General features: G+C 40.0%; 1 protein-coding gene and 1 long non-coding RNA gene across 3 annotated transcripts; both read right to left on the bottom strand.

The window, feature by feature from the left end:
- Window positions 1–2,416: 2,416 nt before the first annotated feature.
- LOC110674509 lies at window positions 2,417–3,134 on the bottom strand. The gene is made up of 2 exons (XR_002498934.1): window positions 2,669–3,134; window positions 2,417–2,601 (listed from the first exon to the last, which is right to left on the bottom strand). It is a non-coding gene; the product is annotated as an uncharacterized LOC110674509 (long non-coding RNA).
- Window positions 3,135–12,644: 9,510 nt separating this feature from the next.
- Window positions 12,645–70,432, bottom strand: LOC5570613 (sodium-dependent nutrient amino acid transporter 1). Of its 2 annotated transcripts, none has more exons than XM_021850739.1 (10): window positions 70,144–70,432; window positions 45,755–45,941; window positions 45,594–45,683; window positions 38,195–38,426; window positions 29,664–29,934; window positions 29,457–29,560; window positions 18,628–18,817; window positions 18,496–18,563; window positions 18,309–18,417; window positions 12,645–13,361 (listed from the first exon to the last, which is right to left on the bottom strand). In XM_021850739.1, the coding sequence occupies exons 1-10, from the start codon at window positions 70,231–70,233 to the stop codon at window positions 12,780–12,782; spliced, it is 1,923 nt and encodes a 640-aa protein (XP_021706431.1). In that variant the 5' UTR covers window positions 70,234–70,432; the 3' UTR covers window positions 12,645–12,779. The 2 variants fall into 2 exon arrangements, with proteins under 2 accessions (XP_021706431.1, XP_021706426.1); XM_021850734.1 differs by lacking the exon at window positions 29,457–29,560 and adding an exon at window positions 29,218–29,321 and having other exon boundaries at window positions 70,144–70,430.
- Window positions 70,433–72,089: the final 1,657 nt, after the last annotated feature.

Below are 72,089 nucleotides of genomic sequence, written 5' to 3'. Positions count from 1 at the left end.
AAATCGACCACGTTTTGATCGATGGACGGCACTTCTCCGACATAACCGACGTCAGAACCTATCGTGGCGCAAACATTGACTCCGACCACTACCTCGTGATGGTGAAACTGCGCCCAAAACTATCCGTCATCAACAATGTACGGTACCGACGCCCGCCCCGGTACAATCTCGAGCGGCTGAAACAACCGGATGTCGCCAATGCGTACGCGCAGCATCTTGAGGCAGCGTTGCCGGATGAGGGCGAGCTCGATAGGGCCCCTCTTGAGGACTGCTGGAGGACAGTCAAAGCAGCCATTAACGACGCTGCCGAAAGCGTTGTCGGATATGTGGAACGGAGCTCAAGAAACGATTGGTTCGACGAGGAGTGCCAGGAGGTTTTAGAGGAGAAGAATGCAGCGCGGGCTGCAATGCTGCAGCATGGTACGCGGCAAAACGTGGAACGATACAGACTGAAGCGGAAACAGCAAACCCGCCTATTCCGGGACAAAAAGCGCCGCCTGGAAGAGGTGGAATGCCAAGAGATGGAGTTGCTGTACCGTTCTCAAGAAACGCGGAAGTTCTATCAGAAGCTCAACACATCCCGCAAAGGCTTCGTGCCGCGAGCTGAGATGTGCCGGGATAAGGATGGGAGCATCTTGACGGACGGACGCGAGGTGATCGAAAGGTGGAAGCAGCACTACGATGAACACCTGAATGGCGCAGAGAACAAAGGCACAGAAGGTCAGGACAGCGAAGGCGATAGCTACGTCAGCACAGCGGACAGCGGAAATCAACCAGCTCCCACGATGGGGGAAGTTAAGGATGCCATTCAACAGCTAAAGAACAACAAAGCCGCTGGCAAGGATGGTATCGGAGCCGAACTCATCAAGATGGGCCCGGACAGGTTGGTCGCTTGTCTGCATCGGCTGATAGTCAGAATCTGGGAAACGGATCAGCTACCGGAGGAGTGGAAGCAAGGCGTTATATGCCCTATCTACAAAAAGGGCGACAAACTGGAGTGTGAAAATTATCGTGCAATCACCATCCTAAACGCCGCCTATAAAGTGCTATCCCAGATTCTCTTCCGTCGTCTATCACCTATAGCAAACGAGTTCGTGGGAAGTTATCAAGCAGGTTTCATCGACGGCCGCTCGACAACGGACCAGATCTTTTCCGTGCGGCAAATCCTCCAGAAATGCCGTGAGTACCAGGTCCCTACGCACCATTTGTTCATCGATTTCAAGGCGGCATACGATAGTATCGACCGCATAGAGCTATGGAAAATCATGGACGAGAACAGCTTTCCCGGGAAGCTCACAAGATTGATCAGAGCAACGATGGACGGTGTGCAAAACTGCGTGATGATCTCGGGCGAACACTCCAGTTCGTTCGAGTCTCGGCGGGGACTACGACAGGGCGACGGACTTTCGTGCCTGTTGTTCAATATTGCGCTTGAAGGTGTCATGCGGAGAGCCGGACTTAACAGTCGAGGCACGATTTTCACGAGATCCGGACAATTTGTTTGCTTCGCGGACGACATGGATATTATTGGGAGAAAATTTGAAACGGTGGCAGATTTGTTCACCCGCCTGAAACGCGAAGCAACAAGAGTCGGGCTAATGGTGAATGCGTCGAAAACAAAGTACATGCTGGTCGGCGGAACTGAGCGCGACAGGGCCCGCCTAGGAAGCAGCGTTACGATAGACGGGGATACCTTCGAGGTGGTGGACGAGTTCGTCTACCTCGGATCCTTGTTGACGGCTGACAACAATGTTAGTCGGGAAATACGAAGGCGCATCATCAGCGGAAGTCGTGCCTACTATGGGCTCCAGAAGAAACTGCGGTCAAGAAAGATTCACCCCCGCACCAAATGCACGATGTACAAAACGCTCATAAGACCGGTAGTCCTCTATGGGCATGAGGCGTGGACTATGCTCGAGGAGGACTTGCAAGCTCTTGGGGTTTTCGAACGCCGAGTGCTAAGGACGATCTTCGGCGGCGTGCAGGAGAACGGCGTGTGGCGGCGAAGGATGAACCACGAGCTCGCTCAACTCTACGGCGAACCCAGTATCGTGAAGGTAGCTAAAGCTGGAAGGATACGCTGGGCAGGGCATGTTGCAAGAATGCCGGACAACAACCCTGTAAAGATGGTGTTCGCCACGAATCCGGTCGGAACAAGAAGGCGTGGGGCGCAGCGAGCTAGGTGGATTGACCAGGTGCACCAGGACCTGGAGAGCGTGGGTCACAGTCGAGGATGGAGAGAAGCGGCCATGAACCGAGGGAATTGGCGAAATATTGTTGGCGAGGCTTTATCAAGATAATTGATGTAAAGCCAAATAAGTAAGTATGCTTGAACTTGAATGATTTTCATACGTCATTACATGTTTGGTAATAATAAAAATGTATACTAATCTACTTTGAACAATAACACAACGTTTAGTTTTATAAACATTATATTTTACTGTTAATTACAACCTCACTAATTCACATTATTCAAAAAAATATTGATCTCATTTCACGAGGCCAGTCGCACGCATTGGCACCTGCATGAAGCGGCTGCTGATGTGACTCCAGAATTCGAAGTGATGGCCTAGGGATGCACGATTTGTGATTTTTGGTACACTAGAAAACAAGCACGAAAGTAACAAACATAATTGCTATAGAAATAATTCTAGATTTTTGCAATTACCTGTGAAATCGACGAGGTAAAACTTGAAACACCACGCTGTTGCCACCATATTGTATGTAAACATTCCAATAATAATTTGACGTTTAGGAACGTTAGTTTTCCGTATGATATTTTTAAGACGATAGTTGAATGATTTTTGATCAGGGGCATGGTAGAACATAAAATACGTCAATTATTGCATGTTATTCATTTGTGTTTTCTTAATTCAACTGTCCGCTTATTGTCATACGGAAATATACCAAAAGTTGTTTCAGAATTGGATGATTTTTGTTCAGCAGTCGGTGGCTGCATCATATTCCTTAATAGTCATTCAAAATAAGGAACAGGAATATTTACAGCCATGTGTATTACAAATCATTCAATCTATGGCGGGAGAATTCGTTCAGTGTAGACTACTTCTAGGTGTACGGCACGTATTGCAATACACGTAAATAATGCCACCCAGCGTTTCTCACGTCTGCGTCCAACAGCTACCTCCACCGGCCCGAAATAATCTACACCAACGTAAGAAAATGGATGTTCTGTCACAGCCATCCGGGATGGCGGAAGTGGAGCCATTCTAGGGACAACTGGTTTCGCCTTCTAAACCTTGCACCATATGCAGTCTGTTGTAACACTTTCGACTAAAGATCTCAGACCTGGAATGTAGAATCGCTGGAGGATTTCATTGACCACCATTTCTCGGCTACCGTGGGCACATTGTTGGTGGTAAAACTCCACCAATTTTCAGAAAATGATATGTTCTTTCGGTAAAATTACTGGAAACCGCACATCAAAGGTTTCCATTCGCACTACTCCAGATTGGTCCAAGAACGGCGATAACCGGTGCAATGGAGTGCTCTTCTCAATTGCTCCAAATTGGTTAACAGATGAATCTTGATTCTTGATCAACGTCTTCACCTCGTCTGCAAAGGCTTCACTCTGCGTTACACGCCAAATTAAATTTTCTGCTAACAGATATTCCTCCTGACGTGAAGCAACTTGCTTTACGTCAATATTCGCAAGCCCCTTTTTTGTTATAGGCAAGGCTTCAATCGGTTGTTTATCGATTCTACGTCGACAGTTCGAAACGAAACGATATATTGTGGCCACCACCCGAACAAGTACTTTCCACTTGGAAATATGTTCCACCCTTGGTAACATCACATTTGGCAAAACTATGTCATGAAATAGCACATTAGCTCGCAATTCTTCCTCAATTTCTAATGAATTCCATTTCTGTACGCTCCTAGTACAGCTGCTTCTAACTCCTTTCTCGGTATAGACAGGTGTTGTAAGGGAGCCACCTTTGCCTTTGCCTCTACCAACGCACAACGAAAATTTTCCCCATTTGTAAACCGGAAGTATGCTACGCAACCGTAAGCGTCCTCTCCAGCATCCGCAAAAACATGTAGCTGTACTGTGTCGTAAGTATTAGGGCTCATCTTCCCAAGATAGCAGCGTGGAATACTTATATTATCTATCAATGGAAACAATGCTGTTCATCGTAGTTAACGGTCGTGATGTGCCTTTCCAATTTTCTCGTCCCAACCGATACCGCTTCGCCACAAGTCTGCAATCAAATACGTCCGTGGATCAACACCGGCGTAAGAAACTGCATCGGGTCAAACATGCTCATAATACAGCGTAAAGCTATTCGTTTCGTAGGCCAAGCTCTCCTTCCTGAATGTATAGTCGCAAATCTTCCCTGAATTCGGTGGAGAATACGAACGAATCTTTCTCCGGTTGCCACCTAATTCCAAGGACTCTTTCTGCATCTGCTTCATCAAAAGACTTCTGCATGTATTTTTCGGACATCTTTTGCACGCAAAATAGCTTCGGCTTCCGTGTCGACACTATCGAAATAGTCGTCAACGTAATGTTTCCGGATAATGGCATCGGATGCTATTGGATACTTCTGTTGATGTTCCAAGGCATTGAAGTTTTTCACAAATTACGCCAAACAAGGGGAACAGCTTGCCCCAAAAATAACCAAGTCCATCACATGAATATCCGGTTCGCTGTTTGTATCAGATCGGAACAAGAAACGTTGAACCTGCTTATCTTCCTGTCGCACCAAGATCTGGTGAAACATCTCTCGGATATCACCGCCAAGAGCCACCTTTCGCTCACGAATCCCATTGATAACACCGGACAACGAAGCGACAAGGTTTGGTCCCTTTAGAAGACTATCGTTAAACGAGACTCCATTAGTCCTTGCTGCAGCATCCCACACCATTCTTACTTTTTCGGGTTTCTTTGGGTTGACGACATAGTTTAAAGGTAAATATCAACAATGTTCCTGCGGTGTTTCTAACAGCTCACGTTCCGTGATTTTGTGAGCGTAACCCTTGGACACATACTCGTCAATTTGCCTTTGCACTATGTCCTGGACACTCGGATTCCGTTTCAATCGAGCTTTTAAACTAAAAAAAGATCCTAACTATTTTGTTTATCGTAATGATCGACTTGATGGGGCATGTGGGGCAGTTGCAATCATTATTCATAGGCGTATAAAACATCAACTGTTTTCGTCATTTGAAACTTAAGTTTTTGAAACTTTAGGCGTTTCTGTTCAAAAACAGCTTGGTAAATATACTTTCATAGCTGCCTATTTGCCTTTTCAATGCTCTGAGCAGCATTTGGTTAATTTGCTCCATACTGACTTGCGAAAAATGACATGCAATAAGTCAAAAAAATTTACCATCGGCGACTTTAATGCCAAACATAGGTCATGGAATAATTCTCAAAGTAATTCCAACGGCAGAATTTTATTTGATGAGTGCTCTTCAGGATATTTCTCAATTCAATACCCTGATAGCCCTACATGTGTTTCCTCTTCTAGAAACCTATCTACGATTGATTTCGTATTAACCGACTCTAGTCATCTTTGTAGCCAACTGATTACTCATGCTGATTTTGATTCTGATCATGTCCCTGTTACATTTCAAATATCTCATGAAGCGATTCTCAATCCTATCAGCTCCACTTTCAGTTATTTTCGAGCCGACTGGAATATATATGAAACATATATTGACTCTAATCTTGATGTTAACATTTCTTTACAAACGAAACTTGATATTGACAATGCTCGTATTATTATTAATATTTTTGTTTATTAGCATAAAATTTTGAAAAAGGGAAAAGCCCCTTTGAGTGATTTCCTTTCGAAATCTTTCTCAAAAAGGCAAAAAACTCTTTATCATTTCAAAAATACGTTACAAAATTAAAACAATAAAATAAACATAATTAATGGCTCTTGCGTAGCAGATCCATTGCGGAGCCAATATCTTTTAAGTGAGGTCATCATAGTTAAGGGTCACGATTCACAGAGCCAATCATTGATATGTCCCATGTGCCAATTCTGGACTTGTTATAGCTGAAAGTAAAAAGAAAACAAAACAGCAAATATCGAACATAATAAGAAATTTCATATAAATATTTGTAATGAATTTTCAATATAGGAAGACATTTATTTCCCAAAATGTCACGAACAGATACAGGAATATAAAAACCAAATCTAATTATGGTGTCAAAGAATTGTTCTCGTGGTCCATTAAAGCGAGAAAACATTTAAAAACATTATGATCAATGTCTTCATAAGATTCATTGCATTCACAAATATTTGAACCCATGTTATTCATGCGTTACAAATAACTATTACAAATATAATGGTTGGACATCAATTTAGAAAGGGAACAGATAAAATTACGTCTAACATACAAGTTTTTAAACCAAGGAACTACCTTTACCTTTGGGTAAATAGAATAACAATAACGCCCTTGGATACTTCTATTCCATAAAAGCTGCCAATTATTCAAAGAATATTTTTTTTTATTTTTGTAAAATATTCAAAATCACAAATATTACGATTGTAAGTTATACCACGAAAAACACCCAATCTTGCCAATAAATCAGCCTGCTCATTACCATAAATATTACAATGAGCTGGTACCCAAACGAATTTAATAACATATCCTCGAGGATACAAATTATATAATAAGTTTTTAATAGATAGAACAGTACGATGAGTTTTGAAATGAAAATTACTGAAATTCAAAGCATTAAAACAACTCAGGCTATCAGAACACACCACCATGTATATGTTAGGAGCGGAATTTTTAATTAAATTACAAGTAAAATACAGATCAGTTAATTCAGCTGTGAAAACAGAACACGGAGATTCCAATTCATAAAAATGGACCAAATTGATGTTGAAAACTCCAAATCCTGCCATATTTCCCACTAAAGATCCGTCTGTAAAAAAATGATTTTGTTGGAAGATTTCTCCTAATGCTTCCAAAACTCAACTAATAATATTCCCACATAAACCAAAAGCTCTTTATTTGAAACCATCAAGTAGACATGTTGTCACGATGAGAGGGGTTCCAATTAATTGGTCAGATGAAGTTAAGTATCTAGGGCTCATGCTAGGTAAGAATTTAACTTTCAAAAATCACAAGCCAATGTAACAAATGTATAAAATGTCTTTATCCACTCATTAACAGAAAATCAAAACTTTATCTTAAGAACAAGGTTTTGATCTTCAAAGGAGATTGGGCAAATCTGGACCCGGAATGTACACAGATGACTCATATCTCATTTGAAAGATCTAAGTGAGACAAGAACAAGTTTGTATGGGGTCAAAAATATTCGTCGTGGGAGAAAAAAGTTATTCCGCATGGTTTGAGATGGATTTTTTATGTTTTTTATTATTTTTTTTTGCTATATTTTTTATCGATTAAAAAAAACATATTTTTTTCAGCACCTATATGATGATGAAAAGCTCTATGCTTTAAAGAAGTGAATTAGAGCTTTGATTCAGTGATGAAAATATTACATGGTGTAACATCACCATGTAATAATTTTAAAATCGTTATAAAATATGTACGTATATTCAGTTTAATTTTCTTCCAGACCCTGCTACTCACATTAAACTAATTGCAGTTTATTGACCGACCAATCCTTTTTTTTCTCGCAATAAGGTAACATTACGACTTGTATATTCAAATAAAAAAGTCAGCTTCATTCGATGAAAAACAATTGGGAGACAGTGGTGAAAGAAAAGTGTGTGGTGTCTTATAAGAGAACTGACTGTAATTGTTTTAGCTAAAGTACATATTTCTCCAGAACGGATTTTGCAAAGAGATCAATAAAACCATCAGCTCAACTTCAATGAACAACATCATCAGCCTTAAAAAACGTTAAATGTGAATTGAAATGCTCATTTGAACTTATCAGTAACATATGTGAAGTTTTAGGATTTCATGTGTTTAAAACAATGACAATCCAGCTAGCTAGTATAAATCATCTCACGCTGTATACTGCATACGTCGATGTTTAGTGTCACATGTACTCTTACATTATCCTACCAGTCTTAAGTTAAAATGTCAATCATTATCGTTTTACGAGTTGGTATACGAAAGTCGTGGAGCAAAATGATCAACGCTCAATGATTATACCTGTGGGTTGATGGCTACTTTCACTGTAGTAGAACAACCAAGAAGGGTTTCAGCCAGCAAAACCAAATCCGGTAACGACTGCTCGAGATGTGGAGTGATGCTGTGACGAAATCCTTCTACTTCAATCGCTGAAGGTCACGCTGACTGGCGTCGGTACCGTTCGTCGTTAATGGCAGGGAGTTTTAAGCGCAGTTTTCTTACTATCAGGTAGAGGGTAGGCTAAATGTAAGCACCGCTTCTGACGTTGATTATGTCGGATATGATTCTTTGACGGGACGGACCTGGTGTAGGGGTTAGAACTGATGCCTCTCACGCCGAGGACCTGGGATCGAATCCCATCCCCGACATAGTCATTTATAACGTAAGAGTTATAGTGACGACTTCATTCGGAAGGGAAGTAAAGCCGTTGGTCCCGAGATGAACTAGCCCAGGGTTAAAAATCTCGTTAATAAAGATAGAAAAAAAAGGAGATGTGTAATCCATCCATCAATACCTGATCGATTCGGGTCCGTTTGCAATGGTGATCGCCAGTTATATTAGTACGGGAGATTATCTTGGAAGTAGGTGCTGCGACTGACCATATTCTTAAAGGCGGCAAAACAATTAAGCGTAGAACATCCATGTTCGCCAGTCGGAGAGCACTGATTTTCCCAATCGTCCATCTCTATTCCTAATCTTGGCGTTCTAATCTCCCATGATGATCTTGACGTGGAAGCTTGGGTGGCAGGCCTACTTGCGTTCCAGTTGCATCTTTGTCATCATCAGTGCCGTTGATCGACCGTTGATCCTCAACCTGCACATTCTTTTGTTGATCGACCACCATCCGATTTCATGTTTTTGCATGTCGTTCATCACGATGAAAGCTGTTCCCAACTCAAGTGTGATTACTTCTGAACATTCACATTATTAACATCCTCATGAGTATTTAGCGATCTTAGCGAAGCATTTGTGGAGGTACATGTGCTTAGGCGTCGCCAATGGAACTGACATTGATAACAAACTGAAATGGTTCTGCTCGGATTATTGACAGTTTGTTCACAGCAAACAGTCAAACACTACAGTTACTTGCAGTTCAAATGATTCCCTTCTCTTAGAAGCAATAGCATGACAGTATTATGTTATTGATATCAAAGATAGAAGTGTGGTAACTGTCGCGCAGATTTCCAGCACGCTTAAGCTGTGTACGACAAGCGAGGTATTTCTACCAGCGTAGAACAGAATCCAACAATGCAATCACTGTAATGTTAAAACGGATATAGTGTGGAAATTCGTTCCTGAGTACATGAACCGCTAGTTTATACAAACATATTACTAGAACACTGAATTAGGATAATACGATTTGATATTTGTGTCCAACTGTTACCTAAAGCGACGTGTTTGTCAAACGCACATACCTATATCCTTATTATTTTATCTCCGTACGTTTTAATATTAACATTGCAGCAATACAAAACGTCCTGAAATCTGTGTCAAATCACAATATTTGAAAAATATAAACGGGGTTAAATAAAAACATGCATAAGTACAAACAAACGCACGAGCTCAAAACATTTGTGCAAGAAAATATTATTTAATAGAAAACTGTTCAAAACATACCTCTTTTCACATCTTTCCAGCTTACATAACTTTTTTCTCCCACGACGAATATTTTTGGCCCCATATCAACTTTTTCTTGTCTCATTTAGATCTTTCAAATGATATATGAATCATCCGTGTACATTTCGGGACCAAACCCCATACATTTTTGCCCAATCTCCTTTGTATTTGTATTTGTATTTATGGAAAGGCTATCAGCGAGCTGAAGAACTGTAAGGCTGCTGGGAAGGACGAGATCCCGGTCGAGCTTCTCAAGCACGGAAGCGAGCAGCTTTACCAGTCGATCCATCGAGTACTTCTGAAGGTATGGGAGGACGAAGAATTGCCCACCGGCTGGTTTGATGGCCTCATCCGCCCTATCTACAAAAAAAGGGCACAGACTGGAGTGTGCCAATTACAGAGGAATTACCCTGCTGAATTCGGCGTACAAAATTCTGTCGCGCATCCTGTTTAACAGACTGAGACCGCTCGAGGACTCCTTCGTCGGCGAATACTAAGCTGGTTTTCGTGAGGGCCGTTCGACAACGGACCAGATGTTTAGCATGCGAATGATCCTAGACAAATTCCGGGAGAATAACTTGCAGACTCACCATCTGTTTATTGATTTTAAGGCGGCGTACGACTCAGTGAAAAGAAATAAGCTTTGGCAGATAATGTCTGAAAATGGTTTTCCGGCGAAACTAATTAGGCTGATACGTGCTACGCTGGATGGTTCGAAATCAAGTGTTCGGATCGCAGACGAGGTGTCAACCTCGTTCGTGACGTTAGACGGATTGAAGCAGGGAGACGCACTTTCGAATTTACTGTTCAACATTGCACTCGAGGGTGCTATTAGGAGATCTGGCGTGCAGAGAAATAGCACTATTATCACAAGGTCGCACATGCTCCTTGGCTTTGCGGACGATATAGACCTAATTGGAATCGATCGCAGGTCAGTGGAAGAGGCCTTCGTGCCTCTGAAGAGGGAGACAGCGAGGATAGGCCTGACCATTAATTCTACCAAAACGAAGTACATGGTTGCAGGTAGAGATAGAGTCAGGCATGGTGGTGTAGGTGCTGAGGTAGTGTTTGATGGGGATGTGTTTGAAGTTGTTGAAGAATTTGTTTACCTTAGAACACTTGTGACATGTGACAACGACGTTTCCCGCGAAGTGAAAAGACGTGTTGCGGCTGCGAATAGGGCCTTTTACGGGCTACGTAACCAGCTTAGGTCCCGCCGCTTGCAAACGGAAACAAAATTCGCCCTGTATAAAACATTGATTCTTCCGGTGGCTCTCTACGGGCACGAAGCGTTGACGTTGAAAGAGTCAGACCGGAAAGCTCTCGGTGTTTTCGAGCGTAAAGTGCTGCGGACAATACTCGGTGAAGACCACGAATACGCTGGCTGTACGCATTGGTAGAGGACCTGGCGACCCTAAACGTTCGGGGCAACTGGAAAAGTTTCGCCCAAGACCGACGAAGATGGAGCTCTACAATACGCCCGGCAATGGCGTGATGCTACGCTGTAGCCATCAAGGTATCAAGGTTATTTTATTAGTAAAACGCAAACCTGGTGGATTAACCTTTTTTCAGGTCAAGCAAAAATATTTGAAAAACTAATAAGAAAAAAAGGAAACTAATTAAACAAACAATGAACGATTTAAAATTATTGAAACTAGTTTACATTATTTTTTAGTGCTGCTTTAAACTTTGATGTTGTGTTCAGTTGTTTTGTTCCTAATGGTAGTTGATTCCAACTGATGACTCCAGCAATGAGTACGCTTTTCCTCATCGAGCTGGTGTGTTGAGGGATAACGAATGCCCGTGTTCTTTCTTGGCGGCATCGTTGCAGATGTTGTTGCAAGTAACTGGGTAGGGTTTGGTCGAATCCTTGCCGCATGAAGCAGCATATTCTGTGGTGGTAGTTGGTTGCGATGTCGTATCCAAGAATCGTGTTTACAACATGGGCTGTCGAATCAATGCGCCTCAGGTTATATACAAAACGCACCGCTGCTTTGAAACAACGGTGCAGTTGATCTTTTAGTGTGCTTTACTACATCGCCGTACGTACAGAAGGGTACGATCACCGATTCAAACAAATTGTAAGCCACATTTTTTTCTGGTGTATGAGTTACATAGAATATTGTGCTCTGCAAGATAAATCCACGCAATGCGATTATCTGAATAATGTCGATATACCGTCGCAGTGATTATGAAAATTACCAAATGTTTCAGATTTAGCAAATTTGAAACATTTGCGTCTTTGAAGAACGAAAAAATCCAAGCCTACTTGAATTTTGACGTTGCGTTTGAATTGCGCGCATATCTTCTGCGCGTTACCGCCGCCGCTGGATGTGGATTTAAAATGAGCGCAGCAATATCCAATGTTGAATAAAAATCGTTGCATATTTTTGTGCCACGATAAATGCGTTAGGTTGAGTAAATTGAAAGCGTTTTTTTCTCTCTTATAAGCAGGTGAAATCAACTCACCTGTAAAAATTCTGAAACGGCAAATGAAATGTAATATGTTGTTAACAAAATGTAAATAAAATTTTAATTCAGTTTTACCAAATTAGGATGATAGTGTTGTCTAACACAGAACAAATATAAGAAATGAATGTAATGTTTGAAATGATACTAATAAAAAATATAAAAAAGTACGGAACGAGCTCACCAATTAATTCGGAAACCTCCCATTACTAAACCGTCGGCATTATACTCATTGCTCATAACAGAACCGATTAAAAAGGCACGAGACATTCTGTTCTAAAACACGAATCGATTGCGTTGTGGGATGGTACACGAATTATGTTACTCCAAATTTCGACCCATGTTGTCATTTCCACTGTTCTAATAAACAATTTGAATCGCGCGCAAATCGACTGGAATTGCTGTTAGGTACATACCACTCACGTAACAGTTAGGTTGTTGATCAATGAGGTCGGATAAAAATAAAAGCATTTTTACAAAGTTCATTCAATTTTATTTGGTAAAAATATGAAAAAGTGAATAGGTGGTTTATTAAACACGTTCTTTTGTAACAGCGATATACGTATTTCAAATTTTCCATTCAATATGCGTCAAATATACTCACGTCAAAGCCTGGTACTATCTAGCTGTATAAAATCATCGTACATTCCGAACAACACACACAATTTCCTGACAATCGACGAATGATTTTTGGCATAAATTATATCGTCTCGCCTCGATTTAGCTTCCTCTTTGTATTTTAGCCAGGCTTTTCGTGTGTGTTCTGTACACGGACCCCATTGTGAACTTGGCTTAGCCGCCTTCGTGATTTTGCCCCATACTGACTCCTTTGTAGAATCTCCTGTCACAGTCCAAACAGCCCAAATTAGCACTTGCAGTATACCGAAAATAAAAACGAAAATGCCGCAAATTAAAGCTTCGCCCGGATACTGCTGGCCACTGTATGTGGGCCATTTGTATTCAACCAGTGAATAGATGAAAACGGCAATCATGAAAAGTGGCGTTATAAGACCCCAACATAGCCGCCAGTAGAGTCCCACTCGACGTTGCACCATGAATTCAATATCGTTGCACCAGTTATCCAATCCATAAATCCAAAAGATTGCAACCATTTCAATGATGGCTAGAACGTAGATCAGAAAAGTACCTCCGTAGTGATCGACCAGATCGAGTATCCATTGGCCACCCTGAAATTGGACGAGAAGTGAACTGATTTATTTTTTCTCAACAGGTTAAATAATTGCTACATATCCCTGGGCTTGGATTATATTTTTCATTACTATTATATTATATTGCATCTATTTCGTAGTGTTAAGTGGAATAATTGAATGATTGCCTTGACAATAGCAAAGTTTTATTATAACAATCAAATATTTTACCTTCTAATCTGATAATTCTGGTTAAACTACTGCATAATACGGCTATAATTCATAATTATATTTCTGAAAAATTGATTTTTTTTAGTAGATTAAAGGCTTAGAGAAGGAGAAGCATCCAATTATAAATCCACGTTCTTCTCGTATGGTGTTGTAGTATTATGAAGGATCTCATTGGGAATTCTGGCCTTGATAATGATGCTTAACAAGTACAAACCAGCTTCCACTGTAGTACAGGCGACAGAACATGGAACCTTATAAAAAGCAGCAGAAGTAACAGGCCCGTCTGTTCCAGTAGAAAAGCGCCGCCTGGAGGAGACAGAATGTGAAGAAATGGGGCTGTTGCACCGCACCCAAAAAACACGAAAGTTCTATCAAAAACACAACGCTTCCCACAGAGGCTTTCTTCTTGGAGGCAGCACTACGATGAACATTTGAATGGCGCTGAGAGCACAGGCACGGAGGTTTAAGGCAACGGGAGCAATTACTACGTCGGAATGTTGGACAATAGCAGGCAACCAACTTCCACTTTGAGGGATGTTAAGGATGCCGTTCAACAGCTCAAGAACAACAAGGCAGGTGGTATCGGAGCGGAACTCATTAAGATGGGCCCAAAGAAGTTGGTCGCTTGTCTGCATTGGCTGATAGTTAGAATCTGGGAGACAGAAGGAGACGGAGGAATGGAAGCAAGGGGTATATGCCCTATCTACAAAAAAGGGCGACAAGCTAGAATGTGAGAACAATCGACGGATCACTATTTTAAATGCTGCCTACAAAGTGTTAACCCAGATCATCTTCCGTCGTCTAATCACCAATCCTAGAACGTTTCAATTTGTATTCTTTCCAAACGATGTTAAAATATGTTTACCCAAGAGTTGCCGCCACAACCCTTGGACATAAACACATAGATTTTTCCGATGAAATTCCACATTTTTCCCTATTTTGCCTAAACATTAAGGTTTTCCGATGATTTCATTAAGGAATAAGCGTTTCCATACCACAAAGCAAACTCATGGAGAAACATGGTTACTAACTACTTGTTCTCCATACTAAATGGCATTCTACCCCATCCATTTGGTCATTTTGAACCACCCCCATTTTTTAACCAACTTTTCTACACAATTTGAACCCGTTAAAAAACTTAAATTTGGGATTTTTTTTCATGATGGTAGCTAGCAAATATTGTAAAGTTACTGTTAGGACTTCGAATGGCGTTAAAATGTGGATCTCATTAGGAGAAAACGACACAAATCCTTAAAGTGGCATTTTGGACCATTTGAAACATTGGCAGAAATGTACAACCGCCTGAAACGCGAAGCAAGAGTCGGACTGGTGGTGAATGCGTCGAAAACAAAAGGTGGGCGGAGCCGAACGCGGCAGGGCTCGCCTAGGAACCAGCTTTATGATTGACGGGGATACCTTCGAGGTGGTAGATGAATTCATTTACCTCGGATCCTTGCTGACGGCGGACAACAGTGTTACTTACGGTCCACAAAGATTTGTCCCCGCACCAAATGTACCATGTACAAAACACTGCACGATTCTCGAGGAGGACCTGCAAGCACTCGGAGTCCTCGAACGTCGGGTGCTTAGGACGATCTTTGGCGGTGTGCAGGAGAATGGTGTGTGGCAGCGAAGCATGGACCACGAGCTCGCTGTATTCTACGGTGAACCTACCATCCTACATAAAGGTAGCAAAAACTGCAAGAATGCGTTGGGCGACGGCATGTTATAAGAATGCCGCACCACATCCCTGCAAGAATGGTGTTCGCTTCCGATCCGGCATGTACAAGAAGGCGAGGAGAACAGCGGGCACGGTGCAAGATCTGGCAAGTGGGCCGCATCCGAGGATGGATAGAGGTAGCTGCGAACCAAGTTGTATGGCGTGGAATTGTTGACGCAGATTTATTGTAATAACAATTTAATACCAATGAACTAATATAGTAATAAATTGAATACTATCAAATTTCTATATTTGACAAGTTTTCAAAGGCGATCAATTAATGACTACTATCTATTGAATAAGCCACATCATCAAAATTCATACTTATATCTACTAGTGCTCCATGGTGATTGGCGAATCTGTGTTTTCTAGGAAAAAATATTTGCTCTTATGTGAGGAGTGCAATTGACAACGCGTAATGGATAAAGTCACATACAGTCAACCCACAGTTGTTCCGTGTCATTTACCAAGACGGGCTGTGGCATCCAGAAAGATGGTAAGATTTTGTTTCGAGCTGAAAGATGTGCTTGAAGTCGTTAGTCCAGAAAGCATTTTCGGCGACTGGGGGCCATACACAGGATTGGTGGATAAATGGTGTTTGTGGGATATGCTGAAGGGCGTAAGGCTTACCGTTTCCTTGACCTTACGACGAATCGCATTACTGTGAGTAGGGATGCAAAATTCCTTAAGCAGTCTTGTGTTCGTGAGAGCAAGCCATCTGCTGCAGCTGCCTGTGTATGAAAACGAAGATGCTGAAGAGGAAGAAGAAGCCGAAGAAGAACCTGCATCGCGAGACGAAACGGACGACAGCAATGCTTCCCAGGATTCAGTAGAAGATGATCGTCGTGTTGTTGAGTTGGAACATATTGGAACACTTCATCGTTCGTTGCTTATCAACAAAGGCGTCCCTCCACGACGGCTGCTGGAAGAGATGTTTAGTGCTTAAACCGAATCCGAGGAAGAACCGCAGAGCTTGCAGGAAGCCTTATCTGGACCGGTGGCGCGCCGCCATGAAGGAGGAGATTTAATCCCAGATCAGGAATGGCACATGGGTATTGGACCGAATTTCCAGCGGGCCGTAAAGCGGTAGGTTGTCGATGAATTTATAACATCAAGAAGATTTTGAGGAAATTTGCCCCTATCATCAAAAAGACAACGCTTCGCACATTACTAGCTGTGGCGTCTCTACGCAATCTGACTTTACGGCACTGAAATGTGAAGACTGCTTACCTTTATGGTAACCAAAATCGCTAGAAGGTACAGACTACAAGCTGCCAAAGCCACTAAGAGCCCCATGGATACTGGATTTGTTTCTACGGTTGATAACAGTGCTCCATTTTGCAACAATTCAGCGTATCGGAGTCTCGTGGGTGCCTTATTATACGTAGCAGTGTGTGCTCGACCGGACGTTACCGTGAGCGCTTCTACCTCGGTTGAAAAGTCTGTGCGCCTACGGAAAGTGATACGAACGCTGCCAAAAGGGTTCTTCGCTATTTGATCTCAACCAAAGGCACTCGTTCAAAGTACAACAGCGATGCGGGCTTGATCGGGTTCTCAGACGCCGACTGGGCGGGCGACGTCATGATTTGTCGATCGACTATTAGGTTCGCCTTTCTATACGCTGGAGGAGCAATTTCTTGGGGTAGCAGACTTCAACATTGTGTTACCCTCAGTTCAATGGAATCTGAATACGTGGCTCTCGGGCGCCGAGGAACCGAGTGCGCTTGGAAACCCAGGCTTTCCAGTGAATACACGAGTCACTGAAGCCTCGAGTTCGTCACCATACTCGAGAGGCGCACGGGACAGACAGGACGCGAGAGGCTGCAGAAGTAGGGGAGGAGTCGTCCGCCCCCTGGCCAGATTTGAAGGAGAGATACCAGTGGTCGATAAAGGAGCAGCGTAGAAGATGCTGCAGTGCTCGGGGCTTCAAAGAAGAGAAGAAAGTGTAAGATAGATGACTAGAGTTATAAGAAAGTGAGAGGCATCGTCCGGCATTGTGGACGGACGCAAGGAAAGATAGGAAGATCAGGAGGCATGAGTAGAGAAAGTAGGACGTCAATAAAGTGGAAGTGTACACGAGGCTAGGAAATAGAGGGAGTTTTCACTTGAGCCAATTAATAAGTGTTTTTTTTTTCGTTGAGCCTCACGAGCGTAGCACCGACCCTGAGGCTTGGAGACGGGGGTCTCATCTAGGCTGGGAGTAACACGGCCTGTAAGTAACAAGTGGGCCGTGGGTGGTTCGTCAAATGCATCTCGCCATAGATTTTTTTTCCGATTTATGATTTGTAGTGCATAGACTTTAGCGATATGCGTTACCATGCGGCAAGTAGCGAATCAGGCTATGCATTTGACACATTGAAAGCTATCATTTTGAGAGCGTTCATTCAGTATGTTTTGTTAAAATAATTTCGCAAGTTTCGCTTAAAACCTATATCCGCCTTTTTTAATAGATCTTTTAAAAATTTTGTTTTAGTCAGTGAATCAGCTGTCAACCAACACGCAATAATAAAGACATTCTCCTTTCTTATTATTGTTGCAACAATCTCATACCGCAACAACAAATGAACTTTTTTCATGTTGGTAAACATTGCCACATTATCAAATAACAATTAGGGAAAGTGTACCAGTTATGGCTATAGTGGTCCCCTATTTGGCCATATGTGTTTTCTCGAAAAATTTAACTTTTTGAATATTTTTGAATGCTTCAACATCAATATTTATTTGATATCAAACCACTTAAACACACAAAATGATTAAAAATTTAATGATAATCGAATTAACACGTATGACGAAATAGGGAACCATTATGTCCATAACTGGTACCCTATCAAACAAATTTAATTTTGTGTTTAAAATAACTGATTAATCACGAGCTAAAAAGCACATTTTTTTTTCTTTCAATCCGCAAAAGTTGGGACAAACGATTGTGAGCGTGCTTGTTGTGCGTCTTTTTCGATGATTTGATTCACTGGTTAAGCCTAACATTTTTTTCACCCCATTGTATTGGAATTTTTCTTACAACACTCAATACTTACAGGTGTAATATACACCAATCCTGTGCAGAATCCAATCGTGGATAAAATAAGTGCCAGATGCCAATATTTTCGCTTTGGGAAGGCATCCCAAAATGCAGTTATTATTGCTCTGATGAAAAAAAAAACGAAAAGAAAATCTCGTTATTACAAATGTTTGCATTCAATTTATTGTGCTATCCAAACTTACCCATGTAAGGCTACTGCCGAGCCTACGCCCAACACAAACAACATGAAGAAGAATAACACGGAAAACAGCTAAATGGAGTATAGAATAGTATTTGAAAATAATTATCAAACCTGTAAAAATTGAAATACTTACCTGTGGTACAATGTCAAATTTAGCGATGGCATCGGGATATGAGATAAATGCTAAGCCTGTGCCACTTTTGACCACTTTGGAAATGTCTTCAATTCCAAGATTGTGAGCGAGATTTCCTAATATGCTGAAAATTGTCATGCCTCCTAATAAACTAGTAAATGTGTCCAGGGTTGTCACGATCATTGCATCTCTGGAAATAAGATGAAATTAGTTCATTTCTTGTAAAAATACTATGTTTTATAATTAACATTACGTTGGAAAAGGAGCATTAGTAAGGACTATACACATTTCTTAGAATCTATTTTAATTTTGAAATGCTACATGATTTTTTTTGTGTAATACAGGGCCTTTGAGTATATTCAAGTCAGAATTTTAATGATAGGCGATTTTAAACCTGTTTCAAACTCATGAGTTTTTCTTGGAATTACTGTAGACATTCGTTCACAAGTTCTTCCAAATGCCTCTCCTGGCACGGATATCGAAATTCATCAGTTTTTTTTTAGGTGTAACTAAAGTAAAACGGATAACGTCATGAATCGTCTAGGAATACAGTAATTTTAAAGTTCTTAGTAGTTTCATAAAAAAAATTGCACAAAAATGCCTCCATTAAGTTCTCTAGATCTTGAAAAAAAAATCCTTTAGTCAATCCATCTGGGATTGCCTGGAATTCCTCCCGTCTGAAATAATATATAGGGAAAGTGTACCAGTTATGGCCATAGTGGTTCCCTATTTGGCCATATGTACAATTTCGATAACTTCCTCATTTTTAATCTTTTCGAATGTTTTAACATCAAGTTATATCGTATATCTAACTCCTGATATACATAAAAAAATTTGAAATGTGGAATTATTCAAATTAACACGTATGGCGAAATAGGGAACCACTATGTCCATAACTGGTACACTTACCCTAGGCATTCTTCAAAATATTCCATAGGAATCATTTCTTTGCCGCTGTTTTTCGCAATAGGGTTCTAAAGCCCTGTTCTAATTTTAGTACCAATCGCTTAAGTTTAGTCCAAAAACACATGTTTACTTAATTTTTAAATGCTTTTCGTTGGTTTTATTTCAAAAAACATTTTTTTACGATTTTTGAGATTTTGTCACACCCATTGGTTTCAACTCAAATTTAGTGAACGTCAAACATGATCAAAAGTGTCAAGGTACATAATTAGAACCTTGTTTAAACTTAAAGTTTAAATATATTATAGTCGTTATTTGAGTTGGAGAAATTGATTAAGTAGTTGCAAGAACATGCTGTTTCGTATTATTAAACAAAAACAAGAATTCGTTAAAAATTTCAGGACCCAATTCAACCAATTTTGATCCTGTATAAAAGCAACAGTAATTCTTTCTTAAAAAATTTCTCCAGGGATTCTCGAGAATCGAAATTGAAATCGAAAAAACTCCCGGATCGCGCGTCTTTGATCGTATCTTGTAGACCATCTAGACACCTGTATGATGAGGTAAAAATAGTTGTAGAGACTCTTCGTTACTAAGCAGTTGGATACCAATGGCAAGAGTAGCACCAAGCAGCGCACGTAATGAATCTCCCCTAGCGCGCGCTTTTAGAATTTTCGTGAACCTCCGTCTAGCGCAGCACACTGCGTTGAAAGGCAGTTTGGTTGGAGACTCGTTAGTTCATTTGTGTTCTTCTGGGAATTATGTAACGCTAAGTGCCACTCGCTAGATGGTTCACTCTGTCGAGGCTGGTTCTCTGTAACAATGTTCAAGGCTGCTGCATTAGGGTGGGGCTAATTTCCAAAAATCTTCCGTAGTCAGGATTTACAAAGTGGAAAATAATCATCGGTCCCAAAATAACATCCTGTGAAATAATGAGAATTTTTGGTGAAGGTTTAGAGGTGGCGCAAAGGGCGTAATTGCAGTTTTCCCATTTTAGTGAACTCTGAAAAATTTTGGTATGCTTTTCAGCTTGTTTTGGTGATTTCAGGACCCTTAAGGGCAAAAAATCACCTCAAAATTGCGATATCTCCACTCTTGTAGATGCTATTTGAGGAAATATATTTTATGCATGCGAATTTTGGCCCTTGAATAGGTTATGCTGACTGACTACTATGAACCCGAATAAGCATTTTAATAGCTGAGGAGGATTCCTATGCTAGTAGAATGGAACAAAGAGCAAAGAAGAATGAGAGAAAGAACACAGAAGAATGTAAGGTGGGGAGGGAGGTGATATCTTGAGTGTAACTGAGGAATCTTGAAAAATCTCGATTTTACGCAATGTAGAAAAATTCCAGTAGAAAACGATGATAATATTGAGTTCTTAATATTTTCTACTTCAGAAATATTTCGAGCAATTTTTCTTCAAGTAGGGGAAGAGCACCAATTTTTGACCCATCTCTAGTTTTCAACCCATGCATACGATTTTAGATTACTCTTTATGGAAAAATTGCAGTAACGGCTAAAATGTCATCAACTCCATATGCGAAGTTTCATCATTATTCTCCTGGTAGATATAAATAAATGCATGTCAATAAATACACTTCACTGCTTTAGTTCAATAATCGTTTGATTGTTTTTTTCCTGAATGTTGATAGCAATTTATGGAAAGGGATCGTTGCAAAATATACATCCTGGAGATTTGGTTTTATTCGAGAGGTTTTCAACCTTTATTTCTTGCACCCTATAGAAGCTCGTGCACTGATTTGAATTTTGACTACCGACTTTTTCCTTCTGCTGTTGTGTATATACATCGATTTCAAATATAGGTGTAGAACGATGTATTGCAACTGCATTTGTTTGTCCGAAGCTATGTTGAAGGTGTTGTGGCGAAAGTGAAGTATTGGAAGCCCAAATTTATTTCTGAAATGGCATCATAATCCAGAAATTCCTGTGGGAATTCTAAGAGGAACTGTTGTTGCTAGAGAGCAGAAATCGTTTATGGATTTACCTAATAAGGATATATCGTGCAGGTCAAAATCCGTACACCTAAGAAATGAATCTAAACCCTTCCACTTCATATAAAACGCCTTTTATTTGTATGAAGTGTACGGATTTTGAGCCTCTATAGCCCCTCCTCTGTTTTTTTTTCATTTTATAAAAGCAATTGCTGGATTTATATTAAACAGACATTCTAAAATACTAAATTAGTGTTAAACTTGCATATAATCACATCTCATACATCCAACCGAGACATTTTCACGGTTCCGCAGTTCAATCTAATATAATATAATCAGTTAAACCCTCCCACCTGTTTCACCCACCCCACCTTACATTCTTCTGTGTTCTTGTTCTTTCTCTCATTCTTCTTTGCTCTTTGTTCCATTCTACTAGCATAGAAATCCTCCTCAGCTATTCATATGCTTATACGGGTTCATAGTAATCAGTAAGCGTAACCTATTCAAGGGCCAAAAATCGCATGCATAAATATATTTCATCAAATATCATCTAAAGGAGTGGAGATATCGCAATTTTGAGGTGATTTTTTGCCTTTGAGGGTCCTGAAATCACCAAAACAAGCTGAAAAGCATACCAAAATTTTTCAGAGTTCACTAAAATGGGAAAACTGCAATTACGCCCTTTGCGCCACCTCTAAACCTTCACCAAAAATTCTCATTTTTTCACAGGATGTTATTTTGGGACCGATGATTATTTTCCACTTTGTAAATCCAGACTACGGAAGATTTTTGGAAATAAGCCCCACCCTACTGCTGCATGTGTTAAAGTGCTATGTGCAATAGTCTCTCCTCGGAGTAATACCATCAGGTGGTTCTGAAGAGAAATGAGTCTGAGTCCAAGAGTAATGTACCGTAAAATGGGGTGTTAAGGGATGAAAAAAAAATTCCACTTAAAATTCGAACAACTTCTAGTATGCCAATAATTGAACAAAATACAATCCTACCATTCTCCCGGCGTGTATATCAAAAGCCAATTACAATGAAGACGATCCTATGGCAGATTTCTGAGATAATCATAAAAATGTGTGATTTTTGACGAAAATGCAAAATGGGGTGTTAAGGGATTTGAGCATTGTATATAAAACTATATTTCGCTAACAGCAAAAAACATATTATTTTGGTCAACATCGTTGATGTGTCCCTTCAACTCTAAAGGTCTTGGTAAATCTAAAGATGATATTACTTCAACATAATTCAAGTTGGAACTTCTGAAAACGCTAACCATTTTATTTTAACTGCTAAATCTCTCATACCTATTGATTCTATTTTCAAGCAAGCTATCAGTGCATCGCACAATTGTCTTGAGAAGATTTTTATACTTATATGCAGCATTCGTATTCTAGAACAGTGCAGAGCAATCTTGTCATGACTTGTCAAAAGAAGGATAATTTCAACAAGCTTTAAGTGTGAATAGGGTAAGTGTCCAATTTGCCTTTTAAATAAAGCAACGGATTTGCATGTAACACCCAGTGGCATGATCGGGAAAAATCCTAACGAAAAGTTTCCAATACAGAGCGGAAATCGCTCACACTATATATTTTCCAAAAAAAGCTCGGAAATAACCTTATACTATAATTGTTTATCTAGGACCTAGGTAATACTTAAAAGAATTAATAGCTCCAAAACCATTTCAAATAAGATAATCATTCCTATATGCAAACTTTTCTCTAATGTAATGGAACAACTTTTGAAAATATTATCATAAAAAACCCAACATTAATCAGTTTTTATTTAGTTTTTCCAGCCAATTTTACTAAATTTTGAAATAAGTCATATTTGGTGATATTTAGTGACTTACTAAATAGATCCCTTAACTTTACATTGCAGTTCAACTTCACGGAGCAACTCAAAACTATATTGAAATATATTACGGCATAAATTTAATGAGTTTAGTTACTTAGAAAAGTTATAATAGATAATTCCTTAACACCTCACTTATTTTCAAAACGAGACTTTTTTCATAAAAGTTTCCAAAAATTGAAACCCAGGCATAATTTTATGAAGTTTTTGCCTGTACTATGATCTCAATTAAATTTCCTTATCTTCTACCTTACTCGCGAATTTTTCTCAAATATATTTCATGGTTTTGTAGATAAATGTATTTAGCCCATAAAATTCGAGCAAAAATGTTTTGAAAGGTATTCAAACTCTAGAAACCACAATACTTGATATTAATAGACAGCTCCTATTACATAATGCAGTTCACGATCCTCTGAACAAATAGAGCATTTTAGATGACTCATATATCGACTTTCTAGGTTTCTGTGATTTGTCGAACTTGATTGAGAAGTTCAATTCCTTAAAACCCCACGAGTCCTTAACACCCCAGTTTACGGTATGTGTTTTCTGTGAACCTCAATTCAGAGCATGGGTAGATTTCAGGTCGAAGGTGTTGCGACATCACACCCGCATTTCTTGAATTATCTTCTCTCGGTTCGGGTTGCTGATCATCGTCTAATAAAAAGCATGATGCACAAATGCAAAAATGATCAAATTATCAGAAAAGCTCTCATTAAATGCTTGAGTAGTAGAGAAGCAGACCCTACCAGTTGGGACGTAAATTCAGAAAAAGGATGATTACACTGCGGAACACGTTTTTGTCTCAAGCATCAAAATACCGTTATTTACTTCATTAAAGATTGCTGAATCCATTGCCGTTTTCAGAAATATCATATCACATCTAGTTTTTGAGATATTGGCTGTTGAAAATGCTAAATTTGACTATTTCAGCCAACTTGTATGCAAGTTTGTCAGCTTGTATGGCAATTTATTTGTTTAATTTGCCTCAGAACTCAAACCTCATGTGTTTAGCAATACTTATAAACAAATTTTTGAATTTGTTTATCGGCAAATCGGTCTATTTTGCTCGAAGTAAGAGGGAGCATGGAGAAGAAAGCAATGAATACTAGATGGATAGGTACCGTAAGGGAACGGCGAGTGAAATTGGATTAGATGTTGAAGAGGGCATACCATATGAAACAGTATTACTTGAAACGTCCTTCCTTGTGGCTAACGTCCCCTATGGGAACGGCTTGGGTGTGTTTTGAGAATGACACTACCAAGACAGCCTTAGACAAAGTTCAAAAGAAGGAAAACCCTTTTTAAAAATGCAATTGAAATGCTCATAAACACTCTGAAGCATGAAGAACAGCCGATATTTATTTATAAGAATGCAACACTTCAATTGAAACAAAAAAAAAAATACATGTGAGATGTAAATGTGAAATCTATGAAGGACAACCGATGTTTAGAAGAAGGAATAATCGTTGATACAAGTGACTACAACAGTATAAAATCACTATAATGTATAACTCCAAAAGAACAGCTAATGTTTAATAGGAGGACAAATCTCTATTGAAAATGTATCAAATAAAAAGCTAATAATAATTACTCTATGCTTTGGAGTGCACCATAATAACAACCGACGTTCAGAAAATAATAGCCTTAATACAAATTATTGCTTCAAACGGTAGTTCAAAAAAAAAAATAGCTATCATTTAGAAGAAGGAAAAACTTCACATGAGAAGGGAGAAATTTGTGGTCAAAATGTTAACAACTGAGTGTACTATAATCTTTTCAACGGTAAAATTTGGACCTTTCGTCCGTTCGACCTTTTGTCCATTCAACCTTTAATCCATTCAACTTTTTGTCAATTCGACTTTTTATCCATACGACCTTTTTTACATTTGACCTTTTGTCCATTCGACTATTTGTCCATTCGTCCTTTTGTCCATACGACCTTTTGTCCCTTCGACCTTTTGTCCATTCGACTTTTTCTCCTTCGACCTTTTGTCTTACAACCGTATAGAGGAAGTATATAGCTTTCATTTGAACAAAACAAAATTGGCGGCCATTTTGAATTTGGTCGTCATCTTGCATTTTGTCAGAAAAAACAATTTCTCATCATTTGCACACCGCTGGTTTTGAATTCTGAGCTCACCATTAGAAACCTGGGAAAAAAATGAGTGAGATAGGCTACAAAAACTATGTGAGCAATAATATTTACCCTATGAAATAAACGATTTTCTAAATCGTGTTCTACGTTTTGACGTATATGACGAGTGCAATCAATGCAACCATCATTTTTTGTACAACAAAGAAACAAGTTTTCTTCAACAATCGTTGGCGTTTGCTTCGAGTCAAGTGAAGAATAAGAGTTAAGTTAAAAAATGTGGCGACCATCTTGGATTTTGACGCCATCTTGATTTTAAATATTAGACTGAGTTTTTCACCTTGTTAGCACTCAACATGTTGATTTTCTAGGCTACCACTAAAAACAGGTTACGTACACTCTTCGTCTTATTCTTTTTTTCCATGGCATTACATCCCTACTGGAACCGAGCCTGTTTCTCAGCTCCAACCAACATTTATTTAAAATTATTGTTTTCTCGGGCCCGAGCGTCGCAGTTAATATGTGAATAGTGCGCTGTGTTCATAAAAATCGTAAGAATGCAGCGCCACACTAAAAAACTGATTTCAAAATGCCAACTGATCAACTCGCCGATGCGCGTCGCGAGTCTCACTGGCGCGATCCGGTTTGGTAGCGATGCGACAATATTTTCCTAAAGGAAGACCTGAATCGGGTTGGGGTTGAAACTGTGATTCAGAACGGGTTGCGCAAGTTCCAACCTGGTTCAAAAACGTTTGTTTGAGTAATTTCAGGTTAGTTTCGTTGGCGCTCCTGTTTATGGCGCCCTGACCGGGATCACGGTCAGTTTGAGCGCGCACCTGATTTGACGTTTCCAAATGTAAACAAGCAACAATGAAGTACTCAAAAGTGAGTTCATTCCACTCAATTCCGGGGGTTGGTGCGTTAACCTAATTTTGAGTTGATGGGGAAGTTGTTTTCATTTGCAGCCATGCGAAAAAATACCTACTAGCTAAGTTCTTTTCACTCAACCGGCAGATCAAATAACTCAACTTTCAGTACTATGCCACTTACTCAAATTTGAGGTAACGCACAAAGGTTCGGTTTTTGGGTTGTTTTGCTCTTCGCTCTCTGACAACAATAGAAGGAGCGAATGAAACAGGGAGAGAAAAATAACTCAAAAGTAAGTTAAAAAATACTTAAATATGGGTTTTCCGTTTTCTCCTTGCAATGCAGGGGTGGAATCGAAAAACTGTTGCAAAATCCCCACGCTGATACCCATAGGGTTGAACAAACTGTGCTGCATCTCGAATCATTTTTCAAAATGTGGTGAGTATCCATGTTTTCAAAAATTTGTAAGAAAATCAGGAGTGCATATAAACAAAATCTGAAAGCGTTAATATTCATTAAAAATGATTGTCTTTCGAAGAAAAAAAAAACAAAAACTGGGGGTTAGATCTGACGGAAATGGTCTATTAGTTCTTTGAAGAGGTAATCTTAGCGTCACGTTATTCCGAAGGGATCGGGGCTGCACATTTATGTTGACTTGCTCCAACAGGGCAGGGCAATCTATGTGTCCTTGCAGAATATCGGCAATAAACAAAGCTTTAGCTGTATCTCTGTGGACGGACAGGGGTTCCAGGCGAATAAGTTGGCAACGGCTTTCATAGCTCGGCAGCCGATAGGAATCCGACCACGGAAGTCTTCGTAGTGCAAATCTCAAAAATCTCCTTTGAACGGATTCAACTCTTTCGACTCCATTGTTGTAGTGAGGCGTCCAAACTACCGAGCAGTACTCTAAGACGGAACGAGACAGGGAGCAGTAGAGCGATTGAAGACAGTATATATCCGAGAAATGTTTAAGCCCTAGAATTTTGGAAGCTTTGTCAACGACAAACGAGATGTGCTGCTTAAAGGAGTGTTGGATATCCAATCCCAGATGTGACAGCAAAAGTAGGCGACTGGTAGTCTCACAAACCGACGAACAGATGACGACCGGTCAGGTACGATTGAAACCATTGCAAAAGACTGCCGTTGATTCCCAGTCTATCTAGCTTTGCAATAGCTATGCGGTGATTTAATTTATCTAAAGCAGCTATCAAATCCGTATTAATAACTTCTGTTTGCGCACGTTCAGACATGCTGTTCGTCATTTTCATAAAGTATCGTCTTGAGCGGCAGCAACATCCATGTGAGAAAATAGTGAAATTAAACAGCTGAGAAGCAGACTTTGTTCCGATGTGGACGAACTGTCAAAACTCGGAGTATAATTTTGAGGTTGAAAAATTTGGCAGCCATCTTGAAATTCAACACCATCTTTGCTTTAAACAGTTGAAAGAATTTATTTTTTTGCCATCAGGGCTAATCATGTTAAATTACGATGTCTCCGTTGAAAAAAAAAACAATCCGATTCTTTCAAACGGTTTTTCTGACAAAATTCAAGATGGCGGCCGAGTTAAAAAGGCAGCCAAAATTGGTTTAGCTTCAAATGAAAGCTATATCTTTCCTATATACAATGCTACTAAGTTTGCTATGTGTCCCGAAAAAATATGATTTATCAAAAAATGGGCTTTTTTGCAAACTGTTTTGTTAGCTGACGTACGAAGGGGTCCACTAATATGAGAAAACCGAAAGGACCACCCTTTAGTTTAAACTGGAGGTGTTTTTGTTCTTGAGACAGAACAGTATTCCGTAGTAACTGGTCAAAAACTTTAGTCAAACCGTTATTGCTTTTGAAGTCGTGATTAGAAAAATCAATCAAAAATATATGATGAAATTCAAGTTATGCGTGCTGTGAAAATTTTTTTTATATCACTCTATAAATAACTGAAATCTAAGCCTTAATTGACAATACCTTACGGAAAATTGAAAAAGTTGCAAATGTTTTTTTTCCAATACTGTAAATGGTGCAATCAAATTCTATTTGGAAACATCCATTTTAAAAGAACTGTAATATTCATATCTGATGAAAAAATGTGCAGTACAAAAATTACTTCGCTAGGCTTTAGTAAACAGAGGGAACAAGTGTCCCAATAATAACAAATAGTACTTACTAGAAAATTTGGGCCGATCTTATATTTTCAAAAAAGGTCCTTTAATGTGGGGCGTCAATGGTATAAATACAGAATTTTATTTAATTTTTCCGACATCATTTATCTTGTATTAATACATTGTGCTCAAAGGGGGGTAAAGTGTAACCCAATTGGGTTACGTCTAATAAGACATTCCAATGGGAGAACGAAATTTTGAGTACTATTTAACGCAAATTAGAATCATTTCGTAATGTGTGATCTAGAAAAACATGTTTACTTGAGTGCCTGTGCAGAAATCTCGTCAAATTGTGATTTCCCTGCATATTGAAATGTGTGAATAAGTGAAAGTGAAATGCATCAAGGAAAGGGGAACAAAGTGCATAAATTAAATAAACGTTTGTCAAAATTCTTAACTTTACTTTCAAGTAAACCTGAATAGAATGCTACAGATCAACTTCAAACAAGCTGCTTTGCTTCGAAAATATCCTTCTATCCGAAGTTCTGATTATTTGGGCCCCCTCTTCAATTCAATTTTTTGATCAGGTAAAACCAAGAATAAATTAGTATTTTAATTATGTTTATCTATCGTTCGTGTTAGAAAGATATCAAACATAAAATGAAATAAGTTTTTTCATCTATTAAGGCGTATATAAAACATATTTTTGAAGTTCTGATTAGAAACGATCTCATTCATTAAGCCTGAACTATAAGCAACATTGGAGTTAGTTTATGTTTGATGAATAAAAACATCGAATAAAATGATAGTCCTTACCTATATATGTTGTGATGAAAATTATTGTAAGACGAGAACATTATTATACTTCCCATGCCTACAGAGAGCGAAAAGAACAACTGTGTAGTAGCAGAGTACCATACCTAGTAGATGAGATACATTTCAAAGAATTACATATTTGGCGCATAAGTTAGTCACATTTGGTTGGTAATTGCAAGGATGATAAGCTAATTATTTGTTGAACAATTGCCTTTGTTAGACAGGACCAGTCCACCTACCTATAGGAGTTGTGTTTAAAATTGTTATATGATGAATACATTATGACCGGTCCCATTCCAACTGCTAGTGAGAAAAAGCACTGAACCACTGCTTCCTTCCACACCTGGTACGATGTTGTGAGAAGCATTTATTCAAATTATGTGCTTGAGATATCATTAGGTCAGTTTCAGCTAATTGGCGATAATTCAGTGCAAACAGTCACTTACCTTAGGATTAAGTAATTCGCCCCACTGTGGTTTGATGAAAAAGATTACTCCGTCGACGGCTCCTTCAAGCGTAAGTGCACGAACTAAAATGATGATAAGCACAACATATGGGAAAATCGCCAAAAAGTAGGCTACCTTTCCAGAGCTTTTCACGCCACGCACGAGCACTAAGAAGATAACCACCCAAGCCAGCAACAGCCAAAGCGTAAGCTTCCAATCGGGAGCCCCTATACCGTCGTCGATGCTGTCTTTTTCTTTGAGCACTATATCTCTGAAAAACGCGAAATTATTTTAATAATGCTGTTTCTAAATTCACTAATAGAACTGCATGCTACATAAATTGTGATAAACTACTAGATAGATACCGGGATAAAATCAGGTGAATTCGATTGTTAGCCCCCCTCGTTTTAACAAGAAGAAACATTTCACCCCTCGTAACGCTCACTTAACCTTCCTAATACATTAAGAAAAAGTTACACATTATCAAAAATGACCCATGACTTTGAAACGCTCTCAAAAATCCATTTTTGAACCGATTTTCATTCTATTATCTTTATACGAAATATATAAAACCGGAGAATGAAACCCTGGACATTTGTGTAAGTATGGCCACTCTGGACACAAGGACACCTGGAACCCGTTTCAGAAGGAACTGGTACATATCATATCCAGACAGTAGCGCAACCAGGATTTGGTTCTGGGGGGATTCTAGAAACATGAAGGTAACTAGTAGATGAAAAACCGAATTTAGTACTATACCATTTAATTCCACTAAAGTTTGTATCCTTTGACAGATACGCGTATTTCGAGCTCAACTGTAAGGCCGTCTTCAGTGTCGTGTACTAGACTCGACTCGAAGGCAATGTGTTTTAGGTGATTTTTTTTAATAAAATAAATCAAATGGTGGAAATTAGGTATAATTTCTCCTTACCATGCATACAGGGTGTCCCAGAAAGTATGGGCATGACTTCACCATACTGCCATTTCAAGACTAGTAAACAGTGATAATAAAAATCTGATTTATACACATTTGATTACTGTACCAAACAAGAGTAGATTGCGATTTTTTAATAAATAATTTAATTATTAAAGTGTTGATTACGTAACATTTTGTTGAGGCATCTCTTATCAGTCTTGCACAAATCACGTTATTTTTGAGCGACTTTGTTTCACAAAATTTGTTCTATGTCAGAAAGTGCGTATTATAAACATCTGCAAAAAATATATTTATCAGCGACGACATGATTATTGATCGGACTATCACTTATTCAAATTGAAGTTTTAAACTTAAGCATCTAAAATTTGTATTAGCACCAAAAATCCGATTCCAGCCGTGGTCGATTTGAAAATGGTCAAAAAATAAATTCTTTTATTTAGATAAGAACATGAATAAATCAAAAATTAAAGTTGCCTATCCAAGAGAATAGGGATTAACCTTTCGTAGATCTGAAATGTATTATTTTTATTACTATTTAAAATACCTGAAGAATTATAACTTTTTTTATTTCGAATTTTACAATTTTTTCAAGTTTTCGCTAACAAAGCCAAATGAAATTTCAATCAAAAAATTATGTGAAATATCCTTGATACAATGTACTTAAAGTCACCACGTAGAAAGATTTTGATAAAAAACATATTTTACTAGTTATTTTTCAACAAAAACGAAATGTAGGATCTGTACCGACCAGATAAGAATTGATTTTCTAAAATTAAAATTTAACGATTATTGATTCAAATATATTTATCACAGATGCTGGTTGAAATGGAGCGTCTGTCCACCAAGGAGGTGCGGCTCAAACAGCGTCTGTTCTGCCATCCAGCGGCTGAGTATGAAATGCTGTATCATGTCAGCTACACCTAAGGTGGCAGCAATCACCATCGTGATGTAGGGATCGCGACCCTGGTAAGGTAGCATATCGAATTTCTTAGCTACCACGAAAAATGGAGAAAGGATAAATAACGAACGATATTTTCGGCAACCGACCTGGCAACAAAATAAGGACTATGATTGGAAACTCGGTATCTGGAATGTCAGGACGTTAAATGAAGCCGGACGAGTGAGTCTTTTGGCTCGTGAATTGCAGAAGGTAGGAGTGAGCGTGGCTAGGAAGTAAGATGACCTAGAACTGGAGAACGTGAATTCAGGGCGATGGATCCCGTCGCCAACACAGCTATCAAATACAACGTCTACCATGTGGCAGCGATAAGGCAGAGCATGGTGTCGGATTCATAGTGATCTGAAAACAGATGAAGCGAGTTATGAGGTGGAAACCGTTTAATGAACGAATCTGCGTATTGAGGTTACGGGGCAAATTCTTCAACTACAGTCTGATCAACATCTATGCGCCGACAAACGATAAACCCGACGACACGAAGGATGCGTTTTATGATTGTTTCGACAAGACCTACGGAGAGTGCCCAAAACATGACGTAAAAGTTGTTATCGGGGATGCCAACGCTCAGGTCGGAAGAGAGGATTTTTTTCCGCCCAATAATTGGTACGGAGAGCCTTCACTCTGCCACCAATGACAACGGCCTAAGAGGGGTGGTCATCAGCAGCATCTATCCGAAAGCACACCTGGATGCACCCAAATGGCGAGCTCTGCAACCAAATAGACCACGTTTTGGTTAACGGCCGACATTTCTCGGATGTCATCGATGTTAGGTCCAAACATCGATTCTGATCACTATCTCGTTGTTAGTACAATTCGTGCACGGTTGTCTACCGCGGAGAACACAAGAACACAGCGACCGTTGCGTTTCAATATCCAGCGCTTATCAACAGAAGGTGTAGCAGACGAGTTTCGCCGGAAGCTTGATGAGCGGACAAGGGGATATAACGTAGGCGACAACCTCAACAATTTGTGGGAGTCACATCCAGCACAGCAGTGCGAGAGGTGATAGGTACAGCTCAGAGACGACCCAGAAATTATTGGTTTGATGAGGAGTGCCAGAATGTGACGGATGAGAAGAATGCTGCCAGAAGCCGTATGTTAGTGTCTGGTATCAGGCAGAATAGAGAGCGGTACAAGGAAGCAAGAGCAGCCAAGAAACGAATTCACCGCAGAAAGAAAAAGCAGTATGAAGAAGATATTATTATTGAGGCGTAAAACAGCATGGAACAAAATGATATGCGGAGATTTTACGAAACTGTCAATGGCGTACGGAGAAAAACAGCGCCGTCTCCCGTCATGTGCAATGATCTTGATGGTAACTTGCTGACAGACAAAATATTGGTGGCTGCCAGGTGGAAACAACACTTCGAGCAATTGTTGAACGGAGAAAACACGAGCGCGTCTGAGAACAGATTAATCATCAGCAATGATGGACAAGCTATGGAGCCCCCGGTGCTAGATGAGGTTAGAAGAGCGATCAAGGAGTTGAAGAACTGTAAGGCTGCTGGAAAAGACGAGCTCCCGGTTGAACTTTTCAAGCACGGTAGTGAGCAGCTGTACGAAATACTACACCGTACTCTGTTAAGGATATGGGAGGAAGACAAATTGCCTGCTAGCTGGCTGGAGGGCCTCATCTGTCCTCTGTATAAGAAAGGGCACAGATTGGAGTGCGCCAATTACCGAGGAATAACGCTCCTCAATTCGGCGTACAAAATAATGTCGCGTATTCTGTTCAACAGATTGAGACCGCTCGAGGAGTCTTTCGTCGGCGAATGCCAAGCTGGTTTTCGTGAGGGCCGATAAACGACGGATCAAATATTTACCTTGCGACAAATCCTTGATAAGTTCCGGGAATACAACTTGCAGACTCACCATCTGTTCATTGATTTCAAGGCGGCGTACGATTCAGTAAAGAGAAATGAGTTTGACAGATAATGATAGAACTCGGTTTTCTGGCGAAACTGATTAGACTGATTCGTGCAACGTTGGATGGGTTGAAATCAAGTGTGCGGGTTGCGGATGGGACTTCAACCTCCTTCGTAACCTTAGATGGATTGAAGCAAGCAGATGCGCTTTCAAACCTTTGTTTAACATTGCTCTCGAAGGAGCTATTTGCAGAGCGGGCGTGCAAAGAAGCGGTACCATCGTCACCCGGTCGCGTATGCTCCTGGGTTTTGCGGACGATATCGATATAATCGGAATTGATCGTCGAGCCGTAGAAGAGGCATTCGTGCCTTTTAAAAGGGAGACAGCGAGGATTGGACTTACCGTCCACACCAGCAAAACAAAGTACATGATCACTTGTAGACAGCGTGGTTCCAATCGTGACGTTGGTAGTGAAGTGGTGCTGGGTGGTGAAAACTTTGAAGTAGTGGAAGAATTTGTGTATCTTGGTACTTTAGTGACGTGCGATAATGATGTTACCCGCGAGGTGAAAAGGCGTCTTGCAGCTGCGAATAGGGCTTTTTACGGGCTCCGAAACCAGATTAAGTCCCGTAGCCTGCAGACGAAAAGAAAATTCGCGCTATATAGGACACTAATCCTTCCGGTTGCTCTATACGTCCATGAATCCTGACGTTAAAAGAGGTTGACCGGAAAGCGTTTGGAGTTTTTCAGCGTAAAGTACTGCGAACAATACTCGGCGGTAAACAAGAAAATGGCATCTGGCGGCGTTGCATGAATCATGAGTTGTACCAAGTAGAGTTACTGTGCACGTGCTGTAGCCTTAGGTGCAGGAGCCTCATTGCTTGCAACCACACGGGAGTGCTGTATATTGTGAGACCTTTTTTAGTGCGCCTCATTTTTCTTGAGATGTGTCTCACTGCGGTCTCATGCGCTCCGTCACATGTGCTGTTCAAAATTCAGCGCAATAATTGAAGTGATTACAAAAGTTTTCAACGAGGTTCGAATTGTAACTTTTGGATCGCGAGTCTTCGACCACATCATATAGGCCATCTAGACACCTGCATAATGAGGCGAAAATAGTTGTAGATGCTCTTCGTTACTAAGCAGTTGTTTCACAACTTGAAGACCGTTGGTGAGCCGTGGCGCCGAGCAGCGCATGAGACGAGTCTCCCCGAGAGCACATTATCTAGCGCGCGCTTTTAGAATTTTCGTGAGCCTCCACCTAGCGCAGCACACTAGGATTCCGATGCGCTGAGAGACGGTTTGGTTGGAGGCTCGTCAGTACATTTATGTGCTCCTGAGAAATATGTAACTCTAGTACCAAGTATATAAAGAAGTGGATATTATCAAGCTCATGAAACACGGCAGGCTGCGTTGGGCTGGTCACGTGGTACGAATGCCGGAAGAACGACAAGCAAAAATAATATTCAGTAGAGAGTCCGGACGAGGTCGCGCACACGTTGGCTTTTTGCAGTTGAAGAGGACGTATGGGCCCGTTCAGGGCGACTGGAAGCGATTGGCTCAGGACCGAGCCCAGTGGAGAAGAATTATCCTTTCGGCGTAGATTCAACGTAGCGGATTGTAGCCCATCAAGTATCAAGTAAGCTGGTTGAAACAGCCTATAGAATAATACAAAAATATAGAAATGTTTGATTGTTCGGAAAACTACTATGATTTTCATTATCTAAGTCGTGCCCATACTTTCTGGGACACTCTATAGTACGAATGAATTAAACACGATTACAATACATTTGCGTGATACCATTCAATCGTTCTTTATCTGTGTTGCTCGTAAAATATGTTTTCAAGGTTATCTAAAATACGAATTGGCGCAGCAATCCCGTTTGCATGTGTATATCGTGTGGCAGGTTCGAAGATACATTATGCTCTGGGAAGTCGAGAAAACTCCCCACTTGAAAAGATCTCCAATCCATTGGATTTGAACCCATGTTCCTAAGCTTGGTCTTGCTGAAAAAGTACGTGTTTATCGCTACGGCTATCTTGGCCGCACAATATAACATTATTATATTCGAATACCCGTAGCCATTTCGATTACGCCAAATTAGGAAAATTTTCTCGAGGGATTCCATCAGGAATTCGTCCAGGGATCCTTTACTTCACGAATTTTTGAGGGATTCCTTCAGGAAGTCCTTAAGGAAAATCGCTGCGAGAATTACTCTAAGCAATCTTCCATGGATTTACCTTAGAAATTTCTCAGAGGATTCCTTTAAGAATTTCTCTAGAAATTTCTTCAAAGATTAAGCATGGAATCTTCTTCCAGGAATTAATCAGAAAATACTCTAAGAATTTCACCAGGGATTCCTCTAGGAAAATCCCTTCATGGATTCCACCAGGTACTTCTCCAGCGATTTCTCCATGGATTTCTTCACGGATTATCCAGAAATATCTTTGTGAGGATTTATTTAGGGATTCTGTGAAAACCTGAATTCCATCTATAAATCACCCAACATGTAGCGCTGCTTATTCACATGGACTAGCTTATATGCGTGACTGCGGTGGACTGACTCGGGTGCGTACGCGAATGGATAACACTAGACTGATCCAAACCGTAGACCGGCTCATACGACATAGATTCCTGCAGGGATTCCATCAGCAATTAACCCAGGTAATTTTTCAAAGATCCCTTCATCAAATAACGCAGGTTGATTGATTCGGCAACTTACTCAGGCAACCTTTCGGAGATTCTTACAGGAATATCTCCAGGGATTCCTCTAGAGATTTGCCCATCAATTTCTCCAGGAATTCCTCCATCGATTTCTTCGAGTATTCATCCTGAGACTCCAGCAAGATTTTTTTCAAAGGATTTTTTAAAGAATCTTCCAGGGATTAGGCAAGGATTCGTCAAAGAATCTCCCAGATATTCTTCTAGTGATTAATCTAAGGGTTATTTCATATAACACTACAGAGATTATTCCATATTTAATCCAGAGGAGATCATACAGCGATCTCTAGAGATTACTGTAAAGATTTCTTCATAAAATTTTTCTAGAGGTTCCTCCAAGGATGGCTCAAAGAATTTCTTCAGCGATTCCTCCAAGAATTTTTCCAGGGGCTTTTCAAAAACTTCTTCAGTAGAGGAGTTTGTCGAGCAATTTCTGGCAAAATTCTTGGAGGAATCTGTGGAGGCATTCTTAGGTTAATTTCTGATTATTTCTTGGAGGAATTTATGATGATTCCAGCAGAAATTATTGAGAAATAGCAGGAGTAGCTCTTTAAGATCCCTGGTGGAATTCCTGGATAAAGCCAATATTTTTTGTTAAGATTTTCGTGGTGCCCTGGAGAAGTATCTGGTAACATATCTGGAGGAAGCTCTATAGGAATATCATAAGAAAACGCTTGAATATTTCTTGAATAAATCTCTGAAGCACCTTGAGCAATCCTTCGAATTGTTGCTTGAAAAGTTTCCGGAGCTTCTGGAGGAATCAGTCGCAAAATCTCTAGAAAAATCCTTGTAGAAATTTTCCTGCAGAAAGTCCTGGAATAATATTTGGAGGAATCCCTAGAGGACCTGTCAGCTGGAGGAATTGCTGATCAAAAGATCTCCTTGGAGGAATTCTCGGAGGAATCTCTGACGAAATCACAGTGAAAATTATTTTGAAGGAATTTGTGGTACAATCCTTGGAGGAATTTTTGAAAGAATTCCTGAAGAAATCTCTGGAAGAATGTCTGGAGAAATGTCTGGTGGAAACATTGGAGATATTTCGTGAGGAACTCTTGATGGAATCTCTGGAGGTTTTACTGAAGGAATCCTGGAGCCATATTAACTGATCTCAAAATATAAATAATGACTTGTAGAATGTTGCAGATTTGTTACATTATTTTTTTTTCTAATTGACTTGTAGAATGTGGCAGATTTGTTACATTATCTTTTTTTTCTAATTTGGTTTATGCTTATGGGTAAGGGTATTCCGAAATAATAACGTTATTCTTTGCGGCAAAAATAGCCGTAGCGGTAAACTCGCAGCTTTTTAGCAAGACCAACATGGGTTCAAATCCCATCGGTCGGAGATCTTTTCGAGTTGGGAGTTTTCTCGACTTTTCAGAGCATGTATCTTCAAACCTGCCACACGATACACACATGCAAAAATGTTCAATCGGCAAAGATAGCTCTTAGTAAATAACTGTAAAATTTATCATAGGAAAGCTGAGAAGCGGGCTCTGTCCTGGTTGAGACGGAACGTCAGGAACTATATGACTATATGACGTTCTGTCCTCAACACACCCTACCGAAACCGGTTCCGGAATTTTCCGACCAAGTCCGGCCAAATCTGCTTGTTGGTACCTTTGGTGCTCTGAATGTTTGAAAAATCATTAAATTTGAACCGTCGTACCATACATGCGTATGAACTTGTGGACATGATATGTACCAGTTCCTTCTGAAACAGGTTCCAGGTGCCCTTGTGCTCTTGTGTCCAGAGCAGGGTTTCATTTTCAGGTTTCATATATTTCATATAAAGCTAAAAGAATGAAAATCGGTTCGAAAATGGATTTTTGAGAGCGTTTCAAAGTCATGGGTCATTTTTGTCCCTATAGCATAATGTGTAACCCTTTCTTAATGCATTAGGAAGGTAAATTAAGAATAAAAATCAACCCATTTGGCTTTTGTGGAAAATGTGTTGGTTCAGTTGACACCAATATGTAAAAATTTAAATCACCTACGAAGAATGCTTCAATACTGTAGAAAAAGTACTTCAAAATTCACATACTTACAGGAAATATATTTGAGAACTGCTCACTTTCTGTCCGGATGTACTGTTGCTATCCCGCATTTCATTGACAACCAGTGATGAGTCTACACAATTATCAGCCCAATTATCTTTACAAGTGGCCCACGGTAATTCGGATGCAAACGATGCAAAAATGTAATGCAGAGTAAGTGCAATCAACGAAACGTAGTAGCTAACCACAGAAGTAGTGCCGACAAGTTGCCCAATGCCGATTCCTGAAATCATAAAAAAAAAAGTTGTATGGAAATGTATTCAAGTAAAATTCAAATCTGCACTTTTATCCGCAATTACACATTTTCTCGTATGTTCTTTTTGTCGTAAAAATGGGATCAGTATATTTTTTTTTATTTCGGCATTATGATGACCATTCTCGAATCTTCGGTTAAGTACTGTACTAACGATTTCGAACTCACTACGAAAAACTTTGATTGATGATGTTGGTAAATGACCGTGAGCGAACCTAAATTCTTCGTAAAACGACATCTTTGAAGTTTATAGTATTTTGCAAGTAGGTAGGACATACCAACTTAAAATAATTAATTAATGGTACTTGATAAACCAAAAATGGCTAGATTCTGTACATTTATTTTTGATAATATGTAAAAAAATCAATTTTGTGTCGTAAGTATTAAAAATGTTAAAAATCTTAAAACTTCTGTCTGTTTCAAAATTAGTGTTGACTGTGCATATTGTTCCAAAATTCAAACAGTAATAACTTCTTGAAATTTAAGCGGATTTCCATTTTTTCTGCTGTTTTCGAAAGAAAATAGGATCCTAAATTTTTTGATAAAAACTTGTTTTTATTAAATAACACGAAAGAGCGTGTTCTTGCCACTATTTTGGCATTTTTTCTGCTCAAATAACGTCTATATCATACTTAAACCCTTAAACTTCAATTTAAAAAATGGGTACAAATTTGACACTTTCCACCATGTTTGACATTCACTTATTCGACAAAAAACGCCACGTGGGCTGAACTTTTTAACATTGGGGTTGTTCCTATTTGTAATTTTGGAATGGACACGGAAAACAAAACACACCCAAAATATGAGTTTAAGCCAAGAAAAATCTCAAAACCGTTAAAAATGGTTCTTGAGCTTGAATGAAGGACATTTAAAAATCAAGTAAATCGGTGTTTCTGGCCTAAACTTAAGCGTTTGGTACTAAAATTAGGACATGGCTTTATGACCCTATTGTACCGTAAAACGGGACATCTTTGATAATGCGGGTAATATTGATAGCTAATCAGCTTAATCAGCTAAGCAAAAGTAAGGAGTATTGGTATGATACTTCATGTAAAAGCTATTTTCGTTGGGATTGAGAGCATTTGAGGCTTTATAATTATATTTGAAAAATTGATACTAGTAGGTGGCCCTTTCGATTTTATCAAATTGGTGGACCCTTCGTACTGAATAAAAAACTGAGTAAGATAGGCACAACTAGGTAAGTAATGATATTTACCCTATCAAATGAACGATTTTCTAAAAAATGCCATCTACGATTTTGACGTATATGACGGTGCAAACATCGTTTTTTGTACATGAACATGAGCATGAGCATAAATGACCGTACAATTCGTCGTTGCTACTCCATAATTGACCAGAGCAATCGAAGTTGCACAGGGATTTAGTGAATGGGGCTTGGGATTAGCTTACCATTCTTCAATGTGCACAAATCGAGAGCTCAAACTTTAGAAGTCAATAACGGCGCCGGCTACGTCCTTACGGTCATCTGGGAAGGGAAGGAATGTTAGATAGACAACCGTTGGTTTTAGAGACCGAAGAATCTTCTGCATCTCCATAGTTGTCATGGAAAGGATATTGGGTTAGTGGGATAAGATAAGGATCTGGGAGTCATCTTTAGTTGATGATGCGATCCTTGATATATTCACGCCTGACCGGATTCGCGATATTATTCGATAAATGAATTGTATGCCGAACAAGTGTTCGTGCAAACATCGTTTTTTGTACAACAAAGAAACAAGTTTTCAATTGTTGGAATTTTATAATAAGAGTACTTATTTAAGTAAAACAAATCTGGTGGCCATCTTGGATTTTGATATCAATTTGATTTTGAGTAGTATTTGTTTTTTTGGGCACTCAGCATGTTGAATTTCGAGGCTAAAAACAGGTTACGTGTACTCTTCTTCTAATTCTTCTTTGTTTCTGGCGTTTCGGTCCTATTATTTATTTATTTATTTGGTTTTACATTCACTTCTTTCTGGCGTTACGTCCCCACTGGGACAGAGCCTACTTCTCAGCTTAGTGTTCTTATGAGCACTTCCACAGTTATTAACTGAGAGCTTATTTTGCCAATGACCATTTTTGCATGTGTATATCGTGTGGCAGGTACGAAGAGACTCTATGCCCTGGGATGTCGAGAAAATTTCCAACCCGAAAAGATCCTCGACCGGTGGGATTCGAACCCACGACCCTCAGCTTGGTCTTGCTGAAACGCGCAGCTATTACCGCTATGGCTATCTGGGCCCCATTTTACATCAATTATCTTGATAAAACCTCGCCAACAATATTTCGCTAACTTACTCGGTTCATGGCCGCTTCTTTCCATCCTCGACTGCGACCCACGCTCTTCAGGTCCTGGTGCACCTGGTCAATCCACCTAGCTCGCTGCGCCCCACGCCTTCTTGTTCCGACCGGATTCGTAGCGAACACCATCTTTACAGGGTTGTTGTCCGGCATTGTTGCAACATGCCCTGCCCAGCGTATCCTTCCAGCGATACTGGGTTCGCCGTAGAGTTGAGCGAGCTCATGGTTCATCCTGCGTCGCCACACGTCGTTCTCCTGCACGCCGCCGAAGATCGTCCTTAGCACTCGGCGTTCGAAAACCCCAAGAGGTTGCAAGTCCTCCTCGAGCATAGTCCACGTCTCATGCCCGTAGAGGACTACCGGTCTTACAAGCGTTTTGTACATCGTGCATTTGGTGCGGGGTGAATCTTTCTTGACCGCAGTTTTTTTTTCTGGAGCCCATAGTAGGCACGAATTCTACCGAAGATGAGCCTTTGTATTTCCTGACTAACATTGTTGTCAGCCGCCAGCAAGGATCCGAGGTAGACGAACTCGTCCCCGTCTATCGTAACACTGCTTCCTAGGCGGGCCCTGTTGCGCTCAGTTCCGCCAACCAGCATGTACTTTGTTTGCTTCGCGTTTAAGGCAGGTGAACAAATCTGCCACCGTTTCAAATGTTCTCCCAATAATATCCATGTCGTCCGCGAAGCAAACAAATTGTCCGGATCTCGTGAAAATCGTGCCTCGACTGTTAAGTCCGGCTCTTCGCATGACACCTTCTAGCGCAATTTTGAACAACAGGCACGAAAGTCCGTCGCCCTGTCGTAGTCCCCGCCGAGACTCGAACGAACTGGAGTGTTCGCCCGAGATTCCCGGGAAAGCTGTTCTCGTCCATGATCTTCCATAGCTCTACACGGTCAATACTGTCGTATGCCGCCTTGAAATCGATGAACAAATGGTATGTAGGGACCTTATACTCACGGCATTTCTGGAGGATTTGCCGCACAGAAAAGATCTGGTCCGTTGTCGAGCGACCGTCGATGAAACCTGCTTGATAACTTCCCACGAAATCTGGGATAGCACTTTGTAGGCGGCGTTTAGGATAGTGATTGTACGATAATTTTTACACTCCAGTTTGTCGCCCTTTTTGTAGATAGGGCATATAACGCCTTGCTTCCACTCCTCCGGTAGCTGTTCCGTTTCCCAGATTCTGACTATCAGCCGATGCAGACAAGCGGCCTACCTGTTCGGCCAATCTTGATGAGTTCGGCTCCGATACCATCCTTACCAGCGGCCTTGTTGTTCTTGAGCTGTTGAATGGCATCCTTAACTTCCCTCATCGTGGGAGCTGGTTGGTTCCACTGCTGACGTAGCCATCGCCTTCGCTGTCCTGACCTTCTGTGCCTGTGTTCTCTGCGCCATTCAGGTGTTCATCGTAGTGCTGCTTCCACCTTTCGATCACCTCGCGTCCATCCGTCAAGATGCTCCCATCCTTATCCTGGCACATTTCAGCTCACGGCACGAAGCCTTTGCGGGATGTGTTGAGCTTCTGATAGAACTTCCGCGTTTCTTGAGAACGGTACAGCAACTCCATCTTTTGGCATTCCACCTCTTCCAGGCGGCGCTTTTTGTCCCGGAATAGGCGTGTTTGCTGTTTCCGCTTCAGTCTGTATTGTTCCACGTGCAGCAGCATTGCAGCCCGCGCTGCATTCTTCTCCTCTAAAACCTCCTGCCACTCCTCGTCGAACCAATAGTTTCTTGAGTTCCGTTCCACATATCCGCTTTCGGCAGCGTCGTTAATGGCTGCTTTGACTGTCCTCCAGCAGTCTTCAAGAGGGGCCCTATCAAGCTGGCCCTCATCCGGCAACGCTGCCTCAAGATGCTGCGCGTACGCATTGGCGACATTCGGTTGTTTCAGTCGCGTACGAGGCGGGCGTCGGTACCGTACACCGTTGATGACGGATAGTTTTGGGCGCAGTTTCACCATCACCAGGTAGTGGTCGGAGTCAATGTTAGCGCCACAATAGGTTCTGACGTCGGTTATATAGGAGAAATGCCGTCCATCGATCAAAACGTGGTCGATTTGCGATTCTGTCTGCTGAGGTGATCTCCAGATGTACCGAAATGGGAGGCTGTGCTGGAAATAGGTGCTACGAATGGCCATGTTCTTGGAGGCGGCAAAATCTATCAGTCGTAGGCCGTTCTCGTTCGTCAGCCGGTGGGCGCTCAACTTTCCAATCGTCGGACTGAACTCCTCCTCCTGGCCAATCTGAGCGTTCAAATCACCTATGATGATCTTGACGTCGTGGCTTGGGCAGCTGTCGTACTCGCGTTCAAGCTGCGCATAAAATGCGTCCTTGTCATCATCAGTGCTCACTCCGGAGGGCTATGCACGTTTATGATGCTAAAGTTTCGTCCCTACTGAAACCAAAAATGGTACTCAGCTTGATTAGTAATAAACACAGGTTATTGAATAGAAGTTATCTACTACTATGCGATTATGACAACAGAATGACTCTTCGACATATCTTTGAATTCAAGAATAATTAACGAAAGCCGTATAAAACCATTGATCGAAATAAACAAAAAAATCTATCAGTTGTTCATTTAATGAAGTCTATAGATTGCGCGTTGAGATATTAGTGAGTCTTGTAGTGATATCTATAGTTTTATTGTTAAACATTGCTAACAGAGTACATTTATTTATAAAGAAAAACAGATGTAACACTGACGAAATTTTAATAGACCACCCTTCAATCGACCAATTTAATATTCTTAGGTCTCTTATACCACCACTAGAGGCGCGTACATCGTTTTCCTTCGTGTTAACGTTTTGCACTAGTATTTCGTGCATCATGGCCACCAGATTATGATTGTGTGTAGTGGGCAATGGATTATAAAGGAAATTGATTTTAGAGTTACGTCCTTGATTTTCTGAGTCATAGAGTATCTTTCCAACTGCCGCTTAAGATAATATGAGAAAATTGCGAAATTAAACAGCTGACAAGCAGGCTTTGTTACAATGTAGACGTAATGCTAATACTCAGGAGCACGGCATAAAAATTAACAAGGCAGGCTCATCGAACATCGAATTGGGTTGTGAACATGTGACGTCACTCCTTTCGCACCATATACCATCCGGACCACTAGATCATTTTTTTTTAAATTGTTCGAGATGGATAGGAATGATAGGAATGAGATGATAGAAATTCGACGGCAACTTGGTTTTAAACAGTTCAATTATTTTTTTTAACATCTTAGCGCTCATCATATTTAATTATGAGGCACCCGTTGAAAAACAAACAGATTCTTCTATTTTTATCTTATCTCTGAGATTCAATTGATTGTTCATTTCAATCAACGCTTTTAGACCAAATAAAATGAAGACTGAATTTCTGAACTTGAAGATATGCCGAAGATTCATTCTGGTGTTAAACACGCATTATAAAAAAATATCTGAACTTGAAGATATGCCGAAGATTCATTCTGGTGTTAAACACGCATTATAAAAAATCTATGTGATTACCTGTTTTATAACTAATTAAGCTGAGAAGCAGGCTCTGTTCCAGTAAGGACGTAACGTCAGGATAACAAAACAAGAAGAGTAAGCGTTATGGCAGCCTTAAAATTCAACAAGCGCTAACAAGGTGAAAAACTCCTACTACTTAAAATGAAGATAGCGTCAAAATAATAGAAATATTAGTAGTAGAACGCTAGTAGCGCTGACGACACAAAACTGATTTCAATTATTATTACCTTCAATTATGGTTTTTCATTGTTTGTCCAATGCCTTGTCGTTGTTTATGTTTTTATAATTAATTTGACACTTTGATGCCCGGTACTCAGGCTGTCAGTTCGTGGCTAACTAGATGTTGGTAACACGAACAGCAGCGACATTAGCATTCTTAGGTTAATGCTTCTACTGTCAAAATCCAAGACGGCCAAATTTTTTCACTTAAATTAGTGCTCTTACTCTTTACTCAGCTCGAAGAAAAATAGCAACGACTTATTTATAATTTATAGACTTATTTCTTTGTTGTACAAAAAATGATGTTTGCATTGATTGCACTTGTCATATACGTCAACTTTTTGAAAATTATTTAGAAAATCGTTCATTTGATAGGGTAAATACCATTGCTCACCTAGTTTTTGTAGCCTATCTTACTCAGTTTGTTCAGCTTTCTAATGGTGATCTCAGAATTCAAAACGGTGAAAACACAGTTTTTCTGACACAATTCGAAACAGCCGCCATTTTTTTTTAGTTTTAAATGAAAGGTATATTCTTCCTTAAACGATGCCCATTAGTTTGCTATGTGTCCCAAGGGAAATATGAGACATATCACGCAAAGATGATTTAACAAAAAAAATGGGCTTTTTCGCAAACTGTTTAGCTATCTGGCATACGAGGGGTCCACCATTTTAAGAAACCCGAAAGAACAACCTTCAGTTTTAGCATATACTAGCGATTTTTTAACTGAAATTCTAACGATGTGTGCCGATGGCGGTCTGGTTTCAGCGAGAATTGCTAATTTTCTCAGTATTAAAATAAGAATTTAAAATAATGCGTTATCGTAAACTTATATTCTTCAAAGGGCACTAGCGAGATTTTTGCGGAAAAACCTGAAAATTATTATTAAAACAGTCATTAAAATCATCGTGCAAAAGTTTGGATTCACCCCCTAGTATCGTGCAAAAATTTGGAATTAAGGGATATGGAAAATAGAACTTCTGATCCACCTTTTCATGGAATGGTTTGTGCGATATAGGCAATGATTTTATAAGATAAATGTATAATTGTGCGGTATGCAGATTATGGTGAGAAGTGCACATTTGTGACAGTAGACTTTTTGCGGAAACCTTTGAACAGTGGCGAAACCTCCCAAATTTTCACCGAGCTTCTGCTTGTAAATTGTCCCAGAGCCATTTCCAGGTAATATAACGGGCGTCCTGTGGGGTGTGAAGAATGAAAGGGAATGTATTAATTGAGTAGTTGTATTATTTTCGCATAATTTTCGTACCTATGACAAACAACACGATGAGGTAGGGAATTAAAAACGCTCCACCCCCATTTTCATACGCGGTAAACGGGAAACGCCACACATTTCCTAGACCAACGGACATTGAAATACATGACATAAGAAATTCGAGCTTGTTCGACCACTCAGGGCGATTTTGGGCTGCGTTTTCGGGCTGGGATGCATTGAGCTGGAAAATAATTAATGAATTAATCATCGGTTAGGATGCGTGTCGTTGTGATATAAGAAGCTGCACACATGAGCTTGTGACTTTGGCCTTATAATTAAAAATAAATCAAAAATGTAAAGCATATCAATTTACTAACTAAACACACTTTGATATTACTTAACATTGTCATTACAACAGTAATGGTCGCCACGAAAACCCTATAGGGTATCTATCCTTATATGGAGTACCTATGCACGGTGTTTAAATATAAATCGTTCTTCTTTGTCCAAAACCTAAAAATTGTCGTGTTTTGCTATGTAAAGTCTTGAAACTACAGTCATCTCTCCCTAAGTCGACATTGAAGGGACCATCGAGTTAGGGAGGTATCGAGTTACAGAACACAAAAGCAGTGCAACTGTGTTCCAAGGGACCATCGAGTTAGCCATGAAAACCAACTTTTACTATGGTTCTGTAACTCGATATCGAGATACGGAATACCGAGTAAGGGAGAGTTAACTGTATCTCTTGTCCGAAGTATAGTGGAGAAAAAAGTAAATTTTAAACGGAACTTAGAATTTTTAATATAAATCTGAAGCTCTTAATTTGTCATATTATTGCGGAATTTCGTCCTATCATTGCAATACTGTATTCCTATTATATACAGTGGGATTTCGTTTTTGATATGCTCCGTTTTGGCAGAAAATTGCCATAAACAATAGTACATTGAAAGTATGACTAACTAATGTGCAGTAAAGCTTGAACTAGCAACAACTATACGGGATTACTGTTTTTTTCGGGCTGTGGCCGTGCGGTTAGTGTCGTCTGGTATTTAAGCGCATCGGGTCATGGGGTGTGAGTTCGATTCCCGCTTCAGCCACTGAAACTTTTCGCCAAGAATGTTTCTCGGCTATGCTACTGGAGCATTCTTGTCCGTTGTCTAGTGTTAAGTTACAGTCTGTGCAGCTAAATGGCTGAAGACAGTGTCCGTGTCTTTTTTTTTCTTCGCTTAGTAGTAAGGCAACAGACAAAAAGAAAGATTACTAAAGATGACTGCAAATGATGTCTTCATCGATTTATATTTCTATGGACAGTTGCATAGCAGGAGCCTTCCCAGTAGCACGCTTTATATTGATCGTAGGTAGCGGAATTTGGGGCAAGTGTTCCATCTTAAGCAAATTGTTCTCTAACTTTGCCTAAAGCTTATAAAATCTACCAAATTAGGCTCATGATGTTAGTTTCACATATTTTCATAACCACTGTGCTATTTATAAATAAAATAACTTTAAAAAGTATTAGTTTTTGAGCTTCTCAAATATCATCCAAAATAACCTATTTTTCGACACTATGGGGCAAGTGTGCCACCCATATGGGGCAAGACGCCCACCGATTAAACATCGCATGTAATTCTACTTGTAATGAAATTTTCTTCATTTCCTATTAATATTACTTACAAAGCAGACGTTAATCGATAATTTAAAAAAAAAAAAAATCAAGTTTACTCTCTATTACTCAATTCGAGTAACTAAAATGGTTATTTTTGTCTCCATTCAATACAATATATGTATTACCCTCATATTACGGCGAATATGTATAATATTACACTAGATCAGCACTAATTAACGGTAACATATTGATGTAGATATGTAAAACGGTACTTAATAAGCCGAAAACATGTTATTATTGGATGTTTTGAGAAAAAATCACTTTGGGGGCAAAAATGTCAGTTATTCCCCTTCTATGTATACTTCAGAAACCACTACTGGTGCCTCATTTTGGTTTATTATTATGATTTTGTTGATGATGTTTACATTTTTATAAATTTCACTCCAACAATTTTCGTTTACCAAATAGGTGGCACACTTGCCCCAATAAGTAAAGATTTCAACCAAACTGGATTTCGTATGTAAAACTAAATGCTTTTTTCGTTCAAATGCCACAATAACTTACACATTTGAATAGCTTCACAATGTACAGTACATTAGAAAAATCTGTTAATAATTTACCTATTACCATGCTATTTAGAAACAATTGAATCTTATAAAAATCCACTCTAATTTAGTTGTCTTTGCAAAAGTCGATGTAAATACGTGAAAAATTGAGCAATTTTCATCATATTTTGATCATTGTATTGTGAACTATAAGTGAAAATATTGTTAAGCTCAAAGAGAACATATATATTGTAGTTTTTATAAAAAGCAGGGGTGACACACTTGCCCCTATGGCACGCTTGCCTCAAAGTCCGCTACATGTAATATAGTGTCTTTTGAATTAGAGCCATACAATGCTTGCACATTAAAAGTTTTATCACTACTCTATAATTGCTTCCTAGAGTCATGTACACAGCAGACAGTATAACAAGCTAAAGTAATATGAAAAAAGCTTTTAAGTTGAACGAGAAATAAGATCAATTATCATTATTTTATCAAAACTTTTAAAACGAAAACAGTTTTGATTTGCAAGAGAATGTGTTCATTCGACTTTATGTATGTCTATTAGACTGGCCCAGCTCAGTATGGGAGAAAAATAGAGTTGTATAATTCCACGGGGCACCCCCTAGGATTATTTCTTAGGGTTAGAGGAAGACTTCCTGAAAATTTCAGCTCATTTGGTCGTTCCACGAGCTGGCGCAATTGAATTGAAGTTAATATGGGATTTTCAGCTCACACATATGGGAAACTGCACCTCATCTTCTGTTTGGGTGAGGAAAATTGTTGATCGCGTTCAATTGAACCCAGAATGTCAAAAACACTACTTGATACCATAGCGAACAATATTGTAGAAGCTTGTACGATGATTAAAATTGAGAAAGTTGGTGTTTTAACTATCTGAAGTAGATTTGCAATAATGTTTGGAATTTTTTCAACATAGCTGGGTGGTAGCCACTAAGCGCATCATAGCCACCTATGACGTTGGGCGAGGTGCTGCATAAGGCACATGCATACATGTGATTGTACGGGAGTGCTGATCTAAGCGTATCTTTCAACAGCGTAAAGTTTAATGAAAATGAGCTTAAATCCAGATACGACCTTCTGCAACTTTGTTCATTAGGGTGTCAACTAGTGAATTTGTCATTCTGGATTCAATTGAACGCTATTAAATAGTATACGGAACGAAACAGTGACATAGGGTCAATTTTCAATATATTTGAAACGAATATCCCATACAAACTTCAAATTAAATGCGCCAGCTGGTGGAGCAACCAATTGAGTTGACATTTTGAGAGAGCCTTTTTCTTACCCTACGACTCATATCTAGGGGGTGCCCTGTTGAGTTTTACAACTTTTTTGTTTAAGGGCCAGTCTAATGTCTATCCTTTGTCCTTCCAAGAACTTCTAAAATGTTCGTCCATTTTAGATTCAAAAAGATCAAGTTGTTTGGTTAGTTGTCATCGCAAAGTATGCTCACATTCATTTCATTTCATTTATTTAGTTAACATCTACACAGATAACACTGAATCAACAATTTCACGCCACAATACTCGGTTCGTGGCCGCATCTCTCCATCCTCGGTTCTGCCCCACGCTCGCCAAATCGATACGCACTTGATCCGCCCACCTAGCTCGCTGCGCTCCACGCCTTCTTGTACCAACCGGATCCGAAACGAACACCATCTTTGCAGGGTTGCTGTCCGGCATTCTTGCAACATGCCCTGCCCATCGTATCCTTCCAGCTTTGGCCACCTTCTGGATACTGGGTTCGCCGTAGAGTTTGGCGAGCTCGTGGTTCATCCTTCGCCGCCACACACCGTTTTCCTGCACACCGCCGAAGATCGTCCTAAGCACCCGACGTTCGAAGACTCCAAGTGCTTGCAGGTCCTCCTCGAGCATCGTCCACGTCTCATGTCCGTAGAGGACTACCGGCCTTATGAGCGTTTTGTACATGGTACATTTGGTGCGGGCGTGAATCTTTTTTGACCGCAGCTTCTTCTGGAGGCCATAGTAGGCCCGACTTCCACTGATGATGCGCCTCCGTATTTCACGGCTAACGTTATTGTCAGCCGTCAGCAAGGATCCAAGGTAGACGAACTCGTCGACCACCTCGAAAGTATCCCCGTCTATCGTAACACTGCTACCTAGGCGAGCCCTGTCGCGCTCGGCCCCACCAGCTAGCATGTACTTTGTCTTGGCCGCATTCACCACCAGTCCGACTTTTGCTGCCTCGCGTTTTAGGCGGGTGTACAGGTCTGCCACCTTTTCAAATGTTCGGCCGACGATGTCCATATCATCCGCGAAGCAAACAAATTGACTGGATCTCGTAAAAATCGTACCCCGGCTGTTAAGCCCGGCTCTCCGCATAACACCTTCTAGCGCAATATTGAACAACAGGCACGAAAGTCCATCACCTTGACGTAGTCCCCGGTGGGATCCAAACGTGTTCGCATGAAACCTTCACACAATTTTGCACACCTTCCATCGTCGCTCTTATCAGTCTCGTGAGCTTCCCAGGAAAGCTGTTCTCGTCCATGATTTTCCATAGCTCTGCGCGGTCGATACTGTCGTATGCCGCCTTGAAATCGATGAAAAGGTGATGCGTTGGGACCTGGTATTCACGACATTTTTGGAGGATTTGCCGTACAGTAAAGATCTGGTCCGTTGTCGATCGGCCGTCAACGAAGCCGGCTTGATAACTTCCCACGAACTCGCTTACTATAGGTGATAGACGACGGAAGATGATCTGGGACAATACTTTGTAGGCCGCATTTAGAATGGTGATCGCTCGAAAGTTCTCACAATCTAACTTGTCGCCTTTCTTGTAGCTGGGGCATATTACCCCTTCCTTCCACTCCTCCGGTAGCTGTTCTGTTTCCCAGATTGTGCCTATCAGCCGGTGCAGACAAATGGCCAGCCTCTCCGGACCCATCTTTATGAGTTCAGCTCCGATACCATCCTTACCAGCAGCTCTATTGTTCTTGAGCTGGTGAATGGCATCCTTAACCTCCCTCAAAGTGGGGGCTGGTTGGTTTCCATCTTCTGCAGTACTGACGAAGGCATTTCCTCCGTTGTCCCGTCCTTCATTGCCTGTGCTCTCGGCGCCATTCAGGTGCTCGTCGAAGTGCTGCCTCCACCTTTCAATCACCTCACGCTCGTCCGTCAGAATGCTCCCATCCTTATCCCTACACATCTCGGCTCGCGGCACGAAGCCGTTGCGGGATGCGTTGAGCTTCTGATAGAACTTGCGTGTTTCTTGAGACCGGCACAGCTGTTCCATCTCCTCGCACTCCGTCTCCTCCAGGCGGCGTTTTTTCTCCCGAAAGAGGCGGGTCTGCTGTTGCCGTTTCCGTTTATAGCATTCCACGTTCTGCCGGGTCCCTTGCTGCAGCATGACCGCCCGCGCTGCATTCTTCTCCTCCAAAACCTCACATTGCATTCATATTTTGTGAAGAAATGGAAGTTATTCGATATCGTATTAAGAGGTAACATAAATGTTTTTATTTTGAACTCGTTCAACTCAAATTAGGCTAACAATTTATACAGCTCATCGCAGACAGTTCTCCGAAGAAAAAGCAAAGACGGAGTCTCAGTCAAAAACAAAGGATCGAAATTGCAACGCCTCAAGTTGCAAAACTGCACCAAGTCAGAACTTGCAAGGGAATTTGAAGTAGATAGAGCCACGATCAGGAAAATTGAAATCCTATCAATTGATCAGCTTTATAATGCCGATGAATCCGGACTGTTTTTTAAAATGGTGCCTGGTTTTACATTGGTGCACAGTAGCGAATCCTCTGCATCAGGGCATAAGGTAGCCAAGGATAGATTCACATTTATGCCTTGAGCTGATGCGTCAGGGACCCATAAACTGCCTATGCTTATGATTGGATAATCCAAAAATCCAAGGGCATTCAAGAATATTACCAAGGGTATTCAAGAAAGTTGCCATTGCAATACGATTTTTCTAAGAATGCATGGATGACCAGGGACATTTTTCAATCATGGTTCTATAACACTTTTGTTCCATGGGTCCGGCAGTATTCAGCACGTATTGGAATTGATTCTAAAGCTTTGCTCCTGCTGGATGATTGCACAGCACATCATTTTGAAGAGGAGCTGATGTCAGACGATGGACAGATATCCAGTGTTGCCACATTTTTTCCGAATCTCATCTGTGATTTCGGCCGAAAAAATCTTTTTTATCTTAGGTCAACCTCCAAAAATCTTGGTAAAAATCTGTGTCGTGCAAACATCCAAAATTTATGTTATTAGATCGAGAAGAACCTTTGCAAACGTATTATTACACGCTGTGAACTAGACTATCGAAATGCATACATTTTGCCTTATGCAAGATGGAACGGTTATTGCACTCAGGCAAATGGACTATCGATAAACATAGAAACCCCTTATGAAAATTCGCCACAAATAATCGGGTTGAAATTCATAAATATGCCTTATGAAACCGAAATTTGAAAACAAAAATAGTTTTCGCGGCAACATGAAATCGAACCTACACGCAGCGAACTGGACTATCGAAATTCATACTTTTTGCCTTATGAAAGATGGAACGATTATCGCAATACGAACGCTTTATGTATCGTTTTAGCATCACATTAAGGCGTCGTTAGGCGTGTGGTGTACGCACGGGCCTAACGATCGCAAGGTCCTTGGTTCGATTCCAGGTTGCCGCGAGAACATTTTATTGTTTTCAAAGTTTGGTTTCATAAGGCGAAGCTATGAATTTTCATAAGTCGTTCCTATGTATTTCGATAGCCCATTTGCCTGAGTGTAGTAATTTAAAGATGCATAATTGTTTCTGAAAGTTAAAATAGTTAAATTTTTGAGAAAAAATAAACAGAGTAATGGTATTTCTGCTTTATATCCTCCAAAACTGGGTGCTTAACTCGTGAAATATTCTAAACTCTTAAAAATCTTTTTTATCCCAAAAATCTGTGATCTGTGATTACAGATATCTGTAGGCAAAAACAGAAAAAAAATCTGTGTAATTACAGATATATCTGTGTATGTGGCATCACTGCAGATATCTGTTATATTTCTTCCACCAAATGTGACACCAATAATGCAGCCGATGGACCAGCATATAATCCAAACGATTAAGCTGAAATATAGAGAAAAAATATTTCTGGAGATCCCTTTCTCGCCTATGGATAGTGCAAAACATTTGAAGACCATCAACCTGAAAAATGTTGCATTTTGGCTCCACGGAGCAAGGGCAGAAGTGTCAGAGCTAAAGAAACAATAAGCAAAGAAGCGAAATGTTCCAATTGGAATTCCAAGCTTACTGTCAATGTCATTCCAATCGAGCAGGAGACTTGTCAAACACTTTTTCACACAAGCTGAAAACGGCTCACACAAAAATGTTACCGCCCACGAAAATTTTGCTTCTTCTGAAATAGCATATTTTCTGAATACACAAGTGTCGGTTGCAATTTTCATGCTTTGCATAAAGAATGCTGAGTAGAGCATTACATTGGTTTTTCACACATTCAGTCAATTTTTCATTCATTACCCAAACCTGTGTTAATTCAACACATGAAACCTGTGACCCACTTTTAGCGTGGGATTCAACATTGGCAGTGCTGCGTTATAGATTTGGCATAGTTGATAGCTGATTTATTTTGAATATGATCGTCTCTTTGTAATTTAGACTCTTTAGTCAGAGCAAGTGCTGCGGCAGGCGTGGAGGAATATTGGCATATTTGTGGGCTCAAAATTGATGCATGAAGACGATGTCCCGTTCCGGAAATTCAGCACAACCCAACCGGTGGCACCATCAAATTCAACAGATGAAGATCAGTGTATCGACGACTATTCCGATACAGACGTTTTGGCCTTCGTTAATAACGAAGAGAGTACAAATAAAGACGACAGTGATGAAGATGATGAGGATTTCAATCAATCAGACATCCCAACGGTTGATGCAGTCAATGAGCCCGAGCGTCCTGAACATATTCATAATGAATTCGAGTTCAATGATATTTTACACTTACGTAAAATTATAACCATTGCTTTGGACAAGTGTGTAAATAAATAGGATTTGTTTTGCACAACAGTTAATTTTACAAAATCGAATAAAGTCAAATAAAATATTAAAAAACTATGAGTAGTCAGCTTCATATTTATTGTGCTCCCGTGCTGCGCGCTTCGCATCGTTTGCTGCAAAGTTTTGTCGTGAAATTTCGTTGTTCGCTGTATTTCTTCGTTATTGTTTTTGTGACTATTCACCGTAACAAGTAACGCACTTGTAAACGAACTAAAACTACACTTTGAGTGTCACGCGAAACTTTCGAAATATCGTTCCGTGAATGAGGAAATAATGCGATAGTATTTCTATACCTGCAACAAATTCAGCCGTCATTCCATCCATCGCTTTGTTATCCGTTTGCGTCAAATCATCGTCTCGCCATCTGCATCTGAAGCTAGGAAACTGCAGTCGTGTTGATAGGGTTCAAAACAATAAAAATGTTCACCCATTGCAATGCTTGTAAGATTGAAATTTGTGCAGAAGATGTGGTCGTCACTTGCGAAGGACTGTGTGATGATCATCGTATTTTCCACGCAAAATGCGTCGGCCTCTCCTACGATGAAGGATGTGCTTGCTTACACTCTAACATATTTTGGATGTGTGACGGTTGCAGAGATCTGATAGAGAAAGGACGATTCCGTAATGCATAGTTTCCCAAACTGTGGGTCGCGACCCCCAGAGGGGTCGTGAGATGCTCTCTGGTGGGTCGCGAAAAAAATCTTAATACATATAAATTTTCTTAGATTTTTTTTCTATTTTTTCAAATGTCTCCTCGAATTGAAGCAAACGGTTTTAAATTGAAATTTGAAATCTCATTTAATAATTTCTCGCTTAATTTATGATCTCGTCTTAAAAGCCATTGGTAACCAAGTGTATAGCTTGTAGTTACTGAGTAAACGAATAATTTAAAACGTTTTTTTTAACAATGTTGCAATGGAGAAATGATCGTTCTCTATCTTCCAGTGGTGATAATTTTTATATTGGTCAATTTATTAGCTTAAAAACAACTAGTTACACACTCGCTTATCAATGAATTTTATAAGATCATAAGTTATGCGAGATTTTAGCATTTTTTTAGACTGCCTGACAATCATTAGATATTAATGGTGAAGACACTTGATGTGGCTTCAAAATTTTCTTGGAAAGATGTTAGTAAATTGAAACTGTCATCGACAGAACAGAACAGCTGCCAAACTATTTTATTAAAAACAAACCTTTTACTCATAAAGGAAATGTTTGCGTTAAAACGGAGAACTTTTTAGCATTTATGCTACTGTACAAAGAGTTTTGACAGATGTCGAGATTTACATACTACTTGTTAAACTTATGAAACATACACCTAATTAGCAAAAACTGAAATGTGAAGTATTTGTTAAAATATTTTTATTACAGACACTGAAAGTGCAGTGATAAACAGCACACTCAACGCTAAAGTTTTCAGCTCAGCAAAAATTTGTTTAATATTGCTGTTAACTACCGAAAAAAATCACAAACATGATAAAGTTGAGAAGTTTTAAAACTTTTTCTCTTGGTTAAACTAGTTTTTTTTAACATTTTCCACCTGGTGGGTCGCGAAGAATGTGCCGGACGGCTAGGTGGGTCGCGGACTCGAAAAGTTTGGGAACCTATGCCGTAATGCATTGGAGCAAAAGAGTACTTACGCAACGCAAAAGGAAGTCAACTGTTTAAAGTCGGATGTTGAACGCATTAGTAAACTAATTACTCAATTTTCAACATATTCTTCCGAAACGAGTCTCCCTTCAAAACATCCTCAGGAACCTCATCATGTTGAACCCTCCTGTCCTTTGTCGTCAACCAAAATTAATGAAGCCGATCATGCTAATGAACAAACGGATGAAGATGTCGAATTGTTTGTTTCAAATATTGCGGTTGATGTAACAGATAACGAAATCGAGGAAATGGTTTGCGAGTCCACAGGAGCCAGAAACGTTCGATCGATCAAATGCTTAGTCCCTGCTTGGAAGGATACCTCAACAATGAACTACGTTTCCTTCAAAGTTGCCATCGATGCAAAGTTTCGCAACGCTGCTTTGAAAAGATCAAATTGGCCTGTTGGTGTGAGGTGCCGAGAGTTCAGGAACTTCACTCATACGCCATGGAGACCATTGAATAGGGGCCCAGATAGCCGTAGCGGTAAACGCGCAGCTATTCAGCAAGACCAAGCTGAGGGTCGTGGGTTCGAATCCCACCGGTCGAGGATCTTTTCGGGTTGGAAATTTTCTCGACTTCCCAGGGCATATAGTATCTTCGTACCTGCCACACGATATACGCATGCAAAAATGGTCATTGGCACAGTAAGCTCTCAGTTAATAACTGTGGAAGTGCTCATAAGAACACTAAGCTGAGAAGCAGGCTCTGTCCCAATGGGGACGTAATGCCAGAAAGAAGAAGAAGAACCATTGAATAGTGAATCGCTACATTTGACTTAGATTATTATTGAAATGCTTCATGAATGTTTTGCTTGAATCTGTATGTTAACTGTAACTTACACTTAGCCGTTGATTTTGTTAAATGTGGATTGTAACATGTTATTAGTTTGAAACATATTTTTAAGAATCAATCTGTGCGGCATGAGCCGAAGATGTAGATATAAATAAAGGAAGCAGTTATTTTTCTTTTAAATGTTTAGTTACAAATAAAAAATAATGAAAAAAATGGGTTCCGATTTTGGCAACTGAAAATTTTGCTCTTGTTGCCAAAAACGGAATCCCACTGTAATATAAAATATATATTTTATTACAATCAATACTGGGGAAATTATGGTCTCATCACACCTATTGATTTCTGAAGAAAATAAAGCTATTATAGAGAGCAATGTTTGCGTAGAATAGCTCATCTTTGTACGCCATCTTTTATGTCGGTATTTAAACATGGAATAACTTTGCCATATATTATCGGATCGACTTGGATAAATATATTTTGGAATTGTCAATCCATACAATTTCAACCATAAATAACTTTACACCAAAACAACGCGCCTTAAAAGTGACGCTTTACATTGAAAACAATCTTTCAGTTGGGTTAACTCAACATTCAAGTCCTTGAGAATATCATGGTCAACAATCACCATCTGGCTCAATTAATAAGCAAAAATGGAATATTTGAGAATCTGTAAATATATTTGTGGTAGAATAAGCACTCCAAATAAAACAAACATTTCGTGAATTCCGAACATTACAAAGCCAATAACGACGCCAGCTACGGCCTCACGGTCATTGGGTGAGGGAAGGAATGTTAGTGTGAAGTGTGACATCCATTGTTACTAAAGACCGAGTATACCTCTGTATCTTTATGGTTGTCACGGGAAGGAGTTTTTGTTGGTGGTAAGGACTCACAAGCTATATGAATTCTGTACTCACCTCGGTAAGTGATGCAATTCATGTAACCCCTAAATTGAAAAAGTCACCTATTGACATAGATGGAAACTAAATATTAGAATTGTCGACACCTATGGTGACGAAACTTGAAAGAATTTATTAATACAAAAACATACATGTATGTTGTGTTTTCTTGTTATGAACGATAGGTTAATAAAGAAATGTTATCCAATAATATTAGATATAGAGAATATGATATCCATTAATATTAGAGACTGGCTATCCCTTTGCATCTTCATACTTAGCACAAACATATTTTTGAAAACACATCACAACGCATTCCTCAACTACAAAATTAATTCATATTAACACTGAGAGTTTAAGTTTTTGTACATACAAATTCTTCAGGGTTGTATTTTTTGAGATCTTAGACCCCTGAAGAGTTTGATCTAAACAAAATTACCTGCGAATTATTACTATAGCAAAAAATGGCAAAAATTTCAAGCCTTTCCTAAAAAAAACAAACTGAACGCTATGTGCAAGAAGTTTGTTGTTTAGTTTTGGGATAAGGAATGAAAAATATCGTGTTTATTCTAAAAACAATGATAAATGTAACTCCGATTTGTCCAATTAGAACAACGGGCGCAGCAAATCAATTGGTTTACAAAGTCAACCAAATCCAAATCCTGGTTGCGCTACTGTTTATGGTTACTATGTTATATTTTGCTAGAGTCATGGTTCTAGAAGCAATTGCGTCTTATGGGTTTTGCAGTGCCTTAATTATTTTTTAAAGCTTAATGTCATGTAAATGCAGAGGTTTATACGAACTTTAAAAAAAGGAATTTGTTTCTTTGGTTAAAGACAACTTAGATTAACACCATAGTTTTGCAGCAATATAGACTCACGCTTAAATGAAAGCTAAATGATGGTGCTTCAGAGTACACAGTTTAGGCTTAATTATGTTTATGTCTCTATGACTTAAAATATAAACACTTTCTATCATTTAACAAGTGCGAATGTTCGAGACAAGGCCTGTGAAGAATTTCACCAGATTGTTAACGTTCTAAAAGCTTTTATCACAAAGTTATTAAACTCGATGACTACATGATAAAATTGGAAGGTGTATTTCCAAATCTTCTCCCTTAAGTCCCCTGACAAATACAAATCTTGTTCTAAGCAAAAAATATATTCTGAACGGTATAAACAAATCAATTAATGAACAAACTTTATGACTTGTTTACATTTCCACTATAATAGAACATTATTTGATAATTTTCGCATTTTTGTATTCAATAACATATTGAAAATGTATTGAGAAAAATCCTATAACAAACGCATAAGATTATAACCTTCTTTTATTAATTATTATTATTATGTTATTTTTCGCTAATAACAATAAATGCCATATATTAAATTTAATGTTTAATTGATTGAAAGTTGGTTTTCATTCGTATCATTCAAAAATTCGGCGTAGGTACGCAGCAATTGTATATTGATGATTTATTTCCTTATTTATGATTTTTTGTAGCGGTAGCCATGCATCATTAGAAGTAAATTATTGCCAAAAAAAGTGACCGAATCATGTGATCGAGAAAATATGTCCCATGCACGAAGGAGGAGCTTTTCCGCATTGTAGTTCTGCACTCGGTGCACTTGTGTTGTTTAAAATGAGCATGTACCGAAAATTACCCTTCAGTTTCGGATATCCTTATTTGGTAATGACGAATAATTAATTTGTATTATGGGGATGAGTAGCCAAAAAATATATTTTTTTTGTTCAATGTATGTGTACACAGGTTTATATTTTATTGCTCATTATGAATGTAGAATTTATTACCATAATTTGCGATATAATTTATCGGTAGGATTATAAAAAAAGTATTCAAATTTCAACGAAATATGTCTGTAGTATTTGAGATGGGTTCTTAGAGAGCCTATCAACTTCCTGCCGATCGATAGAATAATTCTTGCTGCAGTTAAGAAATAGTTTTTTTTATGCCCTCCGCTATCCCTCACACCAAAAAGCTCATATGAGCCCCCTGCCAGTGCAAAAAGTTGTTATTTGAAGCATTGACATTGACCCCTCCTTTGTCGCACCACCGACAATCGTGCAATTTTAACTAAATTATGTATCATACTTAATTTTAAGTCCTTTCTTTGCAGCGATAGTTACAAAAAAAAAAACTACTGTTTTATAATTATATCTGTAATGAAAGAACTTAAAATTTTATATAAGACGTTATACGACACAGAATTACCGATTAAAAAAAGCTAAAGTACTAAACTAAAAAAAAAAACAACCGATCTATACCTCATAATTGTGACGTGATGGAATTTGAATCCAAAAGCAATTGATTTCATTATTTCATAGTTTCAGACAACTCTGAAAATGAAAATTCCAAATTGAATCATTAAAGTGCCTAAGCAGTTCTTTATTCTATGCCACCTGTTTTCTGTTAAACAAATTCAAACAACAATTGAGAGGAAGTCGATTGTCGATTGCCATATAGCTGAAAGCGAAATAGCTAAATGGGCTAACAATTTTAGTCCGTTAGGGATGGTACACAAATTATGTCACGCTAAATTTCAACTTTTGTGACACCTCCCCCCCTCCCTTGTCACGTTTTTTGTATGAGTCCTTCGAAATTTTTGTAAGGCTTGTCACACTTGGCTTGACCCCCCTCCTCGGAGCGTGACGTAATTTGTGCATGACCCCTTATGAGAAATTAGTGTAAAATTTTACGTATATTAGGTAGTTTTTCTTTTGCTATAAATGGTTCGTTCAAAAGCTCTGCAACTTAATTTTACAATTATTTTTAAAAAGAATCATAAATATTAAGGTGAAGATGAATCGAAGCCTTTGAACCTTTGATTTAGCACACATCTGAAGAACGAAACAACCGATTACGCTGGAAATTTGATCGATATTCCACCACCAGTGAACAATCAATCAAGTTTTTAGCTTGATAGGGTATCTGGATATCAAAGAGTTGTGTTTGATCCGTTTGTATCTGTTGCATGCTTCTTTGTGGGCGAGCGGTGGAATCCAGATCAATAGGATCCTTAAGTCCCAGTTTTAGTACCAAAAGCTTATCTTTAGACCAGAAACATAAGTTTACTCAATTTTGTAATGTTTTTCCTTCGTTTAAGCCCAAAGAACATTGTTTCCCGACACCCCTTGGTTTAAACTCAAATTTCGGGTGTATTTTGTTTTGCGTGTCCCTTTTCGAAATGTCAGATAGGACCCAGACAACCAAAATATACGTATTACGAAATCACCTGGAGGCTTTGTATGTGCAAAATTTCACTTATAAGATGTCGCGAAAAGGCCTTTTATGTACAAAAGTGGATGCGATATGCGTGCATATATTATGTGATGAATAATAACATACAATGCGAGTGTATAAATATTCAACCGAACTAACCTGTGATCTTATGCGACTTAAATTATGATAACAAATCTCGCATAACTTCTGATCTCGCCATAAAAGCCATTGGTAACCATGAGTGTAGCTCGTTGTGTTGGCGCGTTAGCCGTGGCCAACTCCGGTCGGGTCGGGGTGGACTGTATTACGGGGCGGATGAAAGAAAAATACACCACCTTTTCACACTACTACTACACACTACTTTTTATTTTCTCTGCACTTATTCTACTTTACTTTATTTCACTTTTACTTCACTTGCACTTTTACTTTTCACTACGATAAAGATTCCGCGACGGTTGAAATAAAACTGATTCGCAAGCGATTCCCTCCGTGTATTTATACTCATCTTGAGTACTTCCAGAACGTTCTCACGCAAACGCGACACGTGTTCCAGAATGTTCGCGATGCGCACGCTGCTGCAGTAGTGAGAGCCATGATGATGACGAATGATGACGGCGGGAATCGCTCAACGGCACTCGCGGATGACACTCACAGTCATGGATGTAACTCACACTCTCAGCGGCGTCGTTAGGGTGGGACTCATCGGGGGCTTAAACTGTGTGAGTTCTGCATTTCGGCTATGTTTCCGATTGTTGTTGGTTCTTTTACTGATGCGGGTTGTGCTCCATTGGGTTTTTCTTTTTGTAGGAGTTTCCGCACGTTCCGTACGGAACATACTCCCCCCGGTTGACACGAAGTTCAACAGCTTGTTTGTAGTACTCAACGGTGCTGCTTTTCTAAGGGTAATCTCTGAATCGGTTGTTCGGGTGTCGAAACCTTTGTGACGCATTCGTGGGTAAAAGACCAGGCTTGGATGGCGGCGCATAAAATCCTCATTTCCTCGGGTTTGATTGGTTCGTGACGGCTTGTCTATGGCTGGGTGACACATACTCTTCTTCCGTGCGATGTTTCGGAGAGGTCGTCGGTCGATGTTTGTCGGTTTTCGGGTTGAAATCACATGTACGTTGGGCTCTCTTTTAACGTGTGAGGATGGAGTCGAAATTCTCTTGGGGTTCGGATATCGTTCATCCGATCGGTTGGGACTGTCTACAACAGCGGTGAATGCATGTTGAGCTTCCTCAAGGATAGATCTGTCTCGGAACACACCAGAGACAACCCATCCTAGTCGAGTCTCTCGTAGTTCGGGGTAGTCCTCATCTAGTTTGATGTTTCCTGGTCGCAGAAGGTCGAAGAATAATTCGATGCCCAACAGCATATCTACTTTGGCGGGTTTATGGAATTCTGGATCAGCAAGGCAGACTCCAACTGGAAAGCTCCATGTTGAAACATCAACTGATGTCGACGGAATGTAGCTTGTCACGGTAGGTGCAACTAAACACTCCACTCTAGCTCGGTAGTCGGTTATTCGGGATCGGAATTCTACCATAGCCTTCTCCTGAGTATTGGTTCGGACGTTGCTAATACCTCGAATCGGGATGCTGACACGTTGCCTTTCTACGCCTAGACGGTTCGCTAAATCGGTCGAGATAAAGTTCACTTGCGAACCACTGTCTAGCAAAACACGGCATGGCAGCGGTCGGCCGTGCTGGTCTATAACATTGACGACTGCGGTTTGTAGAAACACGGTTTTGGAGGAATCGACGTAGTTGCATTGAAGCGATGGTCTTAAGTCTTCACCCGACACTGCTGGACTGGTGGACACTGTGTTCTGGTTCGGGACTAGTCGGGTTTCCATCGTTGGATTGGACACGTTGTTTCTCAGGCTTTGCGTTGGTTCGTCGTTGTGGAGTTGTGTATGGTGCCGCTTCTGGCATTTCTGGCACACCTTTGGAGAAGAGCATTCGCTGGAAGTGTGCCCTTTTTGAAGACAGTTGAAGCAGGCACCAGTTGTCCATACCTTTTCCATCCTCTTAACTATCGGCAGTTTTGCAAGCGTACTGCATTGGTAGTTGCGATGAGCTCCTTGGCAAAAGTCGCAAACACTTCTTCTAGGAGGTTCGTTTGGTTCTGCTCGTAGGGTCGAATCGGATGCAATCGTTTTGGAAGCCTTCGGTGCTGATTGGTTGGGTGAGCGCTCTGTGTCTGGGTTGAATACCATCTCACAGTTCTCCAGCATTTGGAATCGGGTCTGAAGAAATGAGACGGTCTGCGCATACGTCGGCAACTCACCTTTCTTCTGTGTGGCCTCCCATGCCATCCTCGTTGGTTGATCCATCGCGGACGTCAGAATGTGGACCAGGAACAGGTCGGAAACACCCAAGAACTCCTGCTCGAGGTATTTCAGGCTCTCGACATGGCGGGTACAGTCGTCGTAAAGCCGTCGAAGCTCCTTGTAGGATCCTGAAGCCATTTTTTTGATGTCGAATAGGCCACGAATGTGCGTCTCTACGATGATCCTCTTGTTCTCGAATCGTTCGGTGAGGATGGCCCATGCTTGCAGGTAATTCCCTTCGCTTATCACTTTGGCATCGAGAACCCCTGCCGCTTCGCCAACAAGCGCCTTATCAAGGTGATACAGCTTGATGGCATCGGAGTCTCCAGAGTTTGCCATCAAGTCCTGGAATATGGCCTTAAACTTGGGCCAGTTGGCATACGATCCATCGAAGGTGGGGATCGGAACTTTCAATGGTTGCTGCTGTACGATTACTTGTGGCTGTGGCACTGGAGTTCTGACGGAGTTCATCTCGGTTGTTAACATCAGCTCGTCGATGGTCGTGCGGACGTAGTTGTATCGTTCTTCAAACGACACATAAACCTCCTCTTGCTGGCGGAAGGCTTCGTCGGGAATGATGGCGATCAGTTTGCTGTGCACTATGCTGAATTCACTGTAGGCATCGTCGATGTTCTTCAAAAATGTCCTCAGCTGGGAAGGACTAACCTGGTTGCGAGCGGCGACAAGTGCCCTTTCCACTCTCGTTAGTTTCAGGCTCACTTGATCACGTTGGCGGGACAGCGACGAAAGCTCCTTCAGTGTCTCAGCATCGGCGGTGACTTCCCAGTTGGAAGCGGCTTCAGCTGCTGCCTTAGCAGCCGATCTGGTCTTCGGGGGTGTCATAGTAGACGATCTTCAGTTGGAACACACAGCGTTGCGGGTAACGACAGCGTGTCGGGTCGGAACGGTGGTGCAGAGTCCTCCTCGGGCAACGGATGCTCGATAATCCACAAACGGTGGCGGCGGCGGTAGCAGTAGTAGCTTCTCCTATCCTCGGGCGGTACACGTTCTGGCTAGGGTGCCACGCAAACGTGTCGGGTAGCGGTGGTGCGTAATCCTTTCCTAAGGGCGGTGGGGCGGCACTGGATCCGGCTCGAAGGACCACTATGTTGGCGCGTTAGCCGTGGCCAACTCCGGTCGGGTCGGGGTGGACTGTATTACGGGGCGGATGAAAGAAAAATACACCACCTTTTCACACTACTACTACACACTACTTTTTATTTTCTCTGCACTTATTCTACTTTACTTTATTTCACTTTTACTTCACTTGCACTTTTACTTTTCACTACGATAAAGATTCCGCGACGGTTGAAATAAAACTGATTCGCAAGCGATTCCCTCCGTGTATTTATACTCATCTTGAGTACTTCCAGAACGTTCTCACGCAAACGCGACACGTGTTCCAGAATGTTCGCGATGCGCACGCTGCTGCAGTAGTGAGAGCCATGATGATGACGATGATGACGGCGGGAATCGCTCAACGGCACTCGCGGATGACACTCACAGTCATGGATGTAACTCACACTCTCAGCGGCGTCGTTAGGGTGGGACTCATCGGGGGCTTAAACTGTGTGAGTTCTGCATTTCGGCTATGTTTCCGATTGTTGTTGGTTCTTTTACTGATGCGGGTTGTGCTCCATTGGGTTTTTCTTTTTGTAGGAGTTTCCGCACGTTCCGTACGGAACACGTTGTTTCTGAGGATTTGAATGGATTTTCATGCTATTTAACAACGCTATGGGGAAGAAAGGATCATTATCTACCTGCCCGTGATGTTGGTTTGGATGCTTATTCCTTCTTCTGCTCAGAAACAATGAGCTACACAGGTGGCTACCAATGGCTTTTAGGGCGTTATCTCAGAGTATGCGAGAAATGTTGATTTGATAGCTGCTACGGATTGATTCGACTTACTTTGTACAAGTGTACGAAAGTGTGACAGTGCATGTATCAGGTATTGGAAAAAGCGTGACAGGGGGGAGGGGGGTCGAGAAATCCCGAAAAACGATGGACGTCATATTTGAATCGTCCCTGTTAGCGGTTATGAACGAAATAAACAGTCGTTACCTTATTAATAAAATCAAATGGGTTCTGAACTATGCAGCTCAGTCATAGAATGCAATCATTTGGAAAATCATGAAGTTTGCTGTGTCGCATGACAGTGTTCACTGATTTTTAATAATTGATCCCGGAACCGGTTCCTCGGAAACCCGGATACCGGTTCCTCGGAAACCCGGATACCGGTTCCAAAGTGGCCAAATGGGTACTGAACTATGCAGCTCAGTCATAGAATGCAATCATTTGGAAAATCATGAAGTTTGATGTGTCGCATGGCAATCTTCACTGATTTTTAATAATTGATCCCGGAACCGGTTCCTCGGAAACCCGGATACCGGTTCCTCGGAAACCCGGATACCGGTTCCAAAGTGGCCAAATGGGTTCTGAACTATGCAGCTCAGTCATAGAATGCAATCATTTGGAAAATCATGAAGTTTGATGTGTCGCATGGCAATCTTCACTGATTTTTAATAATTGATCCCGGAACCGGTTCCTCGGAAACCCGGATACCGGTTCCAAAGGGGCCAAATGGGTTCTGAACTGTTCAGCCCAGTCATAGAATGCAATCATTTGAAAAATCATGAAGTTTGATGTGTCGCATGATAGTATTAACTCGCTTCCACTCCGGAACCAGGTGGCCAATCCTAAAATTCTGTCCAAGCCCTTAAACTATAAGGATATGCGCTTCTTGTGTTAAAATTTGGTTTAAACATATCAAAAAACAAAAAAGTTACAGACCAAAACGTGTTTTTTCCAACACTCGTTTAAGGGGGTTGGTAATGGAAGGGTTAACTACAGACGGGGTTGGTGGTCTAATGGCTACCGCTTCTGCTTCGTAAGCAGAAGGTCATGAGTTCAATCCCAGGACCGTCCCTTTCCTCGTACTTTGTAGTTGTATCTTTCACTTGCTTCTATCTACCAATCTTAATATATCACAGTTGATGTTATCTATCATAGTTCCATAGCATTGGCTAGAACCCGAGACGGACAGAAATAAACCGTTTCCCTACGCTTCCATTCGTTCATCATTATAGCATGCCTTCCTTTGCGCCTGATACATAGGCAGTCTTCTAACCGAACCAGCAAGCCTTTCTGCCATAAAAATTACCCTACCCTTTCACCTTTCCCGCATGAACTGGCGTTGATGCAGTGGTATATACGGTCAACCATGGGGGCCAGTTGAGTGCATCATCAATTCCTTCCCCTTCCCCTCATTGATCTGCATTCTGACGTGGCAGGCGCCATTTTCGCCTAAAAATAGAAGATCACCAACACTTATACACTGAAGGTGCCTGTTAATCCCAAGCAGTTATCTGGATGGTTCCTTGTGTAAGTGCAGCTGATCTGGCGATACTGGAGTAGCAACCACGGGCGGCCAATCAAGCTCAAGCTCATGCTCATAAAATATCGTTTTAACTACCGCCCAACATTAAATAACTGGACAATGCGTACCATTGGAACTTCGCGTACCTACAGGTATAAAATAGACCCCATTTGTGGTCCTTAGCCTCTTGTCCAGTAACTCCTATCCCTACCTCCCCGTGGTGCCGCCTGGGGTACGAGTAACCGTAGGGAAGATCGGGTAACCAACCCTGGTGGGACCTTGGTCGTATGCTGACAGGGAAAAGGGGGCTCCACTCTTCTGAGGGTGTAGATTATCAGAGCGTCTGTTCTCCATGTTAGGGGCGGCTTAAAACAGCGTCTGTTCTCCATGTTAGGAGCGGCTGATCATCGTCCTTGTGCCATCTTGGTTTGAAGCAGTTGAATGATTTTTTTCCCATCTTAGCGCTCATCGCGTTGAATTATGAGACCTCCATTGAAAAAACAATCAGATTCTTCCATTCTTATCTTATCTCAGCTGTACAATAGATTGTTCATTTCATTCAACGTTTTGAGACCAAATAAATGGAGCTGATCTCGAATATATATAGAAAAATCATTCTGGTATCAAATAAGCATTATAAAACAATATTTGTATTTAATAACCTGTTTTTAAGCTGAGAAGCAGGCTCGGTTCCAGTATGGACGTAACGCAAGAAAAATAATAATGATAATAATGATAATAATAATAATAAGAGTATGCGTAATCTGTTTTTATTGGTAACCCCGAAATTCAATATGTTTAATGCTGACCTGAGAGAGAGAGGAGACAGCTGGCTTAGATTGCGAGCACCGAAAAGTCACGGGAACCTGTCACCAACTGTCACTGGAAAACTGGCTCATTCGAAGGGCAAAGCGTGAAAAACCGTCAAAATTCAATTAAAATTAATCAAAATTTCTAGGTGATTTTCGATGATTTCACATTTCAAAAAGTTGAAAACCTAAATATAGTTATGTTTTGCGAAACTGCTATTGATTTTTTTATATTCATATCCTTTTTCATGGTGAACAACAAGAAGAGAATATGATTTTGACCAAAATAAGTTCATCTGACCTTTGTGCACAACCCAAGAATTCAAAAAAGAAGTCAAAAAAGGCAAGAAAACATGCCAACTGTCAGTGAGCTGACTAGGTGAAAAACCCATTCTACTACTTAAAATCAAGATGGCGTCAAAATCCAAAATGGCCGCCAGATTTTTTCACTCAAAATAACATTCCTATTCTTCACTCGACTCAAAGGAAGAACCTACGATTAAAAACTTGTTTCTTTGTTTTGCAAAAAATGATGTTTGCATTGATTGCACTCGCCATATACGGCAAAATCAAAGAACATAATAGAAAATCGTTCATTTCGTAGAGGAGCAATTCTCGCTGAAACCAGGCCGCCATCGGCACCCATCGTTAGAATTCCAATTTTATGTCACTGATCCCTAGTTTTCGATAAAACTTAAGGGTGGTCCTTTCGGTTTTCTCAAATTGGTGGACCCCTCGTACGCCAGCTAGCTGAGCAGTTTGCAAAAAATTCCATTTTTTGATAAATCTTGGGTATTTCTTCACGTGATGTCTCATATTTCCCTTGGAACACATAGCAAACTTAGTGGCATCGTGTAGACATAGCTTTCATTTCAAGTTAAAAAAATAAAATTGGCGGCCATTTTGAGTTTGGCCGCCATTTTGAATTTTGTTAGAAAAATCGGTTTTTCAACACTAGCGCACCGCTCGTTTTGAATTCTGAGATCACCATCAGAAAGCTGAGAAAAAAATTGCGTAAGATGGGCTACAAAAACTAGGTGAGCAATGGTATTTACCCTATGAAATGAACGATTTTCTAAATCATGTTCTTCGATTTTGACGTATATGGCGAGTGTAATCAATGCATATATTAAATATTATCCAAGAAAAAACTACAAATAAGCAATACAATAATAAAATGTTCCTAAAAACATACGGTACAAAAAAATTTCTCTTGTTTAACTAATTCGTTTATTTGAGACTCAATCGCGTTTCACACTTGTAGGCGCGGGGTCCAAAAAGAAGACCTTAACGAGGCGGACGCTCAACCGGGAGGCGAACGGGAAACATTGCGAGATCGATTGTTATAAAACGCGCTTGTTGCTAATTCAACTGATACTGATATTCTTAGAGCCCTATTTTATAAGTCGAGTCGATCAAAATGACTCGACTGGAGTCACTGTTGAACAAAAAAAAATCGTTCGACACGGCTCTGTCATTCGAGTTTTTCGACAGTTGGCACTCTATGTGACTGGATTACTATGGCAGTTGACGAATGACATCTAAAATATGCATGCTTACTTTGATTGACAGTGATTACAGACGAGTCACATGAATATGATCGATTTACAAAATAGACCCTTAGTATGGACCTATGCACGGGTTCTCTATTTGACTTTTGAGCGGTGCCGTGTTATTTACGTGACCATGGCAACGAGTGAATTGGGCACCGCTTAAACGTCAAATTAGTGAACTCGTGCATGGACCAATAGACTTACAAAGTGGGACATGTATAGAAATATAATAGAGAATCAAGGAGTGAGAGAAAGAGATTCTGCCGTTTTGGGGATAAGAGTTCATCTTCATGTCGGCGAATACGTTTAGATCACTTTAGATCGAAGCTGATAGGGTTTGCGCCCTATTCTCGCTCGAACAACACTTCACGGAGCTGAAATTCATTCTTGTTTTATTTTACAATGTATTGACTTTTTCAATGCCAAAACTGGAGCTGGGTACTAGTGACAACTTGAGGTTAGTGGTCGAAATTTTTTAAGGAAGAACATGGTAAGGATTGGGTTCAGGCCAGGTCAGTAAGTCGTAAGAGTCGCCCCAAGGAAATGCTGGAAACTAACACAACCCTATATGTGCGGCCCGTGTCGTGGCCAGCTACGCCGAGGTGATCATATCCTCAACGCCAGGTCATTGTATTGAATAGCACAATAAGTTATACTCTCCAGGATTTGATAAGGCTTGGTGTTTGATCAACCCAGGGCCTTAGGGATTGGGTTCAGGGTTCTCTTCAGCTCTCCAGGGAGGTATATCGTGGTAGCTCGATTTTCGTTTTAAGGCGCTAGTACCAATTTCTCAGCATTTAATATCTTGTTAATTGCAGTTTTATTTTGAAACTGAGATATTTAGAGCTAAATATTTATATTTTCCTTGAAACATTTTAAATTTTTAGCACTAATTTTATATTTAGTAGTAAATTCAAATTTTTGTTGCTTAAGAGAATATCGATTGTTTAAGATTGTTCAAAATATTGATTATGTCTGATTATTTTATTGATTACTTTTTGATAAAACAAAGAGTGTTCCCATTCTTTAACTGCTTGTTTTTTTGGCTGCCATTACCATTTACCGCTTCATCAAAGCATACTTTCATTACAAATCATTATCACATTTCTCGCATATATTGTGATCTCGCCATAAAAGCCATTGGTAACTGAGTGTGTACCTCCCTTGTTTCTAAGCAAATAATTGAACCAGGATGAAAACTATCACCACTGGGAGATAGAGGAGGATCTTCTTTTCATCGTAGCATTGTTGAATAACGTGTAAACCCATTCGTTTGCTCGGTAACAACAAGCTAAACATTCGGTTACCAATGTCTTTTAGGGCGAGATCACAATTTAGTCAAGGTTCAAACCTTGATTGAATGGTCAGACTAATGAACATTCAATTCATTTTAGATTTATGGCCACAGTTGTGAAAAACCGACCTAATTCAAACTTTATGCCAAAACTATATAAAACACATTAACACTGATTTTCTTCTCAAAAATTGACAGACTCCAGTTATGTTCACCTAGTAGTTTGTTTTTGTTTTATTGAATTATCGCAGTAGTTTTAAGTGAAATGCAGTCAATCAATACCTGTACGACACCGTTGCCATTGCCGTGTGAAGAGTTAGCTTCATCATTTTTTTTCGACTCGGGGTACGATATTGTTGCTATCTCGGGCATGATTAAACCTGTTTCCTGTCCGCTTATTTTCTTTCCGTTAAACCAAACACACGAACTTAGAACACAATACTATACAAAATGTTTCCATAGAAATACCACATTTAGAGACAAGGTTGGTAACGGATGGCACTACTTCTGATACTGAAGACAGATTGATTGTGAATAACGAGACGTCCGGCTCGTTGGCTTTTCACGGCGATCTTATCAATGTACAAATGATAAATTTTATAGTGTTTTAAATGTTTGACTAGCGAATTGTGGCTATTAAGCAGTTTAAGCAGTAAAAGTAACGCTATTTGCCTGTTTTGACAAACTGTGGAGTCGAGGTGAACTCGTCACTGCGTTTTTCTAAAGGTCTGAACGATGTCAAGAGCACTTGGCAAAGATAAGTGAAAACAAATCCACGTCATTTTCGTAGAACAGTCGATACCAGTTTTTTGTTGTAGGATAGGTTTTTTTTAACAATGCATAGGCATTTTTGAATCATAAATGATTGTTGAACAGTATGGTATATTTTTATACGGTAGGGTAAATGTTCTTGTTATGGCCAGGAAAATCTCGGTTCGATGATTTAGGCCGGAACAAATTTGAAATTTTACTTTTGTCTCCCCCCCCTTCAAAATTTTCAAAAAATCAGAAGAAGAATATAAATAAAACATCTTATTTTCAGTGTAGATTTTCATTATTCTTCGTGTTTTTTAACTAGCTTTGTAATTCGTATTTACTGTATTATATGAGCTAACAGGTGTTATTGGATAACAAGTCCTCAATCTGTTTGTTTTACTGTAACAGAGTTGCCTATGAAAAGAGATTTTTTTATGATTTACATTAATTCTTCTTCTTCTTAGCATTACGTCACTACTGAGACAGAGCCTGCTTCTCAGCTTATTGTCCTTATGAATACTTTCACGGTTATTAACCGAAAGCTTTCTTTGCCAAAGTTGCCATTTTCGCATTCGTATATCATGTGGCAGGTACGATGACACTTAATGCCCAGGGAAGTCAAGGAAATTTCCATAACGAAAAGATCCTGGACCGACCGGGAATGTTACATTAGGGCTGTTCAAAATTTAAAAAAAGTTTGAAAATTCAATCTCCCATATCTTTTATACAATCTTTACCATAAAAATAGAGTTTGGTGAAATTTTCAGCTTTCTAGGTGGTGATTTGAAGGTGACCCAAAGACGATGTTGGTTTATATAGAAATTACTATGAAGAAATGTTGAAACATGTTCCAAGCACGTTAGTACTGGAATGTAAGTACAAATTTATCATCCCATAGTAAAAACTCATTCTTCAAACCATAATAAAGAAGTTTGCTGAAGAGAGCAATTCAATCCGACCGATAGGAGAAAAGATATTCATGAGTTTGTTAGCTATTATTTAGCTTCACAGCCCTGCAATCATCTACAAAAATCCAAAACAAAATTTGCTCAAAACGGATTTGTTTCTTCACCAACTTCCTTCATTAAGACTTGAAGAATAAGTTTTCCCTATGGAATGATATGTTTGTACTAACAGTACTAACGTAATTGGAATATTTTTCAGAATTTCTGCATATTAATTTTCATATAAACCTACATCGTCTTTGGGTCAACTTTAAATCACCACCTAGAAAGCTGAAAATTTCACAGAACACTATTTTTATGGTGAAGATCACAAGAAAGATATGAGAGATTGGATTTTCAATCATTTTTAAGATTTGAATCGCCTTAATGTTACACATGTTGGACCAAATTGATACAATCTAAATATGATTTCAAGTTGCATATAAGTGCAACATTTTCGCAGTCTTCTTGAAACTGTTATTAGCTAGAGTACAATTTGAAAGCCGTTTTATGAAAAATGTTATGCGA

This window comes from Aedes aegypti, chromosome 1 (assembly GCF_002204515.2).
Source record: "Aedes aegypti strain LVP_AGWG chromosome 1, AaegL5.0 Primary Assembly, whole genome shotgun sequence".
Taxonomy (NCBI): domain Eukaryota; kingdom Metazoa; phylum Arthropoda; class Insecta; order Diptera; family Culicidae; genus Aedes; species Aedes aegypti.
Note: the sequence above shows the minus strand (reverse complement) of the source record. Positions and strands in the feature narration are given on the sequence as shown.

Coding starts and splice junctions, on each gene's coding strand:
- LOC5570613 (XM_021850739.1), bottom strand. CDS start 70,233: ATGCCCGAGATAGCAACAATATCGTACCCCGAGTCGAAAAAAAATGAT. Junction 38,427..45,593: donor GGTTTCGCCACTGTTCAAAG/GTTTCCGCAAAA, acceptor TTATGATTTCAG/GAATCGGCATTGGGCAACTT. Junction 18,818..29,456: donor TTTAAACACAACTCCTATAG/GTAGGTGGACTG, acceptor TCTTATTTCCAG/AGATGCAATGATCGTGACAA.